This window comes from Ascaphus truei, chromosome 21, assembly GCF_040206685.1.
Source record: "Ascaphus truei isolate aAscTru1 chromosome 21, aAscTru1.hap1, whole genome shotgun sequence".
NCBI classification, from domain to species: Eukaryota; Metazoa; Chordata; class Amphibia; order Anura; family Ascaphidae; genus Ascaphus; species Ascaphus truei.
Window position 1 is genome coordinate 19,998,315 of NC_134503.1, and position 72,089 is coordinate 20,070,403.

At 44.4% G+C, this 72,089-nt stretch overlaps 1 protein-coding gene across 3 annotated transcripts; it reads left to right on the forward strand.

Moving 5' to 3' along the window:
• The first annotated feature begins 28,788 nt into the window (after positions 1-28,788).
• RNF208 (ring finger protein 208) lies at positions 28,789-38,826 on the forward strand. Of its 3 annotated transcripts, none has more exons than XM_075579272.1 (2): positions 28,789-28,812; positions 36,162-38,826. In XM_075579272.1, exon 2 carries the CDS (start codon positions 37,044-37,046, stop codon positions 37,839-37,841), a length of 798 nt encoding a protein of 265 aa, XP_075435387.1. In that variant the 5' UTR covers positions 28,789-28,812; positions 36,162-37,043; the 3' UTR covers positions 37,842-38,826. The 3 variants fall into 3 exon arrangements, with proteins under 3 accessions (XP_075435387.1, XP_075435385.1, XP_075435386.1); XM_075579270.1 differs by lacking the exon at positions 28,789-28,812 and adding an exon at positions 28,869-29,230; XM_075579271.1 differs by lacking the exon at positions 28,789-28,812 and adding an exon at positions 29,342-29,613.
• Positions 38,827-72,089: the final 33,263 nt, after the last annotated feature.

The following is a 72,089-nucleotide window of genomic DNA, read 5'->3' on the forward strand; positions in this document are numbered from 1 at the left end:
AGTTTCTACCCACCTGAGCTCGAGGTTAAGAAGCAAAATAACCACATTTATGTGCAAACAAGAAGAGAGTCCCATGTACTCAACAAGAAATGTTCCCAAAAAGCCTATGGGAGTTGAATATGTAAGGGCTTCTCTGTTATAACTGGGACTAAGGGAACTGATCCAAGCAGCTGCTGAGAAGAACAGCTACTGATGTTTGTATGTTTGCCAGGAGACCCAACCAATTCTTTGTGAGGGAGGCAAGCACATTTCTATCACAGGACAACGTATTATTGGAACTTTAAAGACTGAGGCTTAGATCCACAGAGGTCAATTACCGACTAAATTAGGTACTAACCTACAATAATGCCTTAAGAAGTATCTTAAAAGCTCAACAACGCAGCAGTAAGTCCTGTCTTCGTCTGCAAAAGGAATAGCGTTAACTATAATAGACCTTATTGCTAATACTAGGCAAAAGATGCATATCTACAGAGCTCCATTAAACATTTTTTTAACTGTCCTGTGACGTTTTTTCTTATCTGAAGGTAATTTGCCTCCATTCGCTGTCAGGCTAATAATGACACACTAATTACTTCACAGTCCAGGAGCAGACAAAAAGATACCAAACTTTGGAGCCAGACAGAATTTAAAATGCCACTACCTGCTTGTCACCCCCGCAAGAGTATATATACTGTATTTAGATACATGGATGTGTTACTGGATTTCACGTATTATCTTCACATGATACGATTATTAGTCGGTTTTACACATGTGTTCAAGGCCCCATCTGGCATCTAGGTGCTTATCGCCCCCCCAGCATGGAGGTTTCTGGAGTCCGGGGTGGCTGGGGTGATGGGTAATACCTCTGGCCTGTGCGCGAGAAGTTACATTTTAGGCACCAGGAATTTTTCAAAGCCTGCTTTACACAAAATAACAAGGTAGTCATCGATAGTCTGCCTGTATACCAGATGGTGCATTATACTCCACAACATGGTCATATTTTTCATCTGCATCTATTTTGTCAAGGGACATATGTAAGGATCTTTGTCAACCGAATTCTTACATTTGGCTCTCGGGAGCAGGGTTAATGCCACTCCATACCTAGCACATTTATTTAACGCAAAGAGAGAGGGAAAACGACACCAGTTACAGGTGCACATTTTGAAACATCTCCTTATAAAATTGGCCCGAATCTCTCCCGCTGTAACCTTTCCCCAAAGCAATGACTGGAGCAAGATTGGAGCCTGATACCGAAGAGAACAAACTACAGCAAAAACCAGGAGGAGCATCGAGTAGGGTTGTACTCCAAATCACAACTCAACTTCATGAAGGGAGGGATGCCTACTGTATGTTGAACTTCACACACACAGGTATGAACAATGTATATATATATACAGTGTTCGACAAACCTATACATTTGCTCGCCCCGGGCGAGTGGATTTAACATCGTGGCGAGCTCCTATTGGCCCAAGCAGCACACGTTTAGTACTAGGTGGCGAGTAGATTTTTTTGTGTGGCGAGTAGATTCTTTGGTGATTTGTCGACCACTGTATATATATATATATATATATATATATATATATATATATATATATATATATATATATATATATATAGCAGAAAATAGCCGTGTTAGTCCAGTTGCGATCGTGCAGAATAAATGAGTTCTTCAGTATTAGGTGATACCTTTTTTATATATATGTGTGTGTGTGTGTGTGTGTGTGTGTGTGTGTGTGTGTGTGTGTGTGTGTGTGTGTGTGTGTGTGTGTGTGTGTGTGTGTGTGTGTGTGTGTCTACATGTTTATCAAACACCTTTTATTTATTTAAAAAGCTCAATCCCAACTTTTCGATGCAAATAAGAATTGTAGTACAGGTGTGCTTTTAATATTTATTTAAAGATTCATATAGCAACAATTCATATTGTTATGGATCTCAGAGGGAACGACCAACTAACATCACCCTTCATGCATTTTACGGGCTTCGGCATGCAACATGTAACAATGGGGTGGGGACCTGTGGACGACATGCAGATATACTTATGGGCTCTCTATCTTTCATGTACTTTGTATGGTGAAATGTTTTAATCCCTTGTTATGCATCATTATCTAACTGTGTATGGTGCACAGCCACTGTCAGATTAACAATGCAGAATCGGTGACCAAGCTCAAACTGAAGAAGGAGCCGTCTCTGAGTGGGTCCATTGGTTCTGTACTTCCTTGCCCCGGGGTTACCTGTACAAGCTGTACACTGTAACACAGCAGGGAAGTTCTAGGAATGTAGGGGATACATTTTTAAGCTCATTTTCCTGCACTACCCAGAATCCTTGTCTGCGTCTTAACCAGCCAACTTATTGAAGTAGGTTTGAGGAACCTGTGGAAGATATGCTGGTACACTCAATGGGGTTCTATCTTGTTCTACCTCTACTATGGAGTCATGAAGAAAATGTGCTACTGTATATAGCATCCTTTTCTAAGGGAGCAGCTTGTTTCCATTTCTAAGCAATGGTGCCATATTTACTAAGCAGTGCTACTCCGTAAGACCCCATCCGTGTTGGAAGACCCTTATGGCCCCATTCAAGTGAATGAACCATAAAGTGCTAGATTTACGAAGCGGCGTTACTCCATAACACACATTTTCTTGCCGGACAACACCCTACGCCCATTTACTTGAATTGGCCATCTGAGACAAATTTACTAAGCCATGCCGGAGGTGTCCTATGGAGCACCACTGCTTAGTATGTACGGCCTTTTGTTTTTTTGAGTATGTAAAGTATATATACGGACTTTATTCGGTAATAGGATACACGGGTTGTTAGCAATATTTATTGTCAATTTTATAACACTACCACTTTGTTTTATTCTCCTCTAGTTCTCCTAGTGCAGAAATGTGATGCACAGTACAGGAGTGAATGGTTCTTGTCATGTCTACAGCCACAATCTTCATACATTCAGTTTTAGCATCGCTGTATATAATATTTGAGCGATTGAAGCATGCTTGGGGATATATGTGAGGCATTAAGATGCTCTCAGGTGTTTTATGTCTTTCCAGTTCTCCCTGCTTATTTACTGTATCATATCAGGGAAAAAAAGAGGAATGTTTAGCTTTGTGGGAGGAAGAACCAAAAACTGCATATATCAGCCACTCTTGACAGAGGCAGTAATAGTTTAATACTAGTTTGGAATGTGAACGATATTTCATTTTGGGCAGCAATGCAGACCCAATATACTGAGCAACAACGTCTGTTTACACTCCAAGTATTTGCATGGGTCAAAAGTTTGAGAATGTGTGATAGGTTTCTAAGTAGACAAAGCTTAGGATATAATTAAACCGCAAAGAAACGCATAGTGCTTCACTCAGTCAATGAAGCATGCAAGTGGGTGCATTTCTTGTTGAATAACATACAAAGGAGATGCACACCTTTACAAACAAACAAACTTAGCTACGTGCTCAGTCCTTTCAGAAACTGCATCTGCACATATGCAGAATACACGAGTAGAGGGTGGCACACAAGTCTTAAATAAAATCAATACTTTATTCGTTTGTCAACATTGTGGTGTCCCAACACACAGTCCAAGTCCTGATGAAGGTGTGTTGAGACACCGACACGTTGACAAACTAATAACGTTTTAAAAAATGTTTTAAACTGGAGTGCTACCCTCTACTCATCTATTCTGCGTTCCTTGTCCCCCTCCACATATACACCCTTAATATGCTTGAATCCCACTTCACGCGCAGGTTATATTAGCTGCTTGGAAAACAGGAACTTGCCTTCCAATGGCATTTTTGTAACGTTATCTCTAAGGCTGCGCTTATAGTCCCGGCGACGGCGCGCAGCGTCAAAACAAGTTGATGTAATCTGTTGCGTGCGCCTCAAGTAGGCGTGACCACGACACAGCGACACAGCGACACAGCGACCAAAATCGCTGAAGTCAATAGAATTTGATTTTTTTCGGCAATCGCCACGTGACGTCAGCGGCACGCGAGTGGTGCAGCCACTGAGAGCGAACTGCTCACGGCCACGCCTCTGCCACGCCCCCATTCGATCGTCTCTTGTCTATTTGCTATTACAATGGCGACGGATGACGTCACCCCGTCGCGTCGCCGGGACTATAAGCTCAGCCTAACTCCTTGGACAGTAAATAGAGGCGTTAGATTGTCGTCCTGTTGCATAGTACAGAACCTATTGATTTAGTTCTGAGTAGACTTTATGATTTAAGTAGGTGATTCCATTGAAGGACAGTGTAACAAACTTCCCTAACCTGTTTAATAATTAGTCCTTATGCCAGCATGCTGTTCATGGTCCCAAGGCTCAACAAAGTATCCGGCCGTTCCTCCTTCTCTTACCGTGCACCCCAAAACTGGAACAACCTACCAGAGACTCTCACATCCGCCATCAGTTTAAGTTCTTTCAAATCTAAGGCTGTCTCACACTTTAACCTGGTCTGTAACTGTTTCATACGCCCATAATATATATTTTCTTTAACTGTGCACGCAATGTCTTGTATATAATGTATACCCTGCTCGTTTATGTAACTGTATTTGTAACCATGTATTATTTGTCGTAACTGTGCTCAGGACATACTTGAAAACGAGAGGTAACTCTCAATGTATTACTTCCTGGTAAAATATTTTATAAATAAATAAATAAGCATGCAGTGTCAAGTATTTTATTGTCCAGTCCCTTAATACCTCTCAATAAGCTGAGGACACACTTCTTATCATAAGGTTTACATACAAGGGTTTCTATGCAGCAATATAACCACTGGGCTCCTGCCTCCTCCTTAGCTGAGACCAGAATGAGCCTCTGTGTGTTCTCAGAAGCCTGACTATATAGCTCCTGAGATTGGCTGCAGGTGCTAGCCCTCTGCCTTAATTAGCTGCCAGTCTTTTGAGCAAGGGGAGTTTCCAGCAGTCAGGCCGCATGCCTGACAAACCTTTGTTAGTACTGCTGGTGTGCAAGTGAGGGGTTTGTAAGCCCCATCACAGACAGGATGAGGATTACTTTGAATTGACGGATAGTGATAATGAATTGTACAGTATGCTTATGCGGGGCATTAAGGACATTTAGAAACAAGAGATAGTTATTAGATTCCCGCTCTTTTTTAATTAAATGCTGCAAAGTAAAAATGATTATGATGTTGTTTCCTTTTATTTGTGCACACAGAGGACTATGCGACAGTTTCCTGGCTGCAAAACTGAGGCAAAACTGGAGCAATAAAACTGCACTATGTATTCCAAAGCAAAATATCCCACTGTATGGTACAATATGGGGACCCTTTTCTTTGGTACATCTGGTGCAGTGTTTTTGCTCCATTTTTGCATCCAGGAGACATTAATATTTCAGCCTAAGTAAGGCCGCGCTTATAGTGCCAGCGACGCGACGTTGCGTCAAAACAAATGCATTGCAGCCATCGCGTGCGCTTATAGTAAGCGCGACGGAGAGATCACTGGAAGTCATCTCAATTTGATTTTTCCAGCGACCGTAGTCTGACGTCGCGTCGCCGGCACTATAAACGTAGCCTTGCAGTGCCGTTGCCGGAGACAGTGACAGTGACGTCACGCTGCGGTCGCTGGAAAAATCAAATTGACTTGACTTCCAGCGATCGCGACCAAGCCGTCACTTTGCTTCTACTATATGCGCCCGCGAAGGCGGCAATACATTTGTTTTGCCGCGAAGCTGTTGCCATCACCGTCGCTATAAGCGCAGCCTAGGTCACCCATTGCCCCTACAAAATGATGATGGTTAAAATGACTATAGATATAGAAGCGCTTACCAGTGGATTTTGGATGAACATATGGATAGGGGGAACGTTCACCTGTGAACGAAGCTAAGGGTAAGACCCTTAAAATGAGGCAGTGTTCTTAACTTCATTGCCAGATGGGCTGTTAACATGCTGTATTGTTGCACAGGAGATATGTGATGTTATCTGCATTACTAATTGGCTCCTTGTGTAAAGCGGCTGAGCAGGTGGCATTTCTGTGTTTACTCTTTGGAAAGCCGGGTGGTTGAGCTTTGCTCCAAGCCTTTAAAGATCCTATTTCAATATACCTACACACTGGCACGAGTAATATTTACTGAGCACACTGCTGTGCCCTGTCATGTTCCTTCTGTTACTAGGGTATCCCTATGATACAAAATAAGCATGAAATATTCATATGTAAAAACGAGAGGCAGGGTATTCACTAGAATCTGTAACCATGCTTTATGCAGAATGTCCCCTTTAGCAATACTTAGAAAAGTCCTCCCACGTGTGTGTATATATATATATATATATATATATATATATATATATATATCAAAAAGATCAGGCTTATGATGATGGAGGAGAAATTAAGCTCGATGCCCCCCCCTAACCCCCCCATGCCTTACCTCCTCCCTGGTGTGCCCCCCCTTCTTACCTCACGCAGCGTCAAATGACGTCACTACACGTGACCCACGGCATCATTTGACGTCACGTTACCGCGGCACCCGCGACGTCACATGACCCCGCGGCGTCCGTTGCCATGGTCACGCATGCTGAAACCGACAGAATCCAGGTAAGTAGAGGTTGCAGAGGCCTCGCGGGGTCCCCCAGGCATTTAATTTAAATGCCTGGGGGGAGAGCGCCGGACCTCTGCAACCGCCCGCGCCCCCCCAAAAAAAATCTCACACCCCCATGAGGGTCGCACCCACCACTTTGCGAACCGCTGGCTTAGGTCATATAATTGCAGTAATAAGCGATAAGCATTTGTTTCCAGGTGCGATATTAACTCAATTTTAACAGAGTTTGATGAAGGAAAAAGTATCTGGGCAAGCCCAGAGTTCACTAATTTTATACATAATGACATTTAAAAAAAAACTCTCAATTAACCTCTTTACTGCTATATTGTAACAGTTCTTGGGTACCACTACATTTTCCAACAACAGTTTTTGCAGAATAAAATGATCATAAAAACAATATTCAGTGCACTCTCATGGATGCATAGATTGCATATACTTGTCTTCCACTACACTTCTAAGGCCTTGTGTATAGTGCCCGCGACGGGCGTCGCCGCCCCAAAACAAATACATTGCCGCCGCGTGCGCTTATAGTAAGCGCGACGGCGGCAATGCAACGGAGCGGCGTCGCGGACTTTGGAAGACGGGAATATTTGATTTTTCAAGGGCGGTCGCCTCATGTGACAGCCCCTGAACAAATCAAATGCCCGGAAGCCCGCGCCGCCGCCGCAAAGCGAAATATAACTTTCGCTAGCGCCGACGGGTGACATCACCCGTCACGTCGCCGGTCGCGGGCACTATACGCGCGGCCTAAGGGGGTAATTCATTGGGGTGCGATAGTACTCATTTGGCACAACCGCGCACAAACTCCCATTGCCTTAACTATTGCACCTTAACCCTTTGAGTGAAGGAGGGGTCATCGCGTCGGAGAGCCTCGGCACCGTGCGGTCACGTGACTGCTTTTTCATAGAAGTCACATGCCCGCGGTGGCCATTTTGCAGGAAATGGAAGAGGATTCCACTTCCTCGGTTTCCTCACTGGGCAGATCACGATGTAAGCTGCAAACAAAGAACTCTGTTGTGCATGCGCAGTCACTGCGTCACTACATCCTGGGGCACTCACAGGGTTAATTAATTATCCCATTAGACCAGTGGTTTTCAACCTTTTTTGGCTAACAAACCCTAGAATGATATTGTGAAATTCTGGGTAACCCCAACCCTCTCTTCCCCGCCCCCTCACTCCTTCCGTATCTCCCTTCCCCTCTTACACTCTCCTCTCTATCCTCCTCTTACAGTACATGCCTCCCTCTCTCCCCTTCTAACACTCCCCCCTCTCTCTTTCCTTCATACACTCCCCCCCTCGTTCTTCTCCCTTTTACACTCCCCCCACTCTCCCCTCCACCTCTTGATCACTTCCTCCCTATCCCCTCTCACTCAATCCCACTCTGTTATTCACCCTCCCTCTCAAAGCGCACACACACACCTCTCCCCCAACCCCTCACCCCTCCCCCCAACACTTTTACCTTGGGAAGAGGAGGTCTCGTGTCCTGCACTCCAGCTCCCTCCTCCAGCTGGGTGAAACCAGCACTGACCGGGGGATGCAGGGGATTGCAGTGAATGCCAGGCCGCCATTGCTGCTGCTGCTGGCTAGCCACCAGACCTGGGACAGTTAAGACAGTTGTCCCAGCTCTCCCCTCCCCCCCAGTTGGCCACAGAATTCCGGTTGAAAATCACTGCCTTAGACTGTAATGTATTCAATATATTGGGATGCATTTAAAAAAACACATTCATTCAGGTGAAGCCTATATCTTCCCCAGCACTGGGAAGATGCCTTCACAGCATATTACATGCTGTAGCACATACAATGTACATAGCACTGTCCATAGAATTCTCATCACACAATGAGTTCCTGCCCAGGAGAGCTTACAATCTAACTTTGGGTGTCTGGGATTCAAGCCAGGGTCACCACTGTGCTACTTCTTCAGCAGTGGGGCCAAAATGGAATAGACGCTATGGTTCCCACATACAGCATGTCTGTTGCTTTCATCCTTGTATTGACGGTGCACATCACTATTTAACTAATGTACCTTCTTTTGAAAGCACCGCCTAAAGTGTCAGTGATGCAAAACAATAAACAATAATTGTTTCCTTCACAGACATCATATTCTTCGGGGCCTGCATGTGTGTCAGCTCTTTATTGCTTTGCATCTACTTTGCAGCATGTATGTTTGGCATCTAATACATCTTGTCAACATACCTCGGTTTGTGGGTGGTTAACTCATTATTGTGATTTATACACCCCACTTAATTGGTTTTCCTTTGAATATTGTTGTTTTTAGTAGGAGCCCATTCTGGAGATGTTGGCAGGAGAGAGAGAAATGATCTTATAAAGGAGTTTAGTTGGTTGATTGATACCAGATAAAGTTATAAAATGATATTATTTCTTTGCTCTTTGAAGTGTGTTTCTTCGGGGAAGCGTACATACATTTGTTCCATCAATCATGTTAAGGTGAGACGTTGTGGAACTATATTGTTCTAGTCTACAATGACTTCAACTATGGCCAGCTCATCTGTATCTCCTCTGTATTGCCCCGGGAGAAGGTGCATCAGCATGCATTATGTGATACTGTTGCAATGTGTTGTAGGTAACCTCCGCATCGGAGTGTTCTAAAAATAGGCAGGCAGCTGTATTTGCTTAGAGAAGGGGTGCTTACCCAAAACATTTAAATTAAATGCCGGGGGACTGCGCGAGGCCTCTATAAGTTTCCTTACCTTGACTCAGATGGCTTCGGGCAGTCGCCATGGCAACGCAGCATCAAATGACGCGGCGAGATCACGTGACGTCACATGACCCCACGTGTCATTTGACGCTTGAGGTAAGGTAAGGGGGGGGGGCGCGAGCAGTGGGGGAGAGCAGTCAGGGAGGCTCAGGGACAAAACGTTTGCGCGCCCCTGGCTTAGAGATTAAACCGGGGTGGCCAACTCCAGTCGTCTATGGCCACCAACAGGTCAGGTTATCAGGATATCTGTCTATATAGACTTTGACTGAACCACTGATTGTGCCACCTGTGCTGAAGCAGGGATATCCTGGAAACCTGACCTGGTGGTGGCCCTTGAGGACTTGACTTGACCGCCCCTGCACTAAGCTCCATGGTGAGGAATTCTGTACAGGATCCAGGATTTGGATAACCTGTGAACATGGGCAGGCCTCTGCTAGATAACATTTTATATAAACAAAGATATGCATTTGGGTAGCAATAAAACAGGGTATATAGAACGAATGGGTGAGGCAAGATTCATACTCTCCAACTGCACCTATGCAGCAGGTACTGTACTTATTTGTATGTCCTGTACCTATTACAGTTACACCTGTTTCTGCCGGTGTGTGAGAGTGGGAATTCCAGGGCTTGACTCTGTGGTTGAAGCTCACAACCTTCAAGCTAATTACTGCAGCTTTAAAGCAGCACTCCCAATTGCATTTCTTTCTTTTTCTTTTTAAATTTAGTTATAGGGTTGAAGCAGGGGGTCTCCGGAGCTGAACAATGTTTATTTCAGCTCCAGGGACCCCCTGCTTTCCAAGATACTTACATCTGTAGGGGGTGCCAAAGCCTGCAGTAAAGTGTCCACATGGCAACTCCTGCTTCTTAGGGCCTCATGCAGAGAGCAGCGCAAAAAGTGAAAGCGGCATTAATTGGCGGATTCTGCCTTCAGAAAGGCAGAAACCGGCAAGTTTAAAAAAAAGCGCCATTTTTTTTTTTTTCCCCTTCAAATTCGCCGCGCGCCTGGAGAGTTTAAATTCTCTCCAGTTTTTTTCTCTGCCGTATGCAGAGAGCCGCGATCGCCATCTAGTGGCTGTTCGCGGCAAAAAAATGGCGCGATTTTCAACATTTTCCCTCTCCACCAAGCAGCTGGCGCTCCGCGGCCGGTGGAGAGGGAAAAAAAAAAAAACGCGATTTTTTCCCCAGTAGTTTCAACAGCGCTCATAGCGCTCATAGCGCTCATAGCGCTGGTTGAAACTCTCCATATGCAGAAAGGCAGTTTTCTGCCCTTTCTGCATATGGACATAAAAACTCTCCAAAAAAGGTAAAAATTTTCCCCCTCTCCAATTCTGCATAGCGCTGCTCTCTGCATGAGGCCCTTAGTCTCACTTTCTCCAACGCACCAGGCAGCACTGAGAATGTGTTCCATGCTACACAGGCCGGCAGACACCGGGCCCGGCTGTTCCCCCGTCGCCGGCCCTGAGACTACAATAGGTTTTAATGTTCTCAGATAAGGTTCTTTGAGGTTTACTAATGTCACTATTTGGGAGGGGCTTAGCAGCCACAATCATTTCTCTTTTGGACTTATTGTTAGGCACAAAATTGTCACGGTAGTGCTGCCCGCAGACCAGACCCATCCCAAGACTGAGGTGAAAAGTATAATACCACGCACCCGCAGCAGAGGGGCGTGTCCGGAGTGTGGTAATAGTTGCCAGGTCAGGAGTCTTTAGTAAGGGAACCAAAGGTACTTGCCGTGTCCGGAGGTAGAAGAATCGTGGTGATTGCCGTAGGTCCGGGAGGGTGCCAGAGGTCCGGGAGGTAGAGGAGCGAGCCGAGATCGAAGGGCGGAGAGAGACTGCGTCGTGAGGAGTAAGCCGGGGTCCAGAGCCAGAGGAAGAGTAGAAAGCCAAGCCGGGTCAAACCTGAAGAATACGAAGAACAAGGGCACACACGAATACTAGCCCAACTAGCAGAAGCTATGCAGAGCAATGATTCCCAGGGAGAACAGGGGTAATGTACGTGGAGGGACCAATCAGGGAAGGAGGCAGAGCGGGGGGTGGTGCAGTGGAGCGCCTTGTGACTGGTGCAGGCTGTGATCCTTGCCTGTGATCAGCTGTGGAGTGTGAGAGCAGGAGTGGGGCTGCAGCTGTACACGGGTGGCGTGGCTAGAAGGCCGGAGGAGTGAATAAATTACTGCCGGAGGCGCGCGCTGTGTAAGATCCTCCTGCGCGCCCCCCAACAAGATGGCGGACGCAAGAACCGGCGTCGAGCGAGATCGCCGAGTCCCACGTCAGTGGGGAGCGAGGGGCGGTAGCAACGACCTCCGAGGCAGGTAAGGAGGTGTTGCGTGAGCCCTGCTTCCTGACAAAAATATACCATTTATATAAATCAGTGGTGAAAACTGACAGCCTACTGCACACAGGAAATCTTACAAATAAAACAATCAGCACACGCAGGGGTAACTGCACCTTTAAATGAACAACGTCTATGAGACGTACATTTCCCTTTCCCGCATGGTGACAAAGATTGTCTGAATGATTACAAAGTTTCCATTTCACCCGGGTGTTGTTCTGTTTTAATTCTCACATTGTAATGAATGTAGGTGTCGGGTGAGTGCAACGGAAACTAAAGTCTTCTGTTCAGCGAGGGTGTAACCACATCATGGCGTGTGGTTAGGGACAAATACAGCGCAAGAGAGCGTTCACATTCTCTATATAATGATCAAACAGAGAGAGTTAGAAATTGCCGCGTGTTGCTTTCTAGTTCCATAATCCTAGATACTCTATTAAAAACACATTTTGGTACTTCTTTCTCTAAAATGTTTTCAACTCTAGGGGAGGGGTTCTCAACTCCAGTCCCCAAGACACCCCAACAGTCAGGTTTTAAGGATATCCCTGCTTCTGCACAGGTGGCTCAAACAGTGGCTCAGTGGAAGCAGGGATATCCTGAAAACTTGACCTCTTGGAGGGTCTTGAGGACTGGAGTGGAGAACACCAGCTCTAGAGCATTGGTGGGTTACAGGCGGCTTGGGGGCTTCATCTGCGGCCCCAAACACCTGGCCGGCCCCCCCCCCCCCCCCTCCCTTTCCTTCCAGTGCAGAGTGAGTGGAGATGTTGCTGGTGTGGTTCATAGCTCCTTCCCACTTACGAGCTGCTTCATGACTTATTTATTTTATTTATTTATAAAAATATTTTACCAGGAAGTAATACATTGAGAGTTACCTCTCGTTTTCAAGTATGTCCTGGGCACAGTTAATATGACAAATAATACATGGTTACAAATACAGTTACATAAATGAACAGGGTATACATTATATACAATACATTGCATGCACAGTTAGAGAAGATGTATATTATAGGCGTAATATGACAGTGGGCTGCCCACTATTCTCCTGTGCTAATCACTAGTTTCCTTTACAAGACGGGCAGCAGGGCAGGATTCAACAGAGCATTAAGAAGCTGACTGGAGGGGTCAGGGAGAAGCTTCTATCTACGGCTGCAACGTCCCTTCTGCCTGTGCACTGTATACTGTATATATTTTGGGGGGGGGTGGTTGAGGTGGCAGCCTCATTTGCATGTTGGCAAGTACCTTTCCTTCTATGGCCTGGTACAGCTCAACCCCCTTATAACGCTGTGCTTGGGGTCCAAAGAATCACATCGCGTTATAAGCGGATCCCGTTAGAAATAATGTACAACTGTATGCATTGTACAATAAAGTATTTAAGATACCAATAATCGTGTTGTAAAGTATTCATCGATACGAAAATTGGGAGCCACGCTTGCACCGCGATATAAGCGGATTCGCGTTGTAACGGATCGCATTATAACGTGTTGAGCTGTATATTGTTCAAGCTATCATTGTATGGTTGAACCTACCAGCACAAGTCTCACTCTATTGTACATCTTCTGTAACACCCGTTGCTAGCTTCCCAGCAGACAGTAAGATAAGGATTTCATGGGAGGATATATATTTTTCTATAATTTTTGCTTTAAGAGCAGAAGAAAGATCATTTAAAATTCAGTACCACCACGTATTATCACACTTTGACCACTGAATGTTATGTCTGCACAGTCTATTCATACTTCTCTTTCCTGTTGTGAACATGTGCATTTGTTAAACATCTATTTCTATGGTAATGATAAAAAGCACTTACGAGCACATTCACATCTCAGACAGAGCCCCAAACCTGCCTTAACCCATCACAACACAGCATACAGTACTTCCACTGCAGCCAGGGATTCTGGGTAATTACATGACTATGGTGTGATTATGTAGGCCCTCAGGGTGAGTGATAGTTGGCATCACATGGCAGAGTGGGGCTGAATGGCCATGCAGATTACAGTCCAGATTCTGCCCACTAAGTCATGAGTTTGTGCAAATTGTTGCTGGTTATTTCCAGGGACACAAACGAGCTGCATCTCAAAAATTTTCACGGTCTATCGAGGTACAAAAAAATGTCAACCACCAAAATCAGATATCGGTAATATTCGGAGGGGTTGAGCTTTCCATTTGAATGGAAAGTTCTGATCTCTATTAGTGAGAATCCCATAGAGTCCGCAAACTGAAGCATTGTTCCATAAACAGGTGCAAATTGCATCATTTTGTGTCAATTTATCAAGGTGCTTGTAACAGGGACTTGTCCCTGTTTAAATAAAGCAGCGTCAGAGCTCTGAGAACCCAACAGAGAGATAGTTAATTGCAGCCACTCAATTAACTAGTCTCCACCTGGACTATTGAGAGCTTTGTAAATAGCCTCATGTCAGACACAGGAGAGAGATTCCTTGGCTGGCATTTGGGCTGACAGAAGGAGAGCAGAGAAGCCTGCACACAGACACTGTCTTGAGCACAGAGGCTGTGCAAAGATCAAGACACCCAGAGACCTATATTTCCTGGACACAGAGGACCCAGGAACATGCCAGAGACTGACATGGAGCACCACCTGCTAAAGGAACTTACTGAGACTTTGGGGTGATAGGCTGGTAATGGGAATATCCCTCCAGTCCTGCAGATAGGGTCTGGGGAAGTAGTTAGCCCTTACAAAGGGATAGGGGGTTTGTTATGTTGTTGTTTTTGTATGTTTTGCCTGGATAAACGAACAGGCTCAATTAGTCCAAGATATAATTTCACCCTAAAACAGTCTCCATTTGCATACCTCTGCACACATCTCTTACAGTCCTGTTCTCCAATTATGAGGGGCTAGGGGAGGAGAGTCAGCGTAATATTACAACAAACAAGATGTAACAAACTTTGTGCCTTGAACTGGTGCAATTTTCCTATCTCTTTGCATCAAATAAATGCGCCAGGTTTGAGGTAGCGAGGACCTCTGCTCCTGCAAGATCTGTACCAAATGTAAGAAGCAAGATGATCAAGATGCATAGAAATGCCGTCAACTCAACCGAGGCAGATTACAGTTTTTGATCATTGTTTTAGAGCAAATCTCTCCTTTGAAAACAAATCCCTGTATGAAACTTCTGATGATAAAAATCCAGGAGACAGAGTCCAAAATCAGCGAGATTCACTGAGGTTCATATGTGGATATGTCTGCCAGGGGCACAATTCTTAGTAAGTCTCTGGAGCAACAATTGATGCTCAGAGAAATCAGTGATATTGATAATATTATCTACAAAAATATTATTTACAGAAGTAATATGAAAATCATCTTCTCTTCTTCTACATAGATTCCCCCTCTGGTCCAATTCCTGAGGCTTGTTTTCCTAACGAATCATAATCCCAAGAGCCCTGCTACAGAGAAACTGGTTCTGAAACGGCGTTCCCTGAACCACCTGAAGTCACCATGAAGTCTTTCAAATTTCACATAGTCTTGCTCAAGATTTTAATTCTCTAATTCTAACCAAGTATGGTGGTCAGCCAAACCCAAGAGTTCTTAAGGGGCGAAGTTCAATATTAGCCAAACCGTTACATTTAATATTCAAGGACTCCATTTCCACAGGCTCAGTACCACAAGATTGGCGTTAAGCAAATGTGGTGCCTATATTTAAAAAGGGAGCTAGGTCACAACCAGGGAATTACAGAACTGCAAGCCTGACATCAATAATGGGGAAGCTAGTTGAAGGTTTAGTATGGGATAATATTCAGGAATATTCTGGCCTCTGGTCGGTTTATTTGCATCCCTACCTCAGCCCTGCAGTCCACTTCCTGATTTTAGACGAGCACCGTCACAGATAGTGAATTCACCCTGTCACAATGATCTTCATAGGCTTTGTTCTTTCTCAAACAGGGTGCCAGCAACCCTGGTGTGCCGCAACTCCCCACCAACGGTGCTCCAGCCCCAGTGGAAAAACTCATCTGGCTGTTCAGCACTGCCCCGGAGACATCTTCGACCCCAGATGCAGGACGCGCCCACTGAGCAGGTGGAATATTTGAGTTGTGTGGAAAGGTGTAAAGGAAGAGGGAAAGAATGAGGGCTTTATGTAGGGAGGAGAGTGATGGCTTTGTGTGTGGGGGGGGGGGGGGTCTGTGAAATGGCTTTGTATGGGGAGGGTGAGGAAGGCTAGTGCTTTTTGTGGGATTGGAGAAGGTGTGTGATGTGGTGGTTGGTGTGTGTAAGAGAAGGGGACTGGATGTGGTGTTTATGACTAAGAAAAAAGGTTAGTGTGCTGTTTGAGAAGGGAAGGAGGGATAAATGTGGTGTGTGTTGAGTAGAAGGGTGAGTATTATGTGTGAAGGTGAATGTGGAGTGTGTAAAATGAGAGTGGGTGAGTGAGTGTGTTGGGTGTGTGCTTGTGAAAATGAGGGTGAGTGTGTATGCAGAAAGTCCATCACCCCATAAGAAGCTGTAAAGCGAAACGCGTAGCATCAACGTTTGGCCTTCATGGACTTTCTGGTTCACACCCTCAACATTAGAGAAGCAGTAAAATGTCAACAGCACAACACGTGATGCCTTCCCCGCTGACGCCACCACCCCGACGAGCTGTGGGAGATCAGTGTACGAACGCCATCTGCAGCGTGAGATTAACACTTGTGCCTGTGTGAGACTAAGCAAAGACCTTCTGGGCGGTTCCTGGAACCTATTTTACTGCAATCCTGTATATTTTTTGATATTGTGCCCATATAACTGTTTTTAGACATATTACGCTATGATCGGCTTTTCAATTTAGAAAGCTTTCACTTAAAGATTTGGAGCCGCTTTCCACGCATTTTCCTGACAGCTTGTCAGATTCAAACTGAAATGAACAAAACTCCAAAGTAGAATCTGTGAGCTCAAAATCACACATCTTTGGCTTAATTTTATCTGAACTCAGGCTTTGTCCCTCTCTTTATTTCTTACGCTTAGGTCACTGACTGAGCCATCGGTGCTGAAGCAGGGATAGTCTTAAAACCTGACCTGTTGGTGGCCCTTGAGGACTGGAGTTGGCCACTCCTGGATTAAATGCTCCTAGGTACCATTTATCTCACCACATGGAGTGTAGATTACTCTCTCTCTGCTTCAATGAATATGTAATTGTGCGAGTTTGCATTTCCATACAAAATTTGCATATCAAACAAAATTGCACAATCAGATGACGGCCCCCGAGAGGTTGGAAAGCTTGTAACATTTCAACTACTTGTTGGGCCAATAAAATGTATCATACCCCTTACCCCCTCTCCCTCCTTTGTTACTACTGTACATGGAAGAAGGCACCAGCACAGCTTCCCACCATTCTTGTAACTCACACAGAAACAAATCACATACAAAACGGTTCTCTCAGTTTGGACATGTGATAACTGATCGCTGAATACAACGTGCAATTTTATGCAGCCATTATCACAACTTTATTAATAGAGCACAGACAGTTAACCCCTCCCCTGCCAGTGGTGCATAAAATGTGTTGCAATGTATCGCATTCCCCTCTGGCAAGGCAGGGTAACATTTGTAACCCCTCGTTTATTTATCTGATTTTTAAATGCTTTTCCTTTCTCGCCCGCATTACATGTTCACACTGTGAAATCAGCTCAGCAATGATCACATTTCTGCGGTATTTATTCCTTAGGTGGGAAAGATCACTAAGCAAGGCTTTCATAGAAAAACTCGTTTTTATTGTTTATCTGTGTTCTTTTTGCTTTCTAATTAGGCGACGCAGTATCTGAAATCATGTGAGAGGTTGTGTTATGCTGCAGAGGGCTTTTCCTATGACAGCTGCTTGATATGTATGTATATCTTTATTTATATAGCGCCATTAATGTACATAGCGCTGCACAGGAGAAATACATGTGACAATAGTACAAATAACACATGATGGGAAGAAGTGCTACAAACATAAAAGTGACATTTAGGAAAAGGAGAGAGAGAGAGAGAGAGAGAGAGAGAGAGAGAGAGAGAGAGAGAGAGAGAGAGAGAGAGAGAGAGAGGGAGAGAGAGAGGGAGAGAGAGAGGGAGAGAGAGAGAGAGAGAGAGGGAGAGAGGGAGAGAGGGAGGGAGGGAGGGAGGGAGGGAGGGAGGGAGGGAGGGAGGGAGGGAGGGAGAGAGAGAGAGAGAGAGAGAGAGAGAGAGAGAGAGAGAGAGAGAGAGAGAGAGAGAGAGAGAGAGAGAGAGAGAGAGAGAGAGAGAGAGAGAGAGAGAGATATATAAAATCAGGCATATATTTGTACACAAACAGTGTAAAAACACCCAGGGACAGAATTTGTTGTTATCAACCGCTGAGTTTGACAGCTGCACAAGAAAATGATTTTTAAACAAGGGGGGGACGGTGGTCCTGAGTTAAAGCTTAGACCAGGGGTAAGAAACCTGCTGCTCCGGATCCGCATGCGGCTCTTTCCGCTCCTACTTGCGGCTCTCGTAAATCGTGCGTACGTGTACTACTTGTTTTGAGAGCTCACAATCTATGAGCTCCTCTTTGTACTCTAAACCACGCAGGAATTCATAGCCCAAAGCCTAATGATCCCACTGCTACCACCAGAAAAAGCCTGTCACAGGAAACTAGGTACTTTTTACACCATTTACATATTACCGGCATTCATTCGGCAAAAAAAGATAGTAAAAACAAATTGTAGTTTATTTAGGTAAACCCACGTACAACAAGAAGAGATACACAAGAAACAGTTAAAAATACACTTACTGGGGGTCTGGGGGAAAAAATCTAGGTGCAGGGCGCCCGCTTGGATGAGTTTACCCTGACCGGGATATACACCCGGTCCTCTTTTCTGCTTCAGTTCCCAGCCGCGATGCGTTCTAAAATGAGAACTTGGTCCTCGCGTCTGACTTTGGGGCCTATGCACAAAGCGTTCATAAAAAAAATCGTCGGACCTGTTACGCCGCCGTTTTTTCCCCAGTGTATTTATCATGGTATTCAGAAAGACTTTATGAAGGCGACTAGAATAGGCCTATTTCCTCGACCAAAACTTACGAGGATCGGCGATGTGATATTCGCCTCTGTCAAAAGGTCTCACCTGTGGATCTGCAGCTATCTCGCCCAGCTGCATAGAGAGCTGCACAGAAAGAGCAACCTCTCCCTGTGCATATCTCGCCAGCGATCGCAGGGTTTAATAGAAAATGTATTCCTAGTGCACGTGAGCAGGGGGTCTCCGGAGAAAAACCATGTTGATTTGAGGTCCGGGGACCCCCTGCTTCCTGAGATACAGACCCCGTTATGGGGTGCCGGTAACTCCTATGCATTTAAATGTCTCACGTCACATGACCGTGGGATTTAAATGCATAGGAGAAACTGGCACCTGCCTGGAAGGTTGTGGAAGGAGTGGGAACCACAATGGTAATGAAGAGGTTAACCAGTCCCGCTAATGCCCCAGAAGGCTTAAACACCCACCAAGGGCCAAATACCACCTTTACCCATCCCTGCTACCCACAATAAACATGGCACCGGTAGTTATCCCCTTCATTGCCTTAGCGGTTAGCTGCTAAGGTAATGAAGTTGCCTGTAAATGCATTTTTATTGCATCGGGTTGATGTCGGGGGTCTCCATTGCTGTTATTAATGTGTATCAGATCCGGAGACCCCCGGCATCAATCTGATTTTTTTTTCTAAGTCCTCTCTCGCCGCCTTCTCTGCAGGTTCTTCCCAGCTTCACGCCAACTTTTCCTGGCGTGAGGATTTTGGGAGAAATTCACCATTCTAGAGCCTCAATACGCCTTCTTAACCTAATCGAGGCTACTAGAATTGCACGGATTTTAGAACCTGGTGATAAGAGCTTATCACCACTCGCCCGGTGATTTGTTTTGAACGAGAGAAAATTGTGGCGATTCAGCCCTTTATCACCGACTTATCAAGGATTACTGAATACCAGTAGGCATTTTAGCCTTAAAGGCCTTCATAAGTCACTAATGAACGCTTAGTGCATAGGCCCCTTAGTCTCTTCGAGGCAAACTTTTCAGGCTTCAAAACGAATCCGGTTGCTCTGTTATTCCAAACAAAGCAACTTTGAAAAGCCCGGCCTAGCTTCATCGACTCAAGTCATTGGTTGCGCACCCTTGCTCTCCTGGTCAGCACCTTACATACACTCCGCTGGGCTATCCCCAGAATGGAGGGGGAAGGAGCAGCCAAACAGAGCGTGGGAATCCCTCCCTGCCAGCCAATAGAAAGAGGGGCTCGTCCCTCGGCTGATGTCAGAGGAGTAGGCGTGCCAAGCAGGCTCGAAAATCCGGGTGAGCGGGAAATATGATTTTAGCCAAAAGGAGAGCAGACTTTATGGCTGAATCTTCTCTGGCTAACTCAATGCCACCTGTGGGGCAGGCTCCGCCAAGTCTGGCAACTACAAAAGGTGTCCCCCCGGGGTTCCCTTTGTAGTCCGGACCTGGCAATTCGCCTTTCCTCGCCCACCAAATGTTTTTACACCTCTGGACATCCTCTCCTCTTTGAACTACAAACTCTATGCAGACTTGCTGGCACCTTAACTAGATGCCCTGGCGGACTGCATAGAGCCTTATTATAAATGTATCAAACATTGGAATACCTGGGGGACTTTGGGGAGACTCATAACTGTGAGGGACTTAGGACTGAGATATCAACGCAAGCAATATATGCAGTCCCTCCACAGCCACTACACAGAGGCCCTGAACTCTCCTCTTCCGGATCTGGAAGAATTCATGTAGCTTGGAGGTAACAAGCTATCGCCAGATGAGAAACAACGCAGACATAATGCTGGACTCTACCTTTGTTGCGGTAAACATAAATTTATACTCAGCCAATTTGCCTAGGAGCTGGCTGAGCATATTAAGCACAGAGAGCCAATGGGAAGGCTGCAGGCAGTGAGTTATCACACATAGACTGTGTACTGATAGGCAGGGGCGGAGTGTATCCCAGCTGTGGAATAATGAAGGGAATTAGCATTAACCCCTCCAGTGTTTCTGGTCGTGCGACGCTGACGTGTAGTGGAGACAGGTGCGTCCTCCATTGCGTCACGGGAGGCGGTGCGGGGGCAGAGCCAAGGTCCAGTGCCGTCAGGAGTACTGCGGCACTCGCACGTGTGAGGGGCATCACACGATGCGTCGCGGGACACGTCACGGGGGCGGGACCGAGGTCTAATCCTCACAGTCACAGGATAGAAGTACAAACACGGTCTTTGGATTTTTTCCTACGGGACTCACTTTTCTCTCCTGATGCAAATTGAAGTTAAACACTTTGATTCACACTCACTACTCAAACAGAGCTCAATGCGGTTTCTTCAGTCGTGTGAAGCTTACACAGGGAAAATTCTGTGAACAGGAGGTTACATACTGTAGCAAGCATCCCATGCTATAAACTAAGAAAACTTTATATTTTATACCGCTTTGTGGGATGAGCGTGTAAACATTGCTTTTATTGTGTGTTCATGGTCGGTGTTCTGTTTCATCCAAAACATCACAAACCCGGTTCTAAACCCAATCTGCAGCTTTTAGCAAGGAAGTTAATTATATAATCAATATTTTCAATATTCTGAATTCGGAAAAATCGGAGACGTTCTTTATCCACCAGCAAAACACAATGGGGCCTATGCAGTAAGCGTTCATAAGCCACTTATCAAGCACTTATCGCCCCAAATGCCTACTGCTATTCAGTAAGCAGTGATAAGTGGGTGAAAAAAGGCTGAATCATCCCCAAAAATTTGCTAAAAAAATAAAAATCGCTGAGTGGTGATAAGCCACCACTTTTCGCCGCTTTTCGGCATGTTCATAAACTCGTGCAATTCTAGTAGCAGCGATTAGGTTATCGACGCCTATCGCGGCTCTAGAATGGTGTTTTTCTCCCAAAATCCTCACGCCAGAAAAAGTTGGCGAGAAGGTGTTGAAACCTGCTGAGAAGTGTTGAGATGGCACTTAGAAAAAAAATGCATTATTTCTGCATCGGATTGATGCCGGGAGTCTCCGGAGCTGATACCCATTAATATTACCAATGGAGACCGCCGGACACACAGGGGAACCCCTGTTGGGCTCCCGGACACCTATGGGAACCAAGGGCCCCCAGACCCTTGTGGGGACGACACGGGACCCCCTGACACCTGCGGGGACCACCCGGGGGACCTCTTGTGGGGCTCCCAGACACCTATGGTGGAGGCCCCCGGACACCCACAAGGACCCCTGCCGGCCTATAGTATCAATCCTGTGTATAAAAAATAAAATATGGTTTTATATGGGGGTACAGGGGGTGGGTTCTGTTTTGGTGGTTATTACTTATTTTAATATACATTTTATTGCTAGTGTATTGTAGCAGGGAGTCCCCGAACTGGAAATCAACGTGGTTCCACTCCGGAGAGCCCCTGCTCATCTACACTAGTAATACAATTTGAATTAAAAAATATATATACATTTCGGGCGAGATTTGTGCAGGGAGAGGCGGCTCTCTGAGCAGCAGAAAGAACTTGCTGGGTAAGGCCTTTCCAGGGAGGCGTTCATCACATCGCCGTCAACTCGCCCGTTTTGTGAATCACAGGTAATCAACGCTTTCTGAATACCGCGATAGCAACGCTCACAACACGGCGATTTAAATGGCCCAGCGATTTTTTTAATGAACCTTTAGTGCATATGCCCCAATGAGTTAAATACAATTGGTCATCCGCTATTTTTTTTCAACATTTTCAGTAATTAGTGGATTATCTTATTATGGATTCCAGTAAACTGGATTCACAACGAGGACACAGCTGACAATCGAGAACCGCCACCCACCCCCGTCACACACACATTGACAAGTTCTTGCACGTGTGTAAGGGATAAAGCTCAGAGCTCACTCTTCAGGCACAACACTAATTACTAGTAATTTAGCTGTCCTTTCCTGCTTAGTTGGTTCTCTGTTTCATTGCATACATCAGTGATGTTAATATCGGGTGTTTCTGTGATCTGTCTTCTTCCCTTTCCTCTCCTTGTTTTCTTACCCTTGGGGTATGAGTATATAAAAACAAGGGTCACTCTCCCCCAAGTATTTGGAATGTTGTGTTTTTGACCCAGTGAATGGAACCATGGGATCGATTCCACTTATATCTCATTCACCATCACCGGAACTGATGGATCCTGTATAATGAATATCTGATTGTGACTTTTGTGTAGCATGCATCTTCCACTTATATACCTTTTTGTTCTCATAGTCTTTAAGGTCTCTAAAATGTTTATGTCCCTTCTGTCACATATGTCTTGATTAAATCTATCCATATGGATCTTTAAATCATCACCTCTACGGGACCAATCATTTTCACCTTCAAAAATATTTACATCTTTCAATTTTTTGGTATGAAAAAGATCTCTGCAAGAAATGAAATGGAAGGGGAGCCATATTTATTTCTATGACGCTTTGTATTCTGGGCACTTCACATTGATGAGCCATCTTTTGAAATAGACAACCTGCATAGCAAGCCCATGACTGTTTTTCATGGGACACAATATATATTTAAGTGCAGTATCACAATTAGAATAAATCTATACTTGCACTTTACGGTATCTCTTTATATATCTGTTTGTTTCCTGATTACAGTACATCTGGATTTAATAAAAGTTTATTCTGATAGTCATCGTATATATATATATATATATATATATATATATATATATATATATATATATATATATATCAAAAAACAAAACGAAAAAGCGAAGTAGCGCCTCTAATATAGCCTAAACAATCACTTAGTATCTTTAGTTTATTACCTTAATTTTTTATTTTACTAAATGTTATTTTTTTAATTGTATCAGCTATTCATGCAATGATTTGAATTCATTATTAGAATGATTCAGTGTGGTCCTCATAACCATTTTTTACGATTTTTATTGACTTATGTTTTAGGGTCATTGATTGGTTAATTTTGAAAAATACTTTTTCATTGTTTTAATTGATTGAATTATGCAAATTACCTCGTTATATATACTGTGGAGGGGCACCCAATGGGTATCCCCTGATGAAGTCATCATAGATGACGAAACGCGTAGGGCGTGGCTAGATTGAGGCCGTCACTTATCCACGAACACTACCATTGCTGGTTGAGAGACGCTGCAGGCTGTGTGAGGCTGTGAGAAAAACGCTGGATCCCTTTCCCCCGGTGGATCATTGACCAGCAGAAAAGAATTGGAGGTGCTGGTTTCCGGAGGGACTTCCTGTGCGGGGCGCCCAACCAGAGGGACGTCACTTCCGGTTACTTGGACTACACGGAGGACAGACAGGAGAGGACGCCATTGCTGACATCGGACGGCAGTACTGGCTTATGAGAGCCTATGTCATACCTGCTTTTAAACCTTGTACTTTTGTGAGTGGGCATTTGACTGATTTTAATGTTCTATAAACTTTTTGTTATACGTTAATGCACTAGGTGTGCGCCTGTTTCTTTTCTTTTTTCATATATATATATATATATATATATATATATATATATATTTGCTCAGACTTAAATATTCACATAAGCCAACCCCCTATCGTAAATCAGCTGTGATATTGACGGTTTTATGACAGAATAAAAAAACTCCTTCCAAAGATGTTTGAATCTGTGCCTCAGGATATACCCGCATTCATAACTTCACTTCGGTAATACTTACACACACACGAGCTACATTAATAGGTTCAGGCGCTCATGGCGGACGCAACGACACCAAATTGTCTTAATCCTAAACCTGTGTTACAACTGGATATCTGTCCCTTATTACCTCTTAAATATACAGTGTATGATGTCAGAACATGTCCCTCTGTGACACGATTAGTTTTGTAACTCTTAGCATGTTCCGCAGATGACGTCACATGATCTTCTCATTTTTAATAAACAGACTCTTTGATTTAATACTTTCTTAGCCACGCCCCCTGAACTGTGCAGAACCATCCTGAGAATGCCTTTGATGCAAGCTCTAAAATGACCATGTTTATAGAAATCTGTCACAAGGGCCATATTTTATTCCCACCTCGGACAGACAACTGCCCTTATCTCGAGACTATCAGCAACGTGCAACCCATCTGGCATATTTTCCAAATCCAACTGTAATTGAGTTCCCTTTGAAATTCAACCCAGTACATGGTATCTTTAAACCCAAATGGTAGCCCATTAACCCCTGAAACACCAGATGTATTAAAATAATATCATGAGATATTAGGTATGACATGGATATATATGGAATGGTAGAGTTTCCTGTTTTTGTATATGGCTTCATCCCTCTATGGAGGCACAAGTGCTAGGTTGGTGCAGTCAAGTACTTTCACATTTGGGAAGTGATCTAACTGATAAAAAAAAATCTATTTGGTTTTATTAATAACCTGTTGACTCTGAGGAAACATAATAACTATTTTAATTCTAGAGAGCAATGCCCTCAATACTTGCTTTTGAATGTGGGAAAAACAGACTGAGATACTCCTGCGGAAATAGCGATGGTCCCCTGAAATGACCCTGTTGCACAGAAATGTAGCAAGTAGTTTGGTACTGGAGGGACAGCTGTTCCTATATGTATTTATGCTCAAAGTCAGTTTGGATGAGCTCCAAAATGTCCATAATGATGTGAGGTTGTACTGTAGGTCCTCATCATACATAAAAACATATATTCTAATGCTCTAAATTCTCTCTCTTCTTCTGCGAGGTCTAGATTTATTCCCTGAAGAGCAAGCATTGCCAAGTATCAATTGCAGCCATGGCTTCCAATAGAAAAAGTCCTGGAAAAGGTGGGTTCTTACTGCACCGACACACTTTATTCGAGCAAATACCCGGTATGTACCTGGCAGATACCTGAAATGCGCCGCTCCTCACCTCTGACAAGCCCCGTTGCATTTGCCTTCCCAGCCTGGGTTCATGCCTGGCTGATGGGCGGCTGATCTGTTAAATGATAATGATTAGGATTTAATAGGCTGCAATGCTTCGCGTGTCTACCAGATGGCATAAATTCATGAATTGTAATGCAGTATATATATATGTACTGTGCAGTATTGCAGCCAGCGGGAATAAAATGCTTCAATCCCTGCCGGAAAATAACTCAATGCACTCGGGCAGAAAACAGTCACAAACCTCAATACACCCGGGTATACCCGAATTCGTGGGACTAGCCGAGCTCGAATAAAGTGTGTCGCCAGTGTATAGTGTAGCTCAGTTTGCGCCTGATCCTTGTTGGTGCATAATTAAGAAGTGTTCTTAAATTAAGAGCAGTCGTCACTCCAAGTCTAAATTGGCCGCTACATATAAGCAGGTGCAGTTTAACATGCGAACACCCCCATTCAGCTCATTTAAATAAACTAGGAATTGGCGTCTCCACTCCGCATGTCGAGACATTAGATTAACGTGCCCCATGCAAACAGTGTTTTGCGCCAATTTGTGGACAACTCTAAATCACGGGCTCGCCATTTAGCGTCTGTGAAGTGAGTTTGCGCTATACCTCTACTATCGTTAAGATATCAATTCTGATTAAGTGAGCATTGACCGGTCTGAATGTGTGTCACTGATTTGCTTTCTAGTACTGATACTGTACTTATAATATACACATATTACATACTGTAATAATATAGTACTTTGGCCCTCTGAGTAGGTTGTTACACTCCATAACATGAGTTTGTGCTATTGTAACTAGGATCTTACATAACATAATGTGGGGACCTTAACTTATACTGATTCAACCAACATATTAAAGCAAACTGGGTGTGGTGGAAAGGAACATGGGTGGTAAAGGCGCCTCTACTGTTCTACTACTACTGTGGTCCCAGGGTAATATGCTTTTTTGTAAGGGCCTCATAAGTGATTTCTCTGCAGCTGATGATAGGGCAGGTCCTTGAAACACCATGGTGGGAGCCCCCGACCCCCCTCCACCCCATCCCCCCTTGTACCTGCAGGCCACAAGTCATTTCTTGTAGTCTTGGAGGGTCTGGAACCCGCAGATGACCTCGATCTTTCTATAGTGTTGGCTGACGAGATGCACAAATATGCCCTTAGGTGTGTGATTGTTTGGTCGACAGAGATCTTCTAGAACACCATCTTGTCCACGGATAGATGTTTTTGGCAGAATATGGATGTTCGGCTCTGGGACATGCTGCCATGGCTCCACGATGTCCTAGCTTCTCCAGAAATCCATTGGTCTCAACTGGATATCATATTGAGATCTGGGTTCCTTCTGTCAGCATCGACATACAGAATGGGAATCCCCATCTGTACTTAATATTATTTTCACTTAGTATATTGGTGACCTCCTTAAGATTCCTTCGTCTCTGCATCGTACTTGGAGATAAATCCTGGAAGATCTGTTGTCTGGCTTCTTCGAAGTCAATCGTGGTGCGGTTTCGAGCAGCTGACACTGCTTCTGTGGTGGCATACTAATGCATTAGAAGAATAATGAATCTGGGGAACTCTGGGTTAAGGTTTCTAGGCTGCAGAGCTCTGTGTGTTCTGTCTAGTTCAAAGTGGTCATTTGCTAGATCGGGACAGAGCATGCTAAACAGACGGTCACCAGGTATGCCCCCAGATCTTGCAACATCTGAGGGACCCCACAGATCTGCAGGTTATTGCATCATGCCCTGTTGTCCTGATATTCCTGGTGCTCAGACATTTCTTCAAACTTTAACTGTAGACATACCATTTCCTGGGTCATCTTTTCCTGGGCGGTAGAGACATCCAACATTTTGTTCTCCAAGTCGTTGGTCCGCTCTTCCAAATGAGTGATGTTGCCTCTGATGTCCTTCACAGTCTGCTTTATTTCATTTAGTTCTATTGTGGATCCAAATCCACCCCAAAAATTCACCCATCTCTAGGTATAATCTCTGGGTCGGGGTTGCAGTAGTGTGGCTGCCTATCCTGGGTATACCCTCTCGGTCGGGCCAAATCCTCCTCCCCATCAACGTTCGCGTGACTCCTGTGTCGCTTCTGCTCAGTCCCACACTGTCTCTGGGAGCCAAGCTCAGCACTCCCCGGCGTCTACCGCCACCTCCCAGACCCTCCACACAGCGCTTTGGTCAGTCTCCTGCTTGTGGATCCGGAATATCAGGCGCGGATCGGGGCTCTTTTGCGTCCGGCGGTTCCAACGCTCAGCACCTCTTAGGGATTGATGTAGGAGGGGAGGAAATGGAGCATTTTCACCCTCCTTTTTTTATTACCCTGGAGCCCAGGCAGTCCGCGATCACCGGGGTGCGTGTATTTTCTATTTATTTCTTTTTATTGTAAGGCTGTCGGTCATTTTTGAGGGTCTTGAGCCCGGAGCTCACTAGCTTCACGTCTGCTCTGCTCCGCAGCTGGCCACGGCCCTCATAATATTGTACTTGTAATACATTTTTCCCACTGAAACTTACAGATATAGTAAACCATACCATTTTTGTTGCCACAGGCGCTCGCTGTCCTGCGACCGTGATGGTTGCAGACGGGAAGGATTAATGCTGTGGGGGGTGGGGTCCATTCTGAAGCATGGACCCTCCATAGGGCAATCGCAGCAGACACTGTCCCCAGCACCACATATTTGTTCGTCCGCTGCGCTGAGGACAGTACGTCTTATTATATATATTACGTGTATAATAATGTATGCTGACTCACACGAGCAAAACAGGCATCATGTCTGTCAAAATATCAAAATAACGTGTGTGTGTATTTGATATGATCATATAAATATAAGTATCATGGTCCCAAGATTCAACAAGGTATCCGCTCCTCCTTCTCTTACCGTGCGCCACACAACTGGAACAATCTACCGGAGACTCTCACAGCCGCCACCAATCTAAGTTCTTTCAAAACTTAAGCTGCCTCACATTTTAATCTGGTCTGTAACTGCTACATACGCCAATAACATATATTATCTTTACCTGTGCATGCAATGTCTTGTATATAATGTATAACCCTGCTCACTTAATGTAATCATGTATTTGTCAACTTAACTCTATGCCCAGGACATACTTGAAAACGAGAGGTAACTCTCAATGTATTACTTCCTGGTAAAACATTTGATCAATAAATAAGATATGATCAAAATGCCTTTGAGCATCAAGCAGATGGCGCAATCTCCATTTTGGTCACATATAAACTTTAAAATGGTCTTTAACTGGGGGCGGGGTGGGGGGGGGGGGTATTCCGAAATGTGTTTGCACAAGCATTGCACTGGGTTTCTTGCACAGGGAAGTTGATAAATAGATAAACAGATTTGTGCAATCCCATTTGAATGACAGAGAAATGACCACTCCAGGCACCACTCAGAGGCTGGAAGCAAAAGAGGGACAAGTAAAATAATGCTGATATCATGTAAAAAAAAGGTAGAGCATGAATGAAAAGCTGGAGGAGGGAGAAGGGGAGGAGAGAGAGTCAGTGACAATTTGGGTTGCAGAGGCTGTAGCACTGTGCCACTGCAGCCCACTGGGTTGTGTGCTTGCTGATTGAGAGAAATGTGAGAAGGCTGCATCACTGCAGTACCCACTGCAGACAGACAGGCAGAAGGAGGATCACAAACCAACACAGCCAGGGAAGAAAGAGGCATTTCACAGCCACACACACACACACACACACACACACACAGAAGCTTTTACCTCAGCAGCAGCAGCACAGAGGAAGAACTACAGACAGGAGGGGGAGCAGCACTTAATGCACATAGCAAGAAGGAAGAAAGGCATTCTGCTTATGAGATATAAAGATCAACAAGGAGTCCATGGTGGTGGATGCCCAGTGCTGCACCTGGTATGCTTTTAATGTTGAATTATAGGGAGAGGAGGGGGGGCTGGGGGTGTGGAGAGGGGGCTCTGCAGTCTTGTATGTTACACTGATTGTTGTGAGCTGGGCTGTGGGAGGTGTGTGGGGGGCAGTGGCTCTCTTCATTGCCACTGTATTGCATCAGGGATGAGGCTCTCACACCGCTCCTGTTCTACATGAGATGCTGATTCACTACTGCGAACTGGGGGACCTGGATCTATCCATCAACCCCATTTCCAAGCTGCTTCATCAACGCAAACCTCATCCCCAAAACAGCTGCCTGCTTTGGGAACACTGGGAGAGCAGCTGGCCACCCATTCTGCCAAAGAAGAGGCATGGCAGGGGATAAACACACATTATAACCAACCCTGGTCAGTATCCAATGGGAGATTTCACTTCAATGCAAGAAACAGGCAACGTTTTCATTGGAAACCACCCAATTTATGTCGGATTATTAAGGAATGGGCTGTGCTGCAAATCCTACAAGATCCCTATTGCCTCCTGCTTTCTCCCTGCCGTTTAAAAGGCTCATTGGCATCTGCATTGCATCTATTCAGCATCACCACCCATAAGCCTGATGGCAGGCAAGCTGTGGGTGATGGCCCATGGGATCTGAGATCTCATTTGAATGTAAATCCAAAGGGGGGTTTCTAGGATTGTGTGAGCTATTAGGAGCATTGCCTGGAGGGGGAGGCACAGTGACAGTGCAATGCGAAGGCTGCATCTAATCTGCCTTTCATATAACCTTTAGCAAATCTGGCCTCAAAAAAATGCACTGGCAACATGCCTACCAGAAAATAGAGAGCAGGAATAATTAGCAAGAAGAATAACAAGAGCTGAACCTTCCTGGGCCAACTGAATTCCCTTCTCTTGATGACTGTCAATCTAATGTACAGTATGGCAAATATGAAATCACATAATGGGAATGGGGTCAGTCGTGCTGAGTTTTATTAATGATAAATGAACATAGGGGTCATATAAAGGTGCACTTTGCAATGATCTTAGCAACACATATTTTTATTGATGTCTTTTAACAAGCTTTGTTACAGTATATCCTCTACAATGTTACTTTATCTTGTTGATGTTGTAGCTATTACATGGGTTTTTTTTTTTATTTCTTAGGGCGCCTGTAACTGTACAATGGCTGTTCTGCCTTTTTATTCATTGATTATTGGATCATCTGAAAGGGGGGTGTGAAAAATAATAGTGACGGTTGCTTTTAAGAGACTTTTTATTTAGTGTAATTTTCTAAAAAAAATAAAGGTTTGCCAGAATTGCACCTTTTATATATCGCTTCTCTAGCAGCATCTGGGAGGTAAAGTGGGAATAACGCGATGTAATAGCATTATTTTATCCCTTTGCAGGTCTCTTTGGTAGCAAAGGGGTTAAGTGACCCGGCCAGGACCTTTAACGTGTAGAAGAGGCCATTCAACCCACATCCGCTTTAAGGATTAGCTTGATCTATCTGGTTATACAATGTCACTTTGTGGGATAGTAGACTAATTTAGCACATTTTTATAACTGTGTTTTAATAGCACCAGTGGTGCTACAATACCTATTGATAAGGGGCAGGGTAGGTGGCAATATACCTTGGCATTTTAACAGCGCAGGTAAATTCCTGGTGTTGTAGAGAGACCATCATAAATATCAGACGTCAGGGTCACACTATGCTGCGTAGCCCAATTACTAAGAGGACGCTTGTTGTTGGGACATTGTTGTTAACCCCACAATGGATACCCTGTATCGTTTTGGTGGAAATGACTGTTGCTGTTGGGATACCTTGCTGCAATGCCAGCTACACCAACCTTACCAATAAGTGGAAGACCAGGAGGCGTTGCTTTTTTTTTTTTTTAGCAAGCTAGGTCTTCGGTTCAACCGCATTTAGGAAGCGACCTTATTGTTTCCCTTTGAATACTATTGTCTTGGAATACAGCACAACGTATGCAGGCTCTCAGAGAGAAGGCTAAATACTGATTGAAATGCAAAAGTGGGCAATCAGACAGGCCGGGAAGGGAAGACAACTGGAGAGGAACAGGCAGCTAGAAAAAAAACATTTGAATTTCATACATTGTTTTGACCAGAGGTGGCCAACCTTTTATTCAGGCGTGCCAATAAATAGGCACAATTTTTGGGGCGGGACCATGACCTTCTGCCCCCTATCCTCTCAATCAATGCCTCCCACCTCCTCCTCTCTCACTCAATTCCTCCCCCACCCCCAATATCCCCCTCTCAATATCAACACGCCCTCCCCCCCCCCCCCATCTCCTCACTCAATTCTCGCCTCCTCTCTCACTCAATTCCCCCTGGGTTCTGAGGCCCTGCAGGCAGATGTATAAGTTGGATGGGCCCAAATTCAGGAACTGGCCGAGTGCACCGGCGGGGTGACGTGAGTGGGCCCCACAGCGCTCAAAGGCCCTGGCAACGGAGGAGGAAACAGGTGCAGCTCCCGCCCCCCGAACCGGCTGATCCCTTAGTATGGCCACCCCTGATTTAGACTATAAGCATACAAGCAATGTATAACGCAGACAGTAACAATACAGGCATACCCCGCATTAACGTACGCAATGGGTCCGGAGCATGTATGTAAAGTGAAAATGTACTTAAAGTGAAGCACTACCTTTTTCCCACTTATCGTCGCTTCGGTACAGGTAGGCAGCCGGTATTGCTGTTCAGGACGTACTGACAGACGCATGCGCGAGCTGCCTGCCTATTGGGCTAGGGGAATCGGCGCGTCACTACTACTGCGGTCTGAAGGGCAGAATAAGTGTCCGTACTCGCGAAGCGAGCGTACGGACACAGGTGTATAGTGCTATTGAAAATATGTCCTTACTCGCGAGTGTACTTAAAGCGAGTGTCCTTAAACCGGGGTATGCCTGTACGATTGAAGAGAAAATGTTTAATTAAGCATGCTGGCGTTGGATCCATTATTGAAATTCTTCTGGTATAACATGGTATGGTGACAGATACACAATACCACCACTCCTCCATGTATGTATATGTATGTATACTGTATGTATGTCTTTATTTATATAGCGCCATTAATGTACATAGTGCTTCACAGCAGTAATACACGTGCTTTATACATAAAAGTAACATTTAGGAGGAGTCCCTGCTCCGAAGAGCTTACAATCTAATTGGCTGGTAGGAAGAACATACAGAGACAGTAGGAAGGTGTTCTGGTTAGTCTGCAAGGGGCCATGGTTTACGTATGAGGTGTATAATATCAGCCATTGAGCTACTCGTATGCTTCCTTAAGCAGGTGTGTTTTAAGATGGGTCTTAAAGGTGGATAGAGAGGGTGCTAGTCGGATATAGGAGGGGAAGAACATTCCAGGGGTGTGGGGCCGTCAGTGATAAAGGTTTCGGCGGGAGAGGGCTTTAGATACAAAAGAGGCAGAGAGAAGACATCCTTGAGCAGAACGCAAGAGTCTGGATGGTGCATAGCGAGAAATTAGGGCTGAGATGTAAGGAGGGGCAGAAGAGTGTAAAGCTTTAAAAGTGAGGAGGAGAATTGAGTGTGAGATGTGGGATTTTATAGAAAGCCAGAAGAGGGATTTCAGCAGGGGAGACGCTGAGACAGATCTAAGAAAGAGTAGAGTGATTCTGGCAGCAGCGTTAAGGATAGATTGTAGGGGAGACAGGTGAGAAGCAGGAAGGACAGCAGGAGGTTACAGTAGTCGAGACGGGAGAGAATGAGGGTCTGTGTCAGAGTTTTAGCAGTCGAGCAACAGAGGAAAGGGCGTATCTTTGTAATATTGTGCTTTAAATGCACAAAAACTATCCTTTCAAGCAATGGAAATGCCTCTTCAGATACTATTCTATACAAGCTCTTTCAATACTATGAAAATTGAAATAGGATGAACGTTTTCTAATAGATCCATCACATTTAGAGTAATGGGAATATCAGTTTATATAGTAGAAGTAAGTACTAGCAGTGGACACAAATAAGATATTGTTGCAGTACAACTGTAAGGATATTTGTTAAAAAACTATACAGTGAACGAAAAATAGGGGAGAACACACATTGATTTTGCTATGTACTGTACAGTATGCCACCAAATTACCAGTTAAACCACATCTCTCACATCACTAGTGACAACACATTGAAAGGCTGTGACAGCAACTATATTTCAGTCCAACTGATTCTGTGGTCAGTTTACTGTTTATTTCCTACAGATTCTCCTTACTGAAATGTGTGTTGTGCATTGGTAATGGTCCCCAGTGGGTGCCATGGTACCAAACCACCCCTACTTTTTACTTTTTTTTTTATTTAGAGACCCACTTTTCCACTTTTTTAATAGTAGTTTTAAAGTTGATATGATTTTCTGTCTCCTTTTCTCATTATATAATAGCATAAACCGTGTCCAAAACGCATATATTCCTAATGTTGTGCAGGTCCCACGGTAATAACCTTGACATTGATTTGTTGTAGGTTGAGATAACTTGTATGGTGCCAACACTAACGTCCTTCAAAGATGACATTACAGTGTACAGAGCTTTCCAAACGTTATAGGTTTCTTCTTCAAATGTGCAGCGGAACAAGAAACCTATGAGGTTTTGTAGCTATGTACACTATATGCAGGGGTGCGCAAACTGGGGGGATGCGCGGCAGGTATAGAGTTCCCGCGCTCTCCCCCCAGGCATTTAAATGAAATGCCGGGGGGACCGCGCGAGGCCTCTGTAACTAACTTACCTTGGCTTCCAGCGACGCGTTGTCATGGCAACCCAGCGTCAAAGGACGCCGCCGGGTCACGTTGCAATGGTAACTTGTCGTCATTTGACGCCAGAGGCGAGCAAGGATTGGGGGGCGCAAGCAGGGGAGGAGAGCAGGCAGGGGGGTGCATGGAAGGGAAATTGTGCACCCCTGCACTATAATATCGTCTATGAGGAACTCGATGTTGCTGAAAGAAATCAGAACTTACAAAAGATCAACATTTTGTTTCTAGGTCCAATACACTACAACTTGAGCTTTGAACTACATTACAGTAAATGTGCTGTTTAAATATAGTGATAGTGCCTCACACCCGAGCACTCTTTGCACACTTGTCACCTTTGCCATGTTGACTGTGTGTGTTGATCCATGTAGTCCGGTAAACAACAATAAACACCAGCAGGACATCATAATCATAACAAAAAACCTTATGTAATATAGCGCTTGTCTCCCAATGGGACTCAATGCGCTTCACAATTACCGTATAGGGCGTGGTACGCAGCACATAGGAATTCTTACAGACACCGATATTGGCTTATCTATGTTTCTGGAGCAATTTCAAGTAGATTAAAGCTGCAGTTCAGGCAATATCCTGCATGTGTGTTTTTTTTTTTTTTAATAAATCAGTTCTGTAGTAAGAAAAAATACTTTTAGCATTTTCTGTTTTAAAAAAAACAACTTTGAAAGACCAATTTTCTTGTATTCTATTTTAACAAGCATGCTTGTTCCTATAGCAACGATTTACATTCCCCATATTTAAAGATGTCGCCACACTTTGCCGATCAATAGACGGAGAACGAATTGACCGGCAGCTATGCAGTTCTTTAGGTAATTAGAGATTGCCCACATGAAACTATTGAAGTAAAAAAATAAATTAAAAAAAAAAAGACTGAACTGCAGCTTTAAGAATAGAGAGAGGCGCGTGAAAGTCAGCAGAATATTTGATTTTGTTTTCTCCGTGTAAGTAGAGGAAAGTTAACATGGCTAGAAGTATGTAGCCAGATGCAATATTTCCTTATGTCGCTGTATGCTCATTATTGTGGGAGTTAATGCCCTTCTGCATTAAATTATTACAATGTTTTCTCATTTATAAATGTTCTTACTGTAGCTTTTGGCTTTGCTGTAGCCCAGAGGCAGTAAGGTAATAGTGGTTTGTACACAAGCAAGAACCGTCCAGCTTGTGAGGTTTCATTTAGCAAATGACTAAGGCGGGGGCCATGGTTCCGCAGACCGCGCGGAGGCGTTCACACGCTGAGCGAACAGACTGCCTTAAGGCAGTGTTCGCGTCCATGCGGCGTGCGGGCGTATTCGCGCAGAAACGGGCACGCGTTGCGTGAGAAATCAGTTAAACAGATTTCTCCGTGTGACAGACAGGTCACGTTAGCAGTTTGCCAATGAGGGCAAACCAGCTCTGTGATGTCACTGGCACGCCCCTAGACACGCCCACGGACGGCGAGCGTACCATGGCCAAAAAACACACCCGCTTCAAGCGGGTGACGTCACGGCCGCGCACGCCTCCGCATGGGCAAAGGTGCCATGGACCTGGCCTAAGATACCTTGAATGGCTAATGGCAAACAGCTAGCATGTTTCCTATAAGTATTTCAAGTTAGATTTTCCATTATTCCTACCATTTATGTTCTCTGAACGCTCTAGGGCAGGGGTGCGCAAACTGGGGGGGCACACCTTGGTTACAGAGGTCCCGTGCTCTCCCCCCAACCCCCCCAGGCATTTAAATTTAATGTCAGGGGACCTCTGTAACGTCTCCTACCTGGCGACGCATCACCATGGTGACCCGGTGTCAAATGGTGCTGCGGGGTCACGTGACATTGCGTTGCCATGACAACGTGCCGTCCCATGACCCCGCTGAGTCATTTGATGCCGGAGCCAAGCACGGGAGGGGGGGGGGGCGTAAGCTAGGAGGAGAGCAGGCAGGGAGAAAACTTTGTGCACCCCTATTCTAGGGAAACATCCATGTTTAAAATGGAAAGGAAGCAAAAAAGTGACACAGTGTATCCATTTGCATTTTATTACCCAGAATTCTAGAATGCAGGGTGACCATTGTGACAGGCCAGGTAGGGTAAAGCAGGGTTTGAACATCTGCAAATGAGGTGTACTGTAAATGCTCCTAGGACTATTTGCTTAATGAAGTTATCCTTGTGATTTAGTTTCCAAAACGGTTAACTTTTCTTATCTGCTTCTTTTACACAGGTAACTAAAAAAACGGAGGGACCAAAGCCCGAGAATATTGAAGCAGCAGAGGTAATGATTAATGAGCATAAACACGCCTTTTTAGTTCCTGGAATCCAAGTAGCCAACCATGGACTTAGCTATTACAACAAGCACTCTACCTTTCCCTTTGACTGACTCCTCATTAATGTAGGATGTCTGGATATGGATCTGACCCTGGCCAGCCTAGTAGGGGGAGCCTCCTTCTCTCGGAATGTAACTGACCTGCAAGTGGGAGAGAGCAAAGTAAGTGGAAAGGAATTCGCTGTGGCATTCTTCAGCCTTGCTACAGCCTCACATATAAACAGAAATAAGGAAAGCATAGAAGAAACAAGAGGGGGGAGCACCTGTTAGGAAGGTACGCAACGCCCTTGAAGTGGTGTTATTGCATACCTCAGCCAGTCTGCACTGATCACATTGTTGTTCTTGTGAAATGTTGGGATCATCAAATCCTCCTCCACCCTTCGCATTACATGTGAGATCAGCCCTTGGTTTCTTTGCTGGTGTGAGATCCTGAAATTTGCCCCAACACTTTAACTAATCACAGTTTGGAAATTATTTTGGGGGGGGGAAACTGCAATTGATGACATTCCAGTATTAAAGAAAATTTGAGGACAGCCAAGCCTTGGGTGAACAGTTCAAGGGTTTGGATTCTAAGTTGGACCTGCCTGTACAAAAAGTTATCCGCTGTTAAATTATCCATGTGGCAAATTATTACAAAAACAACTAGCATCTGATTTTGTTGGCAAATAGAAGACCATGGACACCGGCAACAAACACTCTGCTTTGGCTGGTAACTTCAGTGCAATATTTTTGCCAAAGAAAGATTTTTAAGTGTAGGAGGCTTGATATTTCTCTGGCCACATGCAGGGGGCTCTCGGAGAAAACAAAGTTGCGGACAGTAATGTGAAAAAAATCCTAATGTCGTGTCTGAAAGGGCAACAGGTCATCATAAAAATGGAGGCCATGAAGATCATACAGGCTGAGAAATTCTCAGAGTGCCAGAACTCTCAGCCGCGGTACATCCCCCCATCGCGGAGGGAGCCTCCATTAGTTGCCAAACGTGCCTGGCCCTCAGACTCGGAAATTATTGTCAACCAGGCCTGTGGAGACATGCCCACTCTGGAAAATAGCCCCAGCACGTTGGGACTGCCAAGGACCCCACCTCCACCACGACGGGAGAAGATCTACCCTGGGCAGCGGAAAGCTAGCACAGATATTTGTTACCATCGTAAAACTCCTTCAGATGAAGTCATTGTTAACCAGTATGTGCTGCATCCATCCACCCCTTGTGAACCTTTAGAATGTCCAACCTGTGGGCACATGTACAACTTTACAAACAAAAGGCCTCGTATCCTTTCCTGTCTCCATTCTGTGTGTGAGGAGTGTCTGCAGATCCTCTACGAGTCCTGTCCCAAGTACAAATTCATCTCATGTCCCACCTGCAAGAGGGAGACTGTGTTGTTTACAGACTATGGCCTAGCAGCGCTTGCTGTAAACACGAGCATTCTCAATAGGCTCCCTACTGAGTCCTTGTCTGCAAACCCAGTCCAATGGAGCAGCGAAGCTGACCGAACCTGCTACCAGACCTTTCGCCAGTACTGTGGAGCAGCGTGCACCTGCCAGATCCGAAATCCACTGTCTTCCTGTACCATCATGTAGCCTTGCACCATGTTTGGAGCTAACCACACCCTGGAGGACTATTATGTCACACGTATGTGCAGTATTATATTGTATGGTGGCGGTGAAGAACAGGGTGGCTGGACAGGTACATCCAACTCCTACTTCGGGCTTAGTTCCATATCAGTAAAATAGACTTTGTGATCGACAGTGATATCTAAACCAACATCATCGTTTACACTCCTCCTTCCATTCGTCTTGGTGATACCTTGCATCTCTGTGTTGTATGTCCCCCTGAGCATCACTCCTGTATCCCCCAAGGTTTCTCCCTTCGACTTCTTTATTTGTGTCTCTTTCCTTCCTACCCTTTCAAAGTAGCAATGTAAATGAGCATGGATGGACGGGTATAGACAATGACTTAACCATTTCAGTGGAAGATTTGTTCTTCTAATGCTGGCGGTGCCACCTCAGCCCAGCGTCAAGCACAACTTAACCTACAGTCGTAGCTAGCTGTATTGGTGGAGACTGGAGCGGAATGTCATTGGCTGAGGTGGCTGAACATTAGATCAGCAAACCTACCCCTGCTCACACCTGGAGGGGGAACCTTTCACCTTACTTCCTCTGTCTAAATTGTTTTGCCAAAGCTTTATTTCAGTAGCTGACTGAAATTAAAAACAGAAAAATATATATTTTAAATTATCATATGTACTAGAAAAGGAAGCACCACACACTCCGTGAACCTTTTTGCTGCTAGGGATGTCCGCAATGTATTGGGAAGCCATCTGTTGCAGACACTTCTGGAAGCAAAAGGGCCCATTACTGACCAATAATGCTTTCTGATGGCAGAATCATTGTGGTAGGTGTTTCTTTATCTATTGTGTACGTTTAAAGGGTATGCGATGATCCCTTCTCAGAAAGCACCCTGCTATTTAATAGCTTTTGCTTACAGAGACAAGTGTTGCTGTAGCGATGCTTCCTATTCAATTGAAATTATCACCATCGGCTTCATAAATGGCTACAACACACAGTCTTTGTATTTTTGTTATTTTTATTTCAAACCTGTGAAGGATGTGCAAGAAATGGTCTATTTTAACCTATTCAGTTCTAGAGGCGCCTGGGTAGAAATGAAGCATCTTGGCACTGATCTGGTTAAAAGGCTCTTTAAACCCCTTAAGTGCTGCACGGATCGGAACCGCATCGCTCTTCGGTGTGTTGAATTAATGCAGTCATCTCTCGACTCCAGAATTGCTATGTGCATAGTACAGTATGCGGTGAAAACTCCAGTCATCAGATGAAGGGCCTTATTTGCTAAGCAGTGCTGTTCCACAAGACACCTCCCGGGGCCAGAAGACCCCTTATGGCCAACTCAGGTGAATAGGCTATATGTGTCTTCTAGGGCAGGGGAGGCAAACTGGGGGGCGCGGCGCTTACAGAGGCCCCGCGCTCTCTTCCCCAAAGCATTTAAATTAAATGCCGGGGAGCGCGCAAGGCCTCTGTAACTTACTTACCTTGGCTTCGGGCGACGTTTCGCCATGGCATCGCGGCATCAAATGACGCCGCGGGTCATGTGACGTCACGTCACATGACCCATGACGCCGGTTCCTAGGTAAGGGGGGGGTGCAAGCACAGGGGCTGAGCAGGCGGGGGGGAGGGGGGTTCAGCGCAGAACGTTATCGCACCCCTGTTCTAGTGCCAGAAGATGTCTGGTGGGACAGCACATTTAGTAAATATAGCCGAGATCCCTTATATAACTATTGGGTTACGTCCAAAATAACTATACTCCCTGGTTCCATGTGCCAACTGGTTCCATGTGCCAACATCAGTTATGTAATATAAGCACGCGTGTTTACCGGGTGATACGTGGGATTGCACATTGAAAGCGGCATGACTATCACATCTCTGCCAGGCATTGTATGCCGGAGCTGCACTTACCGGTGCTACCCTCGTTAGTTTGCAGAAACACATTCTGAGAAGCACTTACGGGCTGTCTTCCTTAAACAAATGCCATCGTACTTAAAGCAAACATTTGGCTATTGTGGTTTGTTTGAAAATTAAGATGAATTTACTTACCCGCCTGGGCTTGGGAACGGGGGAGGGGTGGGGGACACTGGTCAAGCAAGAGTTTACTGAACCTTTCCACCACCATGTCCCTGTGTGAGCCAGTAAAGATAATGAGAGGTGTGGGGGGGGGGGGTGCAGTTTGGGCTGTGCAGACTCCTTGTTCAGTGCAGGAGTGGCCAACTCCAGTCCTCAAGGGCCACCAACAGGTTAGGTTTTCAGGATATCCCTTCTTCAGCACAGGTGGCTCGATTGAGCCACCTGTGCTGAAGCAGGGATATCCTGAAAACCTAACCTGTTGGTGGCCATTGAGGACTAGAGTTGGCCACCCCTGACAATGATATCAGACAAAAGAGAGCTGCCAGGGGAAATTAAAGTCACGCCAGGTTTCAGCTCACCATGATTACAGTACATCCAGGCATACATTGTTGAGTTGGTTTCCAAAATGTTTTTTTTTATATATACATGTAAACTACCAGGTGTCACATTGCAAAGGCGTTACAGGGAGGCAGTTGATATAGTGCCGCATGATGCCTTCGAACGTTCAATATGTTGGTTTGAAACCCCCATATACTAACACCAGCAGGGGTGTTGTGGTGACACGCCTCCCTTAAGCAGGTTGTTTCCATTAAGGTTACGCATGACTTCTGCAAAGAGCCCACGAGCACAGTCGTACATCATATCCTGTTTGACACTGAAGTTCTCCGGGGAGAGAAGGCTGTATGTAGCACACAATAAAATGCAGAAACTAACCGTCCATTGTCAGGAAATGTGGCCGTCTTAAATAACAATAGCATGTTCTTGTATAGCGCTGCTAGTTTTACGTAGCGCTTTACAGAGACATTTTGCAGGCACAGGTCCCTGCCGCATGGAGCTTACAATCTATATTTTTGGTGCCTGAGGCACAGGGAGGTAAAGTGACTTGCCCAAGGTCACAAGGAGCCGACACCGGGAATTTAACCAGGTTCCCCTGCATCTCCTTCTCTCCTTCTTAAAGTAGCAGTACCTTGTATCGTTTTTATCTTATTCTTTTTATCCTCCAGTGGGTCCTTGGAGCTGAACAGGGGGATCACATCGTCTGGGACCCCCTGGCTCCTAAGATCTTTACCTGTAAAAGTAGCCCCCAGTCCCTTCTAGGATAAACAAAATGGCGGTTTAAATCATTCGTGTCACTTGGGTCCATAGGAAACTACAATGTCATCCGTTGCGGCTTCTGTTCGGTCCACATGATGCAGGGGATTTCAATTTCAGAAAGTACCGCAATACTTATTTGATGTGGGATTTTGTGTATGTATATTTAAATACTATATATATATAAAAAATCTACTCGCCACACAAAAAAATCTACTCGCCACCTAGTACCAAACGTGTGCTGCTTGGGCCAATAGGAGCTCGCCACGATGTTAAATCCACTCGCCCGGGGCGTGCAAATGTATAGGTTTGTCGAACACTGTATATATATATATATGCATATATACATACATATATACATTAATACACCAAAAGACTAGTAGCGCCAGATGATAAGTAATAAATGTAAAATAAAAACAAATAATTATATAAATAATATCAATATAAAATAGAACAGGTAAAGCAGTAAAATAAAAAATAAAAAAAAGTGATACTAATCCACTCATCAGATTGTCCAGTCAAATGTTGTTGCTTGAATGGGTGTGGGGCAGCTTTCAGCAGAAGAACCAGTTCCACAAAAATCTAATACACCGAAGAAGAAAGCGCACAACCCATAGCGTAAAAACGTACAAAATATTTAATTAAAAAAATGAAAAGAGGGAAACAGGCTCACTCACAAACAAAAAAGATAATCAGGCATGTAAGTATTGAATCTCACCACCACGGGATCAGCACAGCAAGATCTCCGGCAGCATGGGATGTATAAAACGCCGCCCGCTCGTGTCCCAAAGTCTCAGACCTCGTGGATGGTGTTGAAACTCGTAATATCAGGAGTCCTGAGTAGTCAGTCTCTCCGCACCAGACCGGCTAACAACCGCGCCAACTCTGGGGCTGTGTGCAGCAGGGCTGGAAGCTTGCCACTACCGACCCCCCTAGTTGATGACGTAATGGCGGCGCTGCTTCCTGACGCGTTTCGTCAGATACACTGACTTTCTCAAAGGAACCATATATACATATATACATACACACATTATAATATATCTATACACACACAAGCAATTCTCTAGTTTTCTATAGAGAAAAAATATTGCTGTGAAACAAGACCATTTCCCCAGAAAACAGCATCTACAAATTATTTATGTAATAATCCCCTCAGAACAGGGCATTATTGGCAAGTAATGCCCTGTTCTGAGGGGATTATTACTATTATAGGCTAAATGTAGACTTTTTTTTTTTTTTTTTTTCATAAAAAATATACATTTTTGTAGTCATATTGATTTTTTATCAGCATGATTGTCTACATTCTTATGCTTTTACTGCAAGTTTATTAAAAAAAAATGTACATATACACAGCCCCCTCTATACACACACACACACACACACACACTGAGCCCCCCCTCTATACACATAAACACACACTGCAACCCCCCCTATATACACAAACACACTCTGCAGTACCCTCTACACACTGTGCAGCCCCCTCCTCTACACCCACAAAACACACTGCAGACCTCCTCCACACTCACAAAACACAGCACCCCACCCCACCCTCTACACCCACAAAACACACTGCAGATACACACACCAACAAAACAGACTGCTGCCCCCTCTACATCCATAAAACACACACCAGCAGCCCCCCTCTACACCCCCTGTAAACCCACACACTGCAGACACATACCAACAAAACACTCTGCACCCTCCTCCAAACACAAAACACACACTGAAGATACACACACTGCAGCTCCCCCTCTACACCAACAAAACACACACAGAAGAAACACACCAACAAGACTCTGCTGCCCCCTCTACACCCACAAACACACACAAACAGAAGACACACACACTAATAAAACACTCTACTGACCCCCTTTACACCCACAAAACGCACTCAGCAGACACACAAACCTTTCCCTTCACTCTCCTGTGCGGAGCTCTCTGCAGACAGGGTGGGGGAGGAGTCAGTGCCTTGCTGGTGTGTCCTGTCCAATCACCTCCCCTGTCTAAGTGCAAATTTCACTCTATGTGAATGAAACCTGAAAGCTGATTGGCTGAAAAACTTGGCAAGCTGCCAAAAATTCCGGGCTATTACTGATTGGATAATGCCCGGAATTTTAACCAATCAGAGAGCAGGGATTTCAATAATGCCCGGAATTTTACTGCTTTAGCCTATAATACAGTATAACGTATATTTATCCTGTGAAATGATAAATAGGATGTTTTGTGACTGAGGGTTTTCACTAATTTGCTCTATTAGAAAGTGGAACAGCGCCTTGTAACGTGGTATTCAACTGGATTTAAACTGATACAATCAATCATTTCAGTGCCCGTCCGTGATAAATGAGAGATTGTATGTCGTCTTCGGCACTACAATGCATGTTTTATTTCTGTATCCTTTCACCGCCTCTCAACAATAATCTTGTGCTTAATTGCAGGAGAGGCCGATCTTTTTAACTAAGGGGTAAAAACGATGTTAATTTCACTTTCAAAATAATTAAAGTTCCAATTACACCATCTGCCTGTGCCTGGATGGTGTATTCTAGCAGTGTAGTGTTTATATACAGACTTCGTGAGAAAGCATACTGCACCTCTAAGCCAGTGCTTTTCAACCAGGGTTCCAAGGAACCCTTGGGTTGCCCGGGCATCCCAAAAGGGTTCCCTGTAATTTTAAAATTGTACCAAATACAGAAGAATTTACAACGCATCTGATATCAGACGCGCTATTAGAGAGGGTTGGGGTTCCTCACAATGCATCTGATCTCAGACACGCTGTTAGAGAGGGTTGGGGTTCCTTACAATGCATCTGATCTCAGACGCGCTATTAGAGAGCGTTGGGGTTCCTCACAATGCATCTGATCTCAGACACGTTATTAGAGAGGGTTGGGGTTCCTTACAATGCATCTGATCTCAGGCGTGCTATTAGAGGGTTGGGGTTCCTTACAATGCATCTGATCTCAGCGTGCTATTAGAGAGGGTTGGGGTTCCTTACAATGCATCTGATCTCAGATGCACTATTAGAGAGGGTTGGGGTTCCTTACAATGCATCTGATCTCAGGCGTGCTATTAGAGAGGGTTGGGGTTCCTTACAATGCATCTGATCTTCACCTGGGCCCTGGGTTGTGTAGTGGAGGGGAGAGTGCGGAATGGTTGTGGAGTGTGGGAAGGGATGGGGGAGACCTCAGGACCAGGAACACTTGTATCCACTCTGCCCTGCTGTCGGCAGGCCTACATACTATACTAAATACCCCATCTCTCCAATTCATTTGCTGTATTACAGATCTCTCTGGAAGCAAAGAGTTCAAAAGAAGCATTGAATTTAGCAAAGTAGATTAGGTTGAAAAAAAGGACATATGCCCATCAAATGTAATTTTTGATCAATCCTAATTCGGTGAGGTGCACATCCTATATTTACAGCTCTATTGACTCAGAGGAAAGCGAATACAAAATCCAATGAAACATTTGCCAATGTTGTTTCATTAGGGGAAAAAATTAATGAATTCCTGACTCTAGTAATACCAATAATTTCTCCCTGGATCGATTCTCTTCCTATGCTTTAACATATTCAACATATCCTTGTAAACATGTCCTTTCTAAACTTGTTGCAACATAAATAATTTATTACTAGAGAAAGAAAGAGGAAAATTCACCGTAAAGAACAGTTTTGAACCTGTGTACTGTTTTTGTGGTGGCTCGAAAAGTGCATTAAAAGTAGAACTACAGGTTCACGGCAGGGTACATGTGTGTTCTTCCCCGTGTGGCGCGAACCTGCAATTATAATTTTATTGCACTTTTTGAGCCACCCAAAAAAGTTTGCTACTTTTTTTTTTTTTTTTTTTTTTAATAGAAAATTTAGAAAGTTAAAAAAAAAAAAAAAGTGTAAAGATTGTTATAGTATAATATTATGTGAAGGTGGGATTTGCAGTTAATGGGACAGAAAGTTAAAAAATAACTGCAATAGATATATAGAATCAGAAGGCTGGGGTGATTGAGACATTGGACAAAACACATTTTGAAAGAGTTCCTCGGTTGTTAACAGGTTAAAAAAAAAACACTGAGTAACCTATTCCAGTGATTCTCCCACATCTTCCTGTGGAGCATCAACCCCACCAGGTTCCTTAAAAATCAATCCATTTGCACACAGGTAATTGCACCAAATGTTGCATAGAACACTGTGTAAAAAGGCATTCTTATTTCGGTTGCTCCAAAATCCTGCTCTAGTTCAAGGTCACAAGGACAAGATTTACAGCCACTGGTACATAACGTAGCTTGGGATCGCTTCAAATTCCTAAACAGGTTCAAGCTGAAGGTCCACACTCCAGTCAGGTTACTTGAATGAAGCTTCTTCCCTTCACCCATTTGTTACTCGAATGTGATCCCATTATCTGCAATCAGACTGGAATGGGACACACTCTTTCTGGCAGTAAGTACATTTGTGTTGGTACTCAGTGCTTATTTAATGCTCACATTGATTTTATTATTAGTTTTATTTTTTTTGCATATCTCATGACACGTCATCCACACCAATAAGGTAGAGACCCTACTCCTGCATTGAGTAGCTCCCCTTCTGTTTAGTAACACGGGGAAAGGTATTGCTAGTGGCATGCTAAATTAATCATTCTTTAAGAAAGCATGGTCACCTGGAACCAAAGGGAGCTCAGTAGTGAACGGGTTAAATCCAGGTAATTAACATTTACTTTAATGTCTAGTTCAGTTTAAGGTACTCCTAGGAACCTATGTATTAAGCTTTGTAAATGGCCCTTTGGGTGACATTGATGCCCTGAAATCTCGAGCTTAAAGGAGCAACCCAAGCAAAAAAAAAATCAGTTCTGTAGTACGAGATAATACTTACTACTCTTTTTATTCGAAAATTCAACTCTTAATGCCATTTTTAATGCGTTTTACTATACGGAGCAGCTTTTGATTTCTATAGCGGGCTTTATCCCACCTCCCCAGCAGTGCCAGATCTTTGTAACACTTTCCTCATTTGTTGCCAATGTTCCCAGCAGTTTGAGGTGCAAACTGTAACAATAGATAATGTTACCAATAGAAATAAGAATTTCAATCAGATTTAGAACCATGCAGCTGATTATGACAGGTCCATTATGATCATTCTTCCTAGTATTCTACAGGTTATTAAGAATTGTAATCAGTGTTAGGACCTGTGAATTATGGTCATGCCTTGGAGGGCCTCACAGGCTTGCAATGCTTTGGCCAAAGTGTTCAACTAAATGACCCTTTTATTCAAGAGATATATAGGTGTTTCACTGTGTATTTTTGCCATTGGATGTACAGTAGTACTGGGCTCTGTTTGTGTTTGTTTTTAGTATAGGGACGGGCAACTCCAGTCCTCAAGGGCCACCAACAGGTCAGGTTTTCAGGATATCCCAGCTTCAGCAATGGGGGCTCAATCTGAGCCTCCTGTGCTGAAGCAGGGACTTATTGAGCCACCTGTGCTGAAGCATGGATATCCTCAAAACCTGACCTGTTGCTGGCCCTTGAAGACTGGAGTTGACCACCCCGGGCTTAGTATCACCAACGCTCACACCACACTGTGCAGCAACATGATCCCGGCTGCTTTGGCAGCGAAGGGGTTACAGGGAAAACATTTACACTGCAAATTGCTTTGTTTGCCTTCTAATGTGACACTGAATATACAGGTCCAGGGACTTAAAAGATTATTCATGCAGCTTCACCAGACCACAAATCCTCCTTTGTGGCACAAAAAGTATCATTACGTGTTATTACAAAAATATTATTACAAATGTACAGATTCATTCTATATTCAATGAACACGTTTCTATGAGCAGACTCTGCAAATCAGTATATTTTATTACAAAAAAAACCCCACAATATTGTCATATTTCTGGATTGTGCAAAAAGTACAATTAGGCACACACAATGTTAGCAATCTCAAACCCCAATCCCAAAGTATTATGTATTTAGATATTTAATGGCGTCATCTGGAGTGTTACTGGGGCAGTGACCTTAAATATTAAAAACTAACCAAAGAAGACCCACCGGTCGTGTAGGAGCTGCTAAAAAGATCTGACCTTAATGTGGTGGCAGCTTAACATGTATTGGCCAAAGGATTGAACTAAATGACGCATACTTCTGGGAAGAATAAACATATAGAAATTAATCAAATAATGTGGCATGTTGAATCCTAGTGAACACAGGTCCTAGTACAGACAGGTAGTAATAATAAGTATTTATTTCATATAGCGCTTTTCTCCCAATGGGACTCAGAGCGCGTCACAATCACAGTACAGCGCGGGGTAGGATTGTTACAGACACAGTCTCCGCCCAGGTGAGCAGGCACAAGGAGATAAAGTCACTTACCTCCTGCCTAATAGTAGTAGTCATTGCGAGATCTCACCCCAGGAGAAAGGTTGAAATAACCTTTGCTGCCGCAATAAGCATAAGTACCGTGTATATATATATTTTTTCACTATTTATTAGGGCACTTCAATTTTTTTAACTGCGCTGTAGCTCACACATATAGTGTGTAGTGTATAGTGTGTATATAGTGTAGCTCACATATAGTGCTTCTAACTTTTAACCCCTTAGGCACTGCATACTTGTCACGCATCCACTGCTGTTGTATCATTGTTTAATTTGCGCTTTTCTGTATGCAGTGGAGGAAACACAAAGCACACAGTCTAATCGATCCTGTAGGTACAGTATTTGCTGAAATGATGTAACATTGACATGGTTCCAGTTTAACATGCTCCAAAATTGACTTAATGACCCATACTTATGAGAAGAAAAAACATCGAAAAATTAATGAAATAATTTGCCATATTGGACGTGCCTTGGGGTTTCTGTGCAAAAAGTATAAAAATCATTACATACATATTTTTTTTAAATGCACGTATTTGTTACTTATGTAATTTAAAAAAGTCTGGGAGCAAGCGATATGGCTCGTTCATAGGGACTTTTTTTTTTGCTGCACGTAAAACGCATATGTGCTAATTCTGTTACATAATAGTTTTGTAATGATTGTTTTAGTTTTTGCGCAACCAAGAAAGATTTCTTCTTTGGAGCTGCCTTGTACAACTCTACCCCGTTATAACGAGATCCGTTACAACGCGAATCCGCTTATATTGCGACGGAAGCGTGGCTCCCAATTTTTGTATGTATGAATACTTCACAACACGATTGTTGGTATCTTAAATACTTTATTGTACAATAAAGTTGGGGCAATTGAGTCTGTATACTGCGCAATGGTGTGTTTTCTTTATCTGTTATTGCAGACAACATAAGGGAACACGCCTAGAGGAAAATCTACCTCATTGTTGATGAATCATTCTACTACCAGGACTGACTTTTCAAACAGGACTGTCTTTCGATATGGTACTGTAATTATCATCACCACACTTTGCGCCGGGGACATTTTTTGTATTTGTATTTATTGTACAATGCATACAATTGTACATTATTTCTAATGCGATCCGCTTATAGCGCAATGTGATTCTTTGGACCCCAAGCTCAGGGTTATAAGGGGGTTAAGCTGTACTTCTTTGCTGTTTTAACATGGACGATCACTATGGCTTTAATAGGGATGCGTAGGGGCCTAGTCACTAAACTTCGACGCTTGTTAAGTGCATCTTTCAAGCGATATTGCATGTGTAGCTATTCACAAAGCTTTGATAACATGGCAATATAGCTCGAAAACTGCTTTCTAACCATCGTTATCAATCTTGCTATTACAAGCTGTGCAGTAGGTGAAAAAATGCCCAAACGCCCATTTTGTGCCAGTAACTGCTCATGTGGTCCCTGGAGTGTCATGGGGGCCCCTGGCATTCTAGCAGTCATGACGTACCAGCTACATCAATAGGGCATCAGCCAGGTAAAGGTTAAACTCACGCCCCTTAGAATTCTGGGATGTGTAACCCCGGTCAGTCTCAACAGGTAGGAGTTAATTCACAATATATCAAAATGTCATTAATATGAATTATCAGGTAAAAAAAATGTCAATCAACAATATATCAAAATGTCATTATTATGAATTATCAGGTAAAAAAAAATGTCCTGCAGATACATCATCTTCGTGATAAGGACCTTGTATTTTCTTAGTGATTTGGCAATTCTGGATCTGACAGGTTGTGAGAAAGATGGGTGTGTGAAACCTTGATGCCCCACGATAACCCGACACTGAGCTTGTTGAGATGTCGGCTCTCTTTGCATCGGGGAATACACAATAGTGACGAGTGGTTAGATGAGGAGGGGATACGCAGAGACCACACCAGTCGTGCAACGTATCCTAATGACACATTGCGGAATTCCATTTGTTATTTCATTTGCCTTCAGCAAACATTAGCACATAGCTCTGCAGACGTGTGAAGGCGCCTGGCCTTGCCGTGTCAATCTCTGCACATTGTTTGCTGAAAAGTCTCACATTAGCTAAACTATTCACAGGGTAAATATGATATATTCCCAGAAAAACACACGAATGTAAAGCTACGTAAGGTGAATTATTACAGAAATACTCAAATATAAAGGAAACTACTACAGGAAATACAATATGAATAGCAGAAAGAAGAAAATAAATAAGTAAATGCCACATTTTTGACGGCACATAGGTCAGGCACATCTGTATTAAAGCAGCAGTCCAAGCTGCCGTTTTTATTTCCCCCCCCCTTTAATATGGGCATCAATACAATCCACACAATGATAAGTAATTAGCTAAGTTGCCGATTGATCCGTTCTCCTGTGATCGATCGCCTCGGGGGTTCACTAAATTACTGCAGAGGAGTATTGACTCAGTATCTGTGACTTTGTAAATGGTTGCTATAGAAACAAAAGAGGCTTGTTACATTATAATACATTAAAAATGTCATTCAGAGTTGTTTAAAAAAAATATGCGTCAATATTTTCTCATAGTACAGAATTGATTTATTAAAAAAATCACACGTACGGGAATAGGCCTGTTTTAGACCACCCAAATACAAATGGAGAGGATGTCTGAAAACACTGACACCCCTCACCCCCCCCCCCCCGCCAGTACGACTACCCCCCCACACTCCTCCCCCACTTCATCCCCACCCACCTAGAAAAACATACCCTCATTGAGACTACAACATGCTTTATTTAGTCGAGAAATCATATCATGTGTCTATGACACTATTGTACGCATGTGAATCTATGTTGTTCTCAAATAAAAAAATTGATATTAAAAAAAAAAAATCACACGTGTAGAATATTGCTAGGTCCGCAACTTTAAGCTTTGTTGAGCAGCTACTGTAGTTATTGGGTTTGTATTTAGGTACCCAAACCAATGATAATAATCATATTGCTGTCCCAATAAAGTGGTCCAAGGAAAATAATTGTATATAATATAGTGGCGTAGCCGCACCAATTACAAAATGTTTCCTGGGTGCTCATGGGTGCAATGAGGTACTATATAAAATAAATCGAAAATGGCCACCACCCTCGGTTCTTTTGACACGAAACGCAATCGTTTTATTTCAATTTCTTCGTTTCTATTCTGTCCAGGACTTTTATCACAACAAAGGACCGTAGTGCCAGTAATATATACAGGATGGTAAATACTTCACCCAAGCAACGTCTGATCAAAATGAAAATATATGCCACCCTGAGGAAGGTCCCTTAGTGTAGGGGTACTCAGCTCCAGTCCTCAAGAACCCCCAACAGTTCAGGTTTTAAGGATATCCCAGCTACAGGTGGCTCAATCAGTGGCTCAGTCCTTATAACCGGACCTGTGCAGGGTCTCTTGGGGACTGGAGTTCAGCACCACTGCCTTACCGGACCGAAACGTCATTTTTTGCATGGACCAAAATATATTTTTGTTTTGATCATCAACTGAGGCTGGTTGAAGTATTTACCATATTTTATTATATTCGATATGTTCACTAGCCCTTTTTTCTACATGTTTTCTACATTCATATAAGGTGTGCCTGTTATTGTGTACTATCTTTATATACAAACGCGTAGAGTTATGTGCACCAACACCCTCAGCTTGCTGATACAGAGGTGAACACTTTGTGTGGTGGACACTATTTGAACCTTCCGGCGGTTCTTTTCCTTACTGGATTGTTCTGCGTGTGACCCGGTACCTCTGCGGGCACTACAACACCGCTGGCGAGGAAAAAAGCCTGGACTGTTTGGAACTTGCTTCGCTGACCTTTGTTATATCCGTCAGCCTGTTGCCTTGTGCAGTAGAATTTGTACACTCTCAAATACTCTCAAGTACTACTGTGAAGCGCTGTGTACATTAATGGCGCTATATAAATAAAGACATACAATACAATACAAATGCGATCATTCCTACTTCACTTGTGAGTGAAAGTCCAAGGGACTGGTTTTCATTTTTATTTAAAATTGTATACCGAGTTACACTATGGAGCTTGTGCTTCTTGTTCTTCTTTTTTTCCTATTCAGATATATATATATATAGTCTGTGAGGATCCCTAGAGATCCAATATACCGCCACAGCACAAGAGATAATCACATAAAAGGGGTTTTACTGGGTCCCCCTGTTGACCGAAACGTTGGGCATATGTGTACATTTTGGACCCAATAACCCACTCAAACTATTTACTCTTTGCCGTGCACCACACTTGCCTCTGCTGAGGCTTTTTTCAGTGTGTGCCGCCATATTTATTTATCTATCTATTTCTATTTATCTCTCTCTCTCATGAAAGAGAAACATGGGGCTGAAAGAGTGAGAGCTCAGTGGTAATGTTACTGCCCTTGAAGTGGGTGAATCTGGTTCATAATCCTGGTGTCACCTCTACTTGTGACCTTGGGCAAGTCACTTTCATCTCTGTGTGCTTCATGCACCAACATTATATTGTAAGCTCTTTGGAGAAAGGACTCATAGTACATGCTAAGTTATAATTGCAGCACATCATACGCAGTCAACGCTATAAAAAATATATAATTTGAAATCCGTTTTTGCCGATTCTCTAATATGGGCGCTATTGGGATTTTTTGTAAATGGTGTAACACCTCTTTGCATACACATAGGCATACTGATGGACATGCCATCTGGCCAATGGCTGTTACACACTGAAAGAACTGAGATGTGAAAGAGAGGCTAGGAGGAGTAGTGTGGGATGGAGGGCACAGCGGCTGAGGGGGTGGGACAAGAGTGAATAAGTCCCTGTACCAAGTGGTGCGGAAACAGACCAGCGTGGTGTCACCCATCCCATTTCCAGCCCGAGGCGCCCTCAAGGGGAGTGCAGCTGTGCTAATCTGCCTAGCGAGAGGACTGGTCATTTGAGTGGTCCGGATGGATAGATGTTTAGGGGGATCGACCCTCCACCCTACATTATCCTTCAGGTACACACATACATCATATATCAGCTATACCTTTGCGAAGTGCAGGCCTGCAACTATACTCCCCTTCTCTATATCAAAGGGCTCCGTCACCATGCTGGCACCGGGATTGTATATGGGACAATTTGGACACTAGGGCAGTGTTAGCTATTGTACATGTGTCAGAATTGTAATTGTATAACTTGTGTATGTTATATGAGGTCCTCAGAATAAAGGGCCACTGCACTGGTGCCAGATAGCCTGATAATCTACACCTATAAAGTACTGTAACCCTGAACGCACGTGTCGCTTGTGTTGTCTGACCTCAGCTAGTCCTATAGAGAGCTGATCAATTAAATCAATATAGGAAAGGCGGACTCTAGCCCCCACACTGGTACGACATATACAGGGGAATAAAGAGGGGTTGAAATTGCTTTATACAAAACTACACCTGTTGGGGGTCCAGTAATTTAACTATTAAAACTACATGAGCTATTAAAATAGACAGATTTTCACATTCTAAGGGCTAAAGATCCAGGAGCTCCCAGGGGGGAGGAGTGTAGGAGATATTCTTCCAGCCCCTAGGTGCCCTAGTGTTGGACTCCCAATAAAAGATGCCTCTATACAAGGAAAAAACGTACCCCTGATTGAAGACATATAATATGACTAGCTGCCTCAGACTGTTCAAAATCATTCATAAGGGTGTAATGAAATATATGCACAGTTCGTGGGGCATCAATAACATTGACTAGGAGCCAATGTGACCAATTACACAGCCATCACTTACATGCAGGGCCCTTAGGTGCATTGTAGCAGAAATAATTAACTATTTTGTTATCTTAGACACAATCAGGTTATGGTGGATAAAAAGGTGTCAAATACTCTCGACCTTACAAAGTACAGGAGTGTCCAAACCCATTAGTGTATCTGAATAGCTTACATAGGTCCCCAAATCTGCTTCACTTGCCCCTATTGTCACATGGCATACGGGGATTAAATTGCAGACAAGGATTCTGGGTAGTTTTCCTACCCTTTAGAGCTAATGCCTGCTGCATTACACAACATTTACAGCTTAGCCTGGGACCAGCAAGAGCTCCAGGAAAACCAATACTCCTAAGCAAAGTGACATTTGACTTGCCCTTTGTCCAGGGAAGGGCAACAGGAAGCTTGAATGAGGATATTATACAGCTAAATGCGCTCAATATATGTTCAGAAATGTTAACCTGCTTGTACCAAAATATGTGAGATCAGGGAGTCCTGGGCCAAAACACTGTATTTTAAATTAAAAGTATAGATTTTTTTTACCAGTCAGAAGCTGATGCTAAAATTCTGTGAAACTGACTCCAAAGCAGCGAGACTTACAGAAAATCAGTGGGTCAACATTTTTGTATGTTACCAAGTAGCGCTGGACCGTTAATCTAGCCGAACAGGGAGGATACAGTATCTCTCTTATCTGCTTCACAAGGAACATCTTCCACCTCAGTTATTCCGTCCAAATTCTTTACTAGTGACCTTCCTAGCTCCTGGAATGCAGATTGGCAGGCCTACCCAATTCCTGCATTCCACCTGCGCTGCCCTCATATCTGATGAACACACCGGGCGAGTTTATACCTCTACAGCATCCCATATGATGGGGATCAAGGCTGCGAAATTCCTAACTCCGTTCCTAATTAGTAAGATATATTTCAGTCGCAATATTGCGAACATACTCACCCACGTAACGTTATCTACCACTTAAGGCCTCTATTCAATAGGCTGTGACATTGCTTCCCAGTTCCAGCTCATGCAAATAAGTGGGGCTAAACCCCTCCAAAGACTGTTTCATGGTATAAGGGCCTTTGTTGTTACCCTCCGGGTGCCCAAAAACATACAGTAGTGTCATAATGTACAGTAATTGCTCGTTTTTGCAGGTGAGATGGCGACAGGAGCTCACGACGCGACTTCACAGGAATGGACCTGTCTTCTGTTCCGTCGTCAGCAATGGCGCGACCATGTGATCACAAGTGCCAGTGGGCAGGGCTGGTGCAAGGATATTCGGCGTTCCAGGTGAATTTTCAACCTTGCGCCTATTTCAGCCGTGGCCCCTCCAGCACCTCAAAGAGTTAAAGGGGCTGGTGCCTTCCTATGGATAATATATTCAAGACCACCCAATTGTTCCACAGTACAAATTAGAATTGAACTTACAATAACAATGTACTTTAAATGGTTAACATCCCTTGTTAAACCCTCATAAACTAGTTTTTTTTTTGTCAAGCACAATGTAATAAGTTTTCTGTTAACCTTTAGGATGCCAGAGGAGTCTGCAATGCATGCATGTGTCGCAAAAGAGTTAACGGGGTAGTACCTCTTAGGATGAAAATGAATTAAAAACAGCAACATTTGTAATATATTAAATGCAGTTGATTGACATGGTCAGGTAAGTATTGTTTGTTTTTTTATAGAAAGTACTGTACATAGTTTCCCAAATGTTCCCCCGACTGGAATATTTGTTGTAATTTCTACATTGTTTGATATTACCAAATCCAGTATTACCCCTCTCCTGGTTGGTTCCTCAATTTGGGTCAGACAATTGTCTTTTAGCACCCCCAAAAACCTGTTTCCTCTAGTTGGAACGCTAATCTCATTGCACCAGTCCGGATAGTTGCCTTCTCCATTTGCAAAAATATTCTGGCTTCCTCAATCTCACAGATATTTGGTGGTTTATAACATATCCCTACAAACATTTTATTTTTTGTACTTTTACCTCCACTGCTAATTTCTATCCACAAGGTCTCTACATAAACATCTTCCCTTATAATAGGTTTCAGATCCGGTTTAACACATAAACATACTCCACCGCCTCTTCTATTTTCTTGATCCCTCCGAAAAAAGGGAAAACCCCTCTAAATGAGCTGCCCAGCGTTTCATCCGACCATGTTTCAGCAATTACCAATGTAATACTGCTCCCTTGTAGCTTTTATTTCAAATTTCCCCGTGTTATTTGCCAGGCTTCTTGCATTAGCAAGGATGCACTTACGCTAATAGCACAGACTGGTAATAACCTTATCTGCTCCTGCCTTTCCCCTCCCACTGCTTTTAGTCTTTAGAAGTTTACTGGTATTATTAGTATTTAGTAATGGGCGCCTCCCTGCTTGCCAAACTCCCACTCCCAACCCTCCCTGCCCCTCCCCCCCAGCTGACCCATAGCAAGTTCCCTACTGCGATCTATTCTGTCAAACCTATTACCCCTTGCTTGAAGTAATTTTTTGTGAGGGAGCTTAAAGGACAGTACGTGGTCTTGTTTAATATGTGTAAGTGTAGAAAATTGACACCTTTTTTTCAAACAAAATCCCTCATACAAGAATAAATACTTTTAAATGACACTTGCTGCGCGCCATTATCACGGGAGACCAGAATGTAACCCAGGGATCAAGGCGCCAGGCAGGACGAAGCAGTTCAATAGAGGATTTTTATTCCAGCCGGAGCCAGCAAGCAGAACACAAATTAGGGGCATACGGGGGCACCCTAGGTGCTGAGCACCATATTGTAGGCCTACCCAGGGGTTGCTTCCACACTCCGTAGGGGTAGGTACCGTACAGAGCTCTCTGGTGCAATTTGCAGCAGAGCGCTTTCACAAGTCCCCCTGGGAAGTTCTGCTCCCCACTTCTCCAGCACGGCTACAGTCCCGTAGCATAAAGCACTTTTACATTTCCCGCTGGCAGGACTCTCAGCCTTGTTTTCTGGAAAAACCTTGGCGCACACCGCTTAGTCCGTCTGCACGTCAGGATTAGCATGAGCTGTGAAGCGCTGATCCGGTTCCCCTTATCTATCTTCCCCACTGCCACAGGAAAGCACGTCGACCAATCACAGCGCGGATGCTGCTCACCGACCAATCAGGAGGCGAGGCCTCGTCTGCATTGGCCAATCAGGGCTGGGAGTGGGGCTGAAAGAGTTCAAGGGCTGTAGAGGGAAATACAAACGGGCCAATGCAAGCAGTGCTTACCAGAGGGACTCGGCAACGGCTTCCCTAACAGGATATTTCCCACTGAGCTGCCACCGCTCTGGCTGAGGAGGGAACCTGCACCTATCCTCCCCCTCCAATCCCAGCAGCAGCCATTTTCTATGGACATGAAGGCAACACAAGGGGTTTCTCAGCCCTGCATGTCCAGAGACTCCGGCTCTGCTTTATTGTTGCGCCAAAGACATTTTTATACTTTATTACATTTGCACAGAACAAATAAAAGAATCACAGTACAGAGTATGCTGGGGGCAACACAGTAGATTAAAACCGGGTAGCTCTGGCGTCTGGTGGCCAGATGAGCCCCAGGGAAGGACGGCAGGGGCCGGGGACTGGGCTTATCCTTCAATTACCCAGAACCCCTCGCTGCAGTGGAAGCACTGCATGCTAAGAGAGAATGTGGAAAGACAGGGTTGCAGACCTGTCTGAGACATGTCAATGCGCTCACAAATGGCATTTCTATTTGATTCTGATTTACGGTGGAGGAGGTTTCAGTTTTTAACTCGCCATAACTTATTTTGTGCCTGGTTGTAAATTAGTTGTGTAAACTTTATGGGGCCTATGTACCAAGCATTGCAAATGGGTTATTTTGGGCGCAACACTGCTTTAGACGAAGCAAAAATCCTATTATTTGTATTGGATTTTGTTTTCATCTGGTGCAGTTTTTTTGCCTCAGAATTGCACCACTTCTGCCTTAATACAAATGGGCCAATATAGTTCGAGCTCAGGGCTATAAAGCATAGCTATGAAATAATTAGTGGGGGGTGGGGGTGGGATCTATTTACAAAAGTCTCCCCTGGCTACAAAACCGCAGCCCAACCAATGCAAAAAATAGCACCATATTTATCAAAATCCCTTTGCTTTTAATGGGATTTATTTTCGTTGATAGACCTGGTACACATGTTACACTGGTTTTCCTCTATTTTTTTCAGCAAAGAAAATAAACAGAGAAGTCTGCAATTAGAGATGTGTGAATGTATTGTAGTAGTTGTTTTTTCTTGTATAGCGTTGACAGTGTATGCCACACTGTACATATAGTTTTTACAGGAGTGGGTTCCCACCCCACAGAGGCACCGGGAGATAAAGTGACTTGTCTAAGGTCACAAGGAGCTGACACCGGGGTTGGATCCAGGCTCCCCTGCTTCACACCATTGCTCTCACAGTCAGTGTCTTTACTCACTGAGCCCCTACTTCAGGCCTAGTAGGAAAGTGCTTTGCAGGGACAGATTGCCACGGCCCCTCCGATCACATGATCACTTTGTCACTGACGACAGAACGAAAGAATACGAGTTATCTCCCTTCCACTCGCCATCCGTGCAGATCGCGCCGTGCGCTTCATAGAATGTCCTCTAAGAAAACAAGCATTCTTTTTTAGACATACTTTAGCTACTACGGCCCGGGCACCCGCCATGCCAGAACCCATGACATAGCAGCTATTTCCGTGGGTTCTCAAAAGGTTACATTTCGCCTTTTTGCAAAAGTTCACATTGTTAAGAATTTCGCCAGAATTGCAACAGGATTTAATCAATTGTGTTAGACTTTAGTGAGAATGGCAAAGCTTAAATGATTGTTTTTTATACTGTATTTGCTGAATTTTTACAGAATTGAGCGTGGCTGCTTTTATGTGCGAACAACAAACAGTTTGCAACTAACTTTCTTTTTTCACCCTGTGCCAAACCACTTAGGGCCCATCACTGCTGAATTGTAGCATGTATAATTTATTCTGCCTGCCGAGTGCTGTTGCTTGTGAAAGGAAAGGTCTGCAGTGAAGGCATCACTTTCTGGCCAACATCCCGTCTGCACATCAACAGGTATCATCTTCCTAAGCACAGCGATATCCATACATTCCTACAGATGTAGCGAGGCGTACTGCTTGTGCTGCTGCGGCTACTCGCAGTCCTGCGCCTCGACGATCGCGGCCGTCACAAAATTAACTTGGGGGGGGGGGTTCCAATCTGATAACTCTATGCCAGGAGTGGCCAACTCCAGTCTTCAAGGGCCAACCAACAAGTCAGGTTTTAAGGATATCCCTGCTTCCGCACAGGTGGCTCAATCAGTGGTTCAGTAAGCTGAGCCACCTGTGCGGAAGCAGGGATATTATTAAAACCGGACCGGTTGGTGGCCCTTGAGGACTGGAGTTGGCCACCCCTGCTCTATGCTATTTTCGGTCAAAAACATAACTTAATGTTATTTTAGTGGCCTTTGCAGATGCGTTGTTAGTCTTAACGCCACGTTAAGTGACAAAGGAGCTTTGTGGGCCTGGGGTGTAGTGGCTGTCCTTGGTAGCAATAGATTTGTGATGCTTCTGTCAGTCCAGCACTGACATTCCTGACTGACTACGTTTTCAGTGCATTCTGGCACCAACATTAAAAGACTCAGAACCCCTATCATCCAACTCCCCCTATGTAGCAGTTAATGAGTTAATGCACCTGCTCTCTGCTGCACCTCGATGTAAAATAAAACTGAGTATCTCCCAGCTCATCGCATTGTGCACAGAAACAATTGCGATCCCTTTCCAGTGTAGTTAACAAACGGGAATATAGCCGTGGCCTGAATTTCATTCCCACCAACGTGAACGCCCCAAGGTTGCCAGGCAACGTTTCAGTCTCCCATTCGGTGAGGAACCTGAGACCCATACAGTACTTCCCAGCTGAAATATTTATGTGCTGATGAAATCCTCATTCATATTGTCAGGTCCTACAGCTGGGATGGAAATGTAACTGCGTTGTCCTCGTCAAACGCCAGCCTTAATGTGCTCTCCAATTATCAGTACAAAGACTGCACCGCTTGTATAATTAGGTGACCTTCCGGTTTTCCACTTGACGTGTTGATATCTTTTGCAGATATGAAGGGGGTTAATCAAATGGTACATGGATGTGTAGCAAAGGATTCTGGGATATGCCATTTAATTCTACATTTGTATAATGCAAGAATTTGAATGCATACTATATGTCACCAATGCTATAAATCACAGATAACACCCTCCTCCAGTATGACACCTATAACATAATTCCAGTCGAAGAGAAGCACAAACCGTCTATCATGTCATGGTAACAGGGCTTCAATCCCCCCCCCCCCCCCCCCCAATTACCTTTGATTTTAACTTTTCTTCTTTTTATATTGAAAACTGTTTAGCGTGGCCATCCTTCACTACTGTATTAAGATGTGTTAACCAGTAACCTGCTAATATTACAGAACGCAAAGGTGTTAAAGCTGCAGTTCAAGCTGCCTTTTAAAAAATATATAATTCCATTCAATATGTGCATCAATACAATCTGCACACTGAAACTGATTAGCTAAGCTGCCGATCGATCAGTTCTCCTGTAATCGATCGCTGAAGATTCGGCTTGGGGGCTCTTTATATCACTGTTAGGGCTGCAAAAGAGTACCCAGGATGCAAAGTTCTGTGTGGAAGATCATGGGTCAAAAATGGAAAAAGAGAACCCTCTTGAAAGCTCTCTATGTGTCAAAATGTAGAATGAGTGTACTTAAAAACAATTAGATAAGAATAAAAAAACATTTAATTGGTAAAATAGTATCTATGGCCAATAGGTGAGCAAATTACAAAAAAGGATATACGATATATTTACACGGTAGTTGTCAGTCCTTGGTTTGTCCACATTAAAGTAGCATATAAGCACTTCTCTATGTCTTCACATAAGGACTTAGGTGATCTAGTGAAAGACAATTATAATCCAAAAATGACCACCTTTGACAAAGCGCCTCCGTGAAACGTACGTCAGGTGGGAGGTGGAGCTTGACTGACGACACGACGCTCACGCGACTGTAGCAGGGGTGAGACACATGATTGTGTGCCGAACAAATTATTCGTTTGTAACCTCCGGTCTGACATTGTATACCACAGTTTTGCAAGTGTTGTTACTTTGTTTCATTCGGATCCGAGCTCTACTATGTGAGCAGGGAATTCATGTGAGACCCTGACGGACACTGTTCCGCTCCCCTAAACTAGGTGACCATAGACCACTTGTTTTACACTAGTGAATATATGGCCACTATTTTTGGTCAATTGTAGGTCTATAATGTGTGCACCTAGTTTTAAGCTGCACTTAGTTATATGTTCATCATTCTGTATTAGCAAGCATAGTGATATGTACCTGATAGATTTATATTAATATAGCTGTTCACTAACTAGTTCTATATAGTGTTCACTTTTGTTACATCTAAGGTAATTTATCCCTAACATTAGGTTAACTATTTTTAGGAGGCTATAACTTGATTCGAACTTTGATTCGTGCCTCTAGGCTTGCTTTAACATTTTGTGTGCCTATAGTTTCGGTTTAGTGAACTAGCAGCAATCTGCATTCAGTTCATTCATTTTTCACATATTGTAACGCGTAGCTCACCACAAACGAAGCGTGACCGCGGTGCTGAGGTGGGGAATTGGTTAACGCCGACTCACAGCCACGCGGGCGCGCCTAGGATGTAGAGTAGTCGTGCAAGCCGGGTCAGGGTTATAGATTGGAGAATAGTATTTGTACTTGCCAGGTCAGGAGCGGAGAGTTGCAGATCGTCAGGGTGCTCAGCAAAGACTGAATGCAGCAGGAAGGTATATAAAGGAGGAGCCTCCAATAGCCAGCCAGGGCGGAACCAGGAAAAGACCTCAATAGGCTGCTGGTGCACGGAGGCATGCCCTAGGCTGCAGCCTAATCAGGGATGGGGGCAGAAACGATTGTGTGCCGACCCGCACGTGTCACGGAGGTCAGCAGGCGGAGCCTGCGGCGCGCGTCACTCCCACGTCGGTCCTGTCTATCACCAGAGCGGGGGCGGGGCTTGGAACGCGCGTCAGCGGGGAGGCTGAACGAACGCACCCGTAGTGCGTCAGAGCGGGGGGCGGAGACGGAATCCGCGGACGGAGAATCAGACTGCGTAAGTGCCTGTCACGGAAGGTTTATTGAGGTGAGGAGACGGTCTGCGACCGCCAGGATGGCGAATCCTCACACATATGGACATATTGCTTATTTGGAATATTTATTCTATGTATAAGCTTTTCAGATGAGCGTGTGACCCACTATCTAAGCATTTGCGAAAGAGTCTTCACGTTACCTGCTTATACTGACACAGGTTTTTACTGTTGTTTTGTTCCTAGTTCACATCTCGTATATTTTTGCATTCTAATTGTCTTGCACTAGATCACAGCAAACCCTACGGTTTAATAATGCAGCACTGCCATGGAGTTTCTCTAGCTGTATTAAAGGGTGCACGAGAGTAAGAGAATCTCCCCTAATTCTCAAAAAAATGATCAAGTATTAATGTGACCACAGCACTCTACTGTATGTAGAAAACTTGCAGACACAAGTGTATGAGAAAAAGGTTTTCGGATTGTCAAATAGTATTGAAAAAAATCTAAGTATATCTTCAAAGTACAGGGTGATACTGAAAAAACAGTGTCCAAATAATCCTACTCTAGTCAATGCAAACGTGTTGAACACACAGTAACATCAGACAAAAGGGAGCAGCCCGTCCCAATCTCAGCTCACCATGCCTGCAAAACATCGTCAGAATATATACTTCTAGGCATCACATTTAGATGGAAAAAAAGCATCAATCACCCGGATATAAGCCCTTAAATGTGGCATGGCAATTAGTACAGGTCTGAAGAGGGACAATCCCTTTAAATGACTGTTAACACTGTTCACTCTGTTGAGTAGACCCTTTTAATGTGGTCCTCCTACAGTACATCGCTCTTACAATTGTTGTTAGTGCTGCCACCTAATGGTAGTTTGACACACACACGTTATTACTGTAGTCTCGAGTTTACACCAGTGATGACTATGGAATCCTTATCGTTACAATCAGGGCACAGAGTGATACACATTACATAACCAGAATGACACAACAGGTAAGGACAAATAAGCGCAAACAGAAACAGAAGGTAAGGCCGGCCCTGCTCATCGCAAGAGCTTACAATCTAATCCAAAGAATTTGTGTAAACTCCTGTTCTCCACAATATGTGACGGCCTGTGTTATTTAAACCCATAGACTGTAGTGCAGTATTGCATTACAAAACAACGCATCATGGGATCCCTATGGAATGGGGTGAACATGTTAAGGTTATGGCACTCAAAGGGCTCCATGTATCAGAGCAAACGACCCTTCTCTGACCAACAACAGCCCAACAGCGAATACATTTTATATAATACACATACAGTAATTGAACCCATGACCCTTCATACGCTGGTAGCAATTCTCTAGCTGCTACACCACAGGGTTGGTGTGATGAATCTGACTCTATAAACAAACTTAACATCTATTCGATTGCACTGTGCAGTAGATGTTAAGTGTGTTTATAGAGTCAGATTCAGCACACACAGAGAATCGCTGCTAGCATATGAAGGGTCATGGGTTCGCTTCCTGCATGGTATGCTATAATTTATAAATTATTATTTTATTTTTATTTTATTTAGTTTATAAATTATTTTATTAATTTTATTTTATCATTGATAAATTATTATATAAAAAATATTTTATAAATTATACCATACCATGCAGGAATTGAACCCATGACCCTTCATATGCTAGTAGCACGAGTAATGATCCCACCATGTCACCTTTTGCCTGAAATCCATTTTTACATGGAACCCTTATAAGCTAATGCTCGCTGTTCACACAGCTTTGAAGCACAGCATGGGAATCAGATGGAAAGCCAGAGAAACCACTCACAGACATGTTTCTATCTTAATGGGTCTCATCAGTGTGAGGTTGGTTGTTCTGCTGGCTTTGCAATTTTCAAGGCTGTACGATTTCCCACGTGTTTTACGTTATGGTGGGTGAAAAAGGCAACAAGAAAACCTCCACCATATAGCATAGTGATCTTTTTATTTGGTATATGCTATAGGATCTTTCCTATTTTTGTTATATATATATATATGCAAATATAACTGTATGCTCATCTGCATGTCTTAGGCAGGTCTGCAACCCCGCCTTTCCCCATTATCACCCAGCATACAGCACTTCCACTGCAGCAAGGGATTCTGGGAAATGACATGCAAATGAGCACACAGTGTCACTTTTTGCCTCAATAACCATTTTAACATGGTTCCCTATAGGCTTAAGCTTGCTGCATGGTCACAGCTTTGAGCACAGCCAGGGTTAGGCTAAGGTCCCGTTGCACGCGTCCGCACGGCTGGCTTGCTTGCCGGCAGCGCGTGCAACTCGCTGTACCGCGATCTGCGGTCTACAGGATACTTTTCTCGGAGCGGGGGGGGCGTGGCCAAACGGGTCAAGGGGGGCGCGGCCATGACGTGAGGGGGCGCGGCCATGACGTGAGGGGCCGGAGCGGGAGGTGGGCGGGAGTGGAAGGATTGACAGGGAGGGGGGGCGTGGCTTGAGCGGAGGGACCCGCTACTCTTCCCCCCCCTCCCTCCACGGGCTGCCACGGGCTGCAGGTAAGTAAAAAAAACACACACACGCAGGCACTCATACACACACACACACACACACACACACACACACACACATACACACACGCACACAGACAGGCACACACACACACAGACACATACACACACACAGGCAGGCACTCACGCACTCAGACACACACACAGACAGGCACTCACGCTGCTTTCACTCCACACTCCTCCCCGCTCCCCGAAGCCTCTCCTCCTCCCGCAGCCTCCCCTCCTCCCGCAGCCTCCCCTCCCCATTGGCTCACAGCCACACCACGTGACGCGTCAACGCTAGGAAACACCATTCTGTTGTGTCTCCTAGCGGCTGACGCGCCACAGCGTGTAGTCAGCTGTGCAGCCAGTGGGGACCGGGACCGGCTTGCGAGGATTCCCCTGCTGGTGGGGAACTCGCTACATTGCCGCCCGCGCCAACGAGCGCAGCGGGTCCCAGGCCTAAAGGTGCATACCCAGAAAACCACTGGGTATGCACCTTAACCCTGGCTGTGCTCAAAGCTGTGACCATGCAGCAAGCTTAAGCCTATAGGGAACCATGTTAAAATGGTTATTGAGGCAAAAAGTGACACTGTGTGCTCATTTGCATGTCATTTCCCAGAATCCCTTGCTGCAGTGGAAGTGCTGTATGCTGAGTGATAATGGGGAAAGGCGGGGTTGCAGACCTGCCTAAGACATGCAGATGAGCATACAGTTATATTTGCATATTTGCTTTCCTGTGGAGGGTTTTTGTCACTTTTTTTACTCACCATAACTTAACTCAGTATATATATATATATATATATATATATATATATATAACCCTTTTATCATACCCCCCCCCCCCCCAAGTGAGATGGGGGTACACTCCTTTTTGGCTACCTTCATGTGGTCTTGGTGCTGTGACCTGCTGGCAACCGGAGGGCTGAAGGCTCCGCGGTGGTGTGGGGAGAGTCAGGACAGGGAACAGGGGGGACCGATTACCTTGATGGTGCACTGCCTCCAGCCAGCAAGTATCCCCTGTAGATCTTCAGGGGATGGACCCCCCACTGACACTCCTTCATACCAGAGACAGGAACTCACACAGCAATGTCTTTTCTATATTTATTCGTAGACAGCTCCAGTTATAGAGAACGCAGTCTCCCATGATCTCTAACTGCATATCGGTGCTCTTTAGATCAGATCCCTGTCTAAATAGTATAATTCCCCTCCCTTCCCCATCCCAGCATGGGAGGAGAAGGGATAGACTTTCTTTGTCTGTCTAACTTCTTCTTCTCCAGATCTCAACTGACAATTTAGGAGGCATGTCCCAATTTGAACATCCTTGGGGAGTGTCTCTAACTCTGACTCATTACAAGCCAGAGCTGGATACAGATTGGCCCACACACAGCAGGGGGCGTTCCAACCAATATCCACCCCTTAGATTGACATCCTCAGAGTTACTAAACCTGCCCTTGAATACTGACACATTATTCAAACTGGAATACACACACACAGGCCTAATAAAGGATTTAACCTTTCCACTGCCTGCACTAACAGGACTGACAGAGGAAAGGCCCAGAAAAAGAAGTAACTGCCGGGAGGCTATGTAACATATATATAAAACAGGAAAGGCACTCCTATATACAAATAAAAAGACCTCAAGATATATATAGATATATATACTTAGTTAAGTTATGGTGAGTAAAAAAAGTGACAAAAACCCTCCACAGCAAAGCATATAGCAAATGGAAATATTACTGTATGCTCATACAGTAATATTTCCATTTGCTATATATATATATATATATATATACCGGTATATATATATATATATATATATATATATATATATATATATATATATATATATTTGACATTGCACAGATTCTGGGACACCAGTAAATCACTACTTTGTGTTCTTCTCTTAGATGTACCACGTCAACTGTGCCTTGAAAATACCTCGAGCATCCAGAGCTGCCCACACATTGTCTAATTATAGCCTGTCCTGGACAGGTCATTGATTGCAAAGGAGCCTGAGAGGAAACAGACTAGTGTCACTTGTATTGCACAGTATCTTATACCAGGAAAGATATGTTCCAAGTCTACGGGCTTATTCTATATCCTCCAAAGCGGGCAATCAGGAGGCTTTTTGGAATACATTTTGCAATGAAGTCAATGGGAATTACATCCTACAACAGGGTGCTGCTGGGAGTACAGAAATCGGCCCTAAAGCCCGTCTTCATGGGGCAGACCTAGGGGGTGATTTACTAACATCTCTAAAGTTATTTACTCAAAACGCTAAAACAGGAGCCAAACCAGTAAAACCAAACCGCACCGGATTTATCAAACGAAAAACTCCAATTATTTTCAATGGGCTTCCCTTTCTCTGATAAATATGGGGCCTATGTACAAGAATCATATTTGAATTTTTATTGCGCGTCAGAATTTGTGCTAAAAAGTAAAAACCTTCATAAAATGTGCATCATATGCATGGCCACTTAATCATTTTTGGGGGGGGGGGCAGGGCAAAATTTGAAGGATGGCGCCCCCATTACTTGCTTATCGACAGTTCTGGCATAATTATGTGTCGGCTAACTTTGCCCAGTCATGTCTCTTTATTCTTCCTCTTCCCTCCCGTGCCCCTCTCTCTCTTTCCTTTTCTCGCTGGTGTATTTCTCGCAAACCTTTCATAACTTAACCTGGACCCCTCTCTCATTCCCAATAACCAGGTAACTTATTGGGAGAAAAACTGCTCACAGCTTTTTTCATAACAAAGGATAAACATAACAATTTATCCCAACTAGGGACCCAGCCAGATTGCTCCGCTAACATCCACCAAGAGATCGAGGGATAACCTCAGCTCGTGCTCATTCAGCACCTCAGACCACATGGCACAGGTGGTCAACACCATTCCGGCCACCTCAGTCGAGAATGGTACCACCTTTCACAAATTACCATACGGAAGGTCACCACCATTTCGTCTTCCCCAGATATCCACTTACGAGTTCTGAGACCTCCAACCAGGAGGCAATACTGACCGAGTCCACCCTCCCCCCCCCCACCCCGAGTAAACATTACTCCCGGCATACCATTTCCACCTGTGACATATAGTGAGCAGTGTCCCAACCCTCTTTCAAAAGCCCTCCATGCCTAAAGACAGGGAGGGAGGATGGGGACTTTGCTCCAGTAGGTCCTTGAAGAAAGGGGGAGGTAAGATCCCTCCCCCTCACCGTAAGTGCTCTTCCTTGATCATACCCCTGGCTTGACCTCAAGGCTCCTTAGGGGAGGGGCCCCTCGGCTTTAAATCATGCCACTGCTCCCAATACAGGTATAAACAGACTTTTGAGGGTCGCCGCAAAATTTAATTTAGCGGACAGTTTCAATGCATTTTATCCTATTTTTTGGCACACAGGAACACTCATGTTTAGTACATACCATTGTAAAACAAATATATAATCGCCACGCTTCTCCACGTAAGGAGCATGTAGCTAGTGAAGGAAATGGCCATACAAATGTGCAAAACAGAAAGTGAATCCCTGCGCTTCTCCCTTTGGGATAGCAATCAATGGGGAATATATATGGTGTAAATACCTATAAGATAAAGGAGACTTTTGGTATACATCCTTTGATCAAATAATGCCAAGCCTGCTAACCACGTCAAGGTAAGTCTCTATAGCAGGTCCCTACACTAAATGCATACTAGTGTTATGTGAAATAAGCCCTGGGCTCACGTGACGTCACATGACCCCGCAGCATCATTTAACGCAGCTCTAAGGTAGGGAGTGGGCGTGGACGGCGCAGCAGGGAAGACAGGGGGGCGCAGCACAAACAGTTTGCGCTCCACCGCCCTAGAACAACCTCTCTGTGCCGGTGCTGACAACGTACTAATAGTTTTAATCACTCTGTGCCTCTAGGATTTCCTCTACGTTACTGCTAGCGTCAGCACATAAATTATTAACCCTTCCTTTTGATAATGAAGGTAGGAATAAGGCAAATTTCCATTGCATACACCGGGTGTCAGCTGCGGTAAAGACAAAGATGAGTTAATCCCAAAACATATGTTAAATTGTTGTTGCACCCTAACTTAATCACAAACATTTTTTATTTGTTACACTTAGCAAAATTATTTGGGTATCTAAAACAGGACAGTGCCCAGAAGCAAAGTGGTCCTCTGAATTTTTCCATATGCAAGCAAAATAAGTAGGTGCCTGTACTTGGCTAGATTGGTTTAAAATACTAATTAAGTCACCCCACTTTTCAAGTAGGAGGTTTTTAAATCTTCCTGTGCATGACAGGTCCCCGGAGGCCATTCTTCCTCCACTGCAGAGGTAAATGAGAATACTCACAGGTAGTGTTAGGACCTGCATACTGGCCATGCCGTGACGTGGCTGCATACTGGTCATGCCGTGACGTGGCTGCATACTGGCCATGCCGTGACGTGGCTGCATACTGGTCATGCCGTGACGTGGCTGCATACTGGCCATGCCGTGACGTGGCTGCATACTGGTCATGCCGTGACGTGGCTGCATACTGGTCATGCCGAGACGTGGCTGCATACTGGCCATGCCGTGACGTGGCTGCATACTGGTCATGCCGTGACGTGGCTGCATATTGGTCATGCCGTGACGTGGCTGCATACTGGTCATGCCGTGACGTGGCTGCATACTGGTCATGCCGTGACGTGGCTGCATACTGGCCATGCCGTGACGTGGCTGCATACTGGTCATGCCGTGACGTGGCTGCATACTGGCCATGCCGTGACGTGGCTGCATACTGGTCATGCCGTGCCGTGGCTGCATACTGGTCATGCCGAGACGTGGCTGCATACTGGCCATGCCGTGACGTGGCTGCATACTGGTCATGCCGTGACGTGGCTGCATACTGGTCATGCCGTGACGTGGCTGCATACTGGTCATGCCGTGACGTGGCTGCATACTGGTCATGCCGTGACGTGGCTGCATACTGGTCATGCCGTGGCGTGGCTGCATACTGGTCATGCCGTGACGTGGCTGCATACTGGTCATGCCGTGACGTGGCTGCATACTGGTCATGCCGTGGCGTGGCTGCATACTGGTCATGCCGTGACGTGGCTGCATACTGGTCATGCCGTGACGTGGCTGCATACTGGTCATGCCGTGGCGTGGCTGCATACTGGTCATGCCGTGACGTGGCTGCATACTGGTCATGCCGTGGCTGCAGGATTATAATGCTTTAGCCAAAGAGTTTAGCTAAATGTCCCTTACTCATGAGAATACAAACATTGAAGTATTTAACTATGTATTTTGTCGCATTGGATGTAGCATTAGGTATTTTTATCTTTTGTTGTATACATTTGGCCGCTCTCAGCAGCCCTCCTTTTGACACAAATATATATTTAGATATAGATATAATGTGGTGGGTTCTGGGGTTAGAGCTTGCTCCCTCTGGGAGATTCCCCGGCTACCAGGTGTGTAGTGCTGCTGCATACCTGTGGCTCACAGAAGGTCTGAGATCCCGCCGATGTTGTTGGGGAAACAGGACAGGCTTCAGTCTTGTGTCAGCGCCTCCACCTGCCGCAGGCTCCAGGAGTACTGGAGGCAGCTTCTGCAAAAGAACTCTCTCCTACTCCCCCTGATATAAAATAGACTGCAATCTCAGGCAGGAGTATAACAGGAACAGTCTCCACACAGAATATAGCAGACAGTCTGCAACTACATACAGTAACACTGGTCTCCAGCCTAAGGATGGTCCCTGGACTCAACCCCCAGCCATGGACCCCAAAGGTCGGTTTTAGCTCTTCCCCTACTCCCTGATGGAGCAGGGGGTATGGTCCTCACTCCCACAAGGGAGGGGACAGAAGGTGACAGAGCTGTGCACAACTCTCTTGTGAGACCAGTCTCTCTCATGGGAGAGACAACCGACTACATTTAGGAAGTGCAGCCTCTTAAGTACCATGGGGGACGGTCCAAGGTCTGAGCCCAGGATTGGGCAGAACACAGGCCTTGTCCCGCCTCCCCCTGTCACTCAAGGGAGCTGCTCACTGCTGGGGAAAAAATGGATTGAGCCCAACACTGCCTGCACTGTACCAGGACTTGCATGTCAGGCAGAGTAGGGTAGTAGCCAAAACCAGATATGGCTACACTACTCTCTGCAGATAATCCAGCAAATAATGTCATCACTGTTGATCACAGTAGGGCACTTGTATCCAGCACGCAACATTTTCTTATATTCAAAAAATAGATATTTGTACAATTATTTTTCTAAGTAAGTAGCTAACAATATGTCAGATAATAGAACAAAGCATCAGCACAGAGGGAGTTAAAAATAAAGTTATTGACAAATTTAGAAACACCAGTGAGACGGATTAGAGTCTCTTCCACAGTCATTGGCCCTTAGTCCTGGGATAATTGATATCGTACTTTATAGAAAAAGGATCAATGTTTTTCATGTCCAGGCAATGCAATGCCCTGTACATCTGTACTTCCATTTGAAACACACAACTGGGTTTTCCTACCATAAATGTAAAGAAAAACTCATACATATTATTCTGGGAAGAACACTGCTAGCAAAAGATGCTCGTGTATGCAGAGCATTGTTAATGTAAATAATAATAATAAATAGCATGTTCTTGTATAGCGCTACTAGTTTTGCTATTGCTTTACATAGACATTTTGCAGGCACAGGTCCCTGCCCCGTGGAGCTTACAATCTATGTTTTTGGTGCCCGATGCAAAGGGAGATAAAGTGACTTGCCCAAGGTCACATGGAGTCGACACCGGGAATTGAACCAGGTTCCCCTGCTTCACACTCAGTGCCAGTCAGTGTCTTTACTCACTCCTTTTAAGCACATTTCTGACAGTCTGTCACATCCCTAATGGGTTAATGTGGGTTGAAACTAATATGATGTCACCTAATCCCTTCTTACATTGTTAATGATAAGTAACCTGGAGCCATGAGTTACCGTTACAACAGAGAGAGACTTGAAAGATGATCAAACACAACACCAGCATTCGGCAAGAGAACACCGACCCCCCAAACAAGGTGATTTCATCAATAAAAACAAAGAAATGGGGTTATTGGCAATGTATTGGTGACAAATCAACATTTCATCTGGAAACATTGGGCTAAATCCATCAGCTTTAAAGACTATAAATGGAGCATTAAACAAAGAAAGACTGAACAGAAGAATTACCGTCTCTGCCTGGGCTGGAGCTACCTAATGGAAAAAGAAACATTTTGTTTTAACCACGTACCCAATCCCCGAATTACACCTTTCAAGAGAAACAGTCTACATGAGTATCTGTTCTCCATTGAAAATCTGGGTTCTATCGTACAATATTGGATTGATTATTTGTATTTAAATGTCACTGCTAATGTACACTATGCCGGGTCAGTACACTCAGTCCCTGTGCTGAACAGCTTATAGTCTTTTTCTTTTCTGAATCACAATCAGAAGAAGATACTACTGAATTTTGATCTGGGGCACCAACTTCAGAAGCCAGTGCCTTGTTTATAAGGCTGATCTTCCAAAGCAGAAGCTGCTCTTCACCATCACTTACTGTAATCTTGGTCCCACTTACAGTAGACATGTCACTGGAGCTGAGAGATGATACCTCCCCAGATGTACTTCGTTGTACAGTGTGTCTGGATGACTATAGGCCCTATGGGTCCCTTAAACCTCGTATCCTGCCCGTGTGTCTGCATACATTTTGCGAAGGCTGCCTGGAAAGGCTTGCAGAAGACAATGCGTACAGTATCTTGTGCCCCATATGCAGAGTGTTTAATGATGTATTTGGAAAGGATGGGATACAAATTCTGCCCATCAACACTCGAGTGCCCTATTTTGAAATTGCAGAAGAGGAGCTGGAAGAATCCGACATCTTAGACTTCATTGACCCCAACATGCCATCTTGCCCAGTCTGTGGTAGTATCACTCTATATGCCCCTTTTGGTTTAGATGCTGATATCACCCAATGCCACACATGCCAGTGGGTGAGCGTAGAAGTGATGGAGATCAGAGAACAAAAAGAATTACCCAACCAAGTCCCCGTGGCTGAAAGCATCAACAGGACTTTGCAACAGGATAAACCAGAGAAAACACAGCAGCAGAATACTATACCACAGCCTCCAAGGGAGAGACGGACTCTGCTGAGCAGGGCCATGAGCTATATTAGGTGAGTTACACACTCATCCATTATTTATGAAACGGATATCCAGTGATGTATTGCCTAACTTACAGTGAAAAATACATTTACACATTAAATAACTGCCACTCAATGGAATTAGTTGACTGACTACTTTAAACAAATGTTGATTGAGTAGTACTCATAAAAGCAAAATATTATGTTATCAAGCTTTGAAAATAGTGGTTTTGACATTATTATAGGGTTGAAATATGAATGTATATCAACACCAAGCTACTTTTACCCATACTTACTAAGAGGTGCCAGTTCATAAAACAATTTCT

What these genes read in the sequence shown, in the direction of transcription:
- RNF208 (XM_075579272.1), top strand. Translation starts at nt 37,044, where the DNA reads ATGCAGGGGGCTCTCGGAGAAAACAAAGTTGCGGACAGTAATGTGAAA.